General features: G+C 39.6%; 6 protein-coding genes across 7 annotated transcripts; 2 read left to right on the plus strand and 4 right to left on the minus strand.

The window, feature by feature from the left end:
- Positions 1–21524: 21524 nt before the first annotated feature.
- LOC149112751 (G2/M phase-specific E3 ubiquitin-protein ligase-like) lies at positions 21525–23929 on the minus strand. Its single transcript, XM_089289366.1, has 4 exons — positions 23235–23929; positions 22997–23009; positions 22791–22877; positions 21525–22700 (listed from the first exon to the last, which is right to left on the minus strand). The coding sequence occupies exons 1-4, from the start codon at positions 23849–23851 to the stop codon at positions 22125–22127; spliced, it is 1293 nt and encodes a 430-aa protein (XP_089145492.1). The 5' UTR covers positions 23852–23929; the 3' UTR covers positions 21525–22124.
- Positions 23930–26872: 2943 nt separating this feature from the next.
- Positions 26873–28678, plus strand: LOC149112752 (uncharacterized). Its single transcript, XM_089289367.1, has 3 exons — positions 26873–26930; positions 27393–27642; positions 28327–28678. The coding sequence occupies exons 1-3, from the start codon at positions 26873–26875 to the stop codon at positions 28676–28678; spliced, it is 660 nt and encodes a 219-aa protein (XP_089145493.1).
- Positions 28679–29257: 579 nt separating this feature from the next.
- Positions 29258–32004, minus strand: LOC149112753 (uncharacterized). The gene has a single exon (XM_089290724.1). The coding sequence runs from the start codon at positions 30934–30936 to the stop codon at positions 30583–30585; it is 354 nt and encodes a 117-aa protein (XP_089146850.1). The 5' UTR covers positions 30937–32004; the 3' UTR covers positions 29258–30582.
- An 83-nt stretch (positions 32005–32087) lies between these two features.
- On the minus strand, positions 32088–42501 carry LOC149112754 (uncharacterized). Its single transcript, XM_089290708.1, has 8 exons — positions 42366–42501; positions 41979–42085; positions 40417–40489; positions 39217–39375; positions 37185–37440; positions 36129–36588; positions 34446–34713; positions 32088–32717 (listed from the first exon to the last, which is right to left on the minus strand). Exons 3-8 carry the CDS (start codon positions 40478–40480, stop codon positions 32455–32457), a joined length of 1470 nt encoding a protein of 489 aa, XP_089146834.1. The 5' UTR covers positions 40481–40489; positions 41979–42085; positions 42366–42501; the 3' UTR covers positions 32088–32454.
- A 1994-nt stretch (positions 42502–44495) lies between these two features.
- On the minus strand, positions 44496–45981 carry LOC110063858 (uncharacterized). Its single transcript, XM_020770854.2, has 3 exons — positions 45863–45981; positions 45299–45472; positions 44496–44741 (listed from the first exon to the last, which is right to left on the minus strand). The coding sequence occupies exons 1-3, from the start codon at positions 45933–45935 to the stop codon at positions 44584–44586; spliced, it is 405 nt and encodes a 134-aa protein (XP_020626513.2). The 5' UTR covers positions 45936–45981; the 3' UTR covers positions 44496–44583.
- A 3810-nt stretch (positions 45982–49791) lies between these two features.
- LOC110064000 (QRFP-like peptide receptor) lies at positions 49792–59145 on the plus strand. Of its 2 annotated transcripts, none has more exons than XM_089290712.1 (2): positions 49792–49931; positions 57372–59145. In XM_089290712.1, the coding sequence occupies exon 2, from the start codon at positions 57418–57420 to the stop codon at positions 58447–58449; it is 1032 nt and encodes a 343-aa protein (XP_089146838.1). In that variant the 5' UTR covers positions 49792–49931; positions 57372–57417; the 3' UTR covers positions 58450–59145. The 2 variants fall into 2 exon arrangements, with proteins under 2 accessions (XP_089146838.1, XP_020626662.2); XM_020771003.2 differs by lacking the exon at positions 49792–49931 and adding an exon at positions 52117–52902.
- The last annotated feature ends 6051 nt before the right edge of the window (positions 59146–65196 follow it).

Here is a 65196-nt window from a genome sequence, read left to right on the forward strand (position 1 = left end):
ACGGCGTTGTTTTCAAAGTGGTTCCGACATTTACCTGTAAACAATAATTTGAGCGCGAAAGCTATGTTTGTTTGAGTTGAGCATTTGTGAGTTTTTTGTTGAAAATAAAAATATTTACAGCTCCAAATATTTACAGTTGGTAGACTTGATTTTAAGAGTGGTTTTATATTTGTATATTCTTTTCGTTTTTATTCGGGAGTAGAACGTTTTCAGTGTCTTCCGCCAGCAATATATAGCCGTTGATCTCCATGCATTTAGATTTTGAAAAACATATTATGTCGAAAGAGCTGGAGATGAACTACTCGTTTGGACAGCTGACAGTAATCTTCCATACTCTCTTTATTTTTTGTAAGAATATCAAGGCTGAAGTTTGCAAAATCTTAAGATTTTAAGAATTAACCCTTCAACAAACGTGTTCAACATTTTGGCTGTGGGGAGGGGCTGGGCAAGTGAAATTGCATTCGCGCGCGACTGTCTGTTTAAGATGTGAAAAAGTTTCACAAGTGCAAATTTGTCCCAAGATTTTTGTCCATGATTGTAGAATGGATCATATGATTTTCCGGGTTCTCGGAAAATTTGTCTTTGTCTGTTTTGTCTTTGTATGTCAAATTTGTCTTTGTCTATTTTGCGATCAGGAAACCAATTGTGCTTCACCGCGAGTTTTCAATCGAGTTTCTTTGATCTTCCTTTTTCCCTTACTTATAGTATTAATAAAAGGGGCGACAGGAGGGCGGGAGCCCAGGAGAATAGGGGGCGGGAGGCGGGAGAGGATAGGGCGGGAAGCGGGAGTTCTAAGAAGGAATCATTTATCAAGCGTTAAAATACTTTCAAAAACAAGAACCCAAGATGTTTTTTTACTTACATTTAGCTTATTTTGAGACTTCTGGACCGACGGAAAAATGAAAATTCGCTCTTGGGCTGTAAAACTGAGGTTTACCTCCGGTAAAATTGGAAACTCGGTGGTTACGTCATAGGTCATGAAATGTCGTCACTTAAGCTGTCAAAAGACGTGAGCAAGAGGAGCAAGGCTAAAGAGAAAGGGAAAAACGAAAAGAAACGCCCAAGGATTGCGCAGCTAAATGACGAGGATGTGTTTTGCGTCTCCTTATTTACAGGAGACAGTAGCAAGACGGACAAAAGCGGGAGTTGGGAGATAAAGGTAAGGGAAGCGAGAGAGCAGGGTACGGAAAGCGGGGGGGGGGGGGTTGTTCCCCCCCTCACAACAAAGAATAGAGACAGGAGAAACGTTATTGAATGATTCAGCCTTTATTTGTACTCTTGCTACATTTTTTGAAGTTCTCAAATTACCCATATTTACCAGAATCCCAACCCCGCATCCCGCATTTACTCAATACCCACATTTACTAACTTATTCCTCGGTTTTTATTTTCCCAGTTATCATTTTAATACTAAGTTAAGGCCGTCATTCCATTGTCGAGACGTCATTGCTGCAATCAATACCTGGGAAAAGAAAAGATGTTTATAATTACTCGGGGTTAAACATTATTCATAACCTAACATTGCTAGCGAGGAGCTTTGAAAAGTAGCAGAACGTTGGAACCCGTTAAATTATTTAATACTGATTATAAATGGAGTTAATTTTTTAACAAAACAGGCCAGTCTTCAGATCAGTCTATTCCATCTCGTAAAATAGATGTGAGTTATATTTAAAGTCCCGACGCACTACGCCGGAGAAATTTGAAAACGCCGTTTTCACTCTCAAAATGCATCAAATGTTTTTAGTCCAAACTACGCCGGAAACATTTTGAAAAAGCAACAATCATCGGTCATTTTGGATTTGTGTTTGAGGAAAACTGTACGAGTCCGCAAATGATCCCAGGACCGCAAATGATTCCGGACCGCAAATGATCTCCAAATTGAACCGCAAAGGATCCCGGACCGCAAATGATCCCGATCAAAAAATAAGGAATGGTATGGATTTATATCAGAGCAAGGTGAGGACAGGTACAAAAATTATGAACTAAAAAACATGTTTTATCATTTTACGACAAAAATATCCCACAGTTGCTGTTTTGTTCTTCGAAGGGTACAGATCGTTTTCACTGTCACGCAATAAAAAAAAATAATAAATCGAAAACCAACCAATGGGAAAAGCTAAGAGATTGTGATTTACGCTATAGAAGATAACTGAATAAGACACTTTTCCAAGTTTTAGGACTGTGCGTTTCCCCAAACTTCAGATATTCGTCGTAAATGTTTCCCAGAAATTTACAGAGCCCAGTAAGAAAACGCCATGTTGGTGTACATCCGTGGTACACCAATATGGCCGCCGGAATATAGTGCAAACATCTGGAACTTACTTTGGCTTTCTAGGCGACTGATTATCAGTACTAAACAAACAAACATTTACATAAGCACTTTTCCTAATGCTCTATCTTCTAAAAAGGCTCAAAATCATGGGATAAGTATACATTTTTCAACAAACTCGATCGTAGCCTTGTGTCACGCAACCTCCATAACCCTGAAATTCAAAATGCTCTGGTTTCCAAAGGAAGGACGCTAATTGTAAACAAATAATATATAGATTTAGCCAATAGATTTGTTACTAACGAAAATAATCCAACATGTACATGTATGTGAGGTAAACTGCCAGCGATTTTATAGTTTCGGCCCGAACTAGGATTACATCGGCAGATTGAGGTGTGAGATGGTGTGATGATTAAAATAGAGCCATGATTTCAAGGATTTCTGGGGAGCCACCAAAAATGTTGATCACATAACAGAACTGTCTTCTGTGCTTTTTGATGGCATTTCTTGTTCTTTCTTATTGAGAAAGACAAGACATTGTTATTAATCATTATATTCTTTCTTAGTTAACATGGGGACTCCCGCACAAAAGAAGTTTACACATTTTTTTGTTGTGGGGTATGACTGAAATGCAGTGGTTACAAAATACGCAGTCCCCAAATCTCTACCAAATGAAATCTCACAAAAATACCAAAATGGTATACACATGTAAAAAGTTAACAAGTTTCGTTTTCTAACTTGTTCCCCAAAGATAGTTAGCCATCTTCATTTTTGTATGGAGTCTCCTCCTGCTGAAAGGGTTTGCACCATATCTCAAAGTATAACTATAAGCAAAATCACTCTGGCATGAACGATAAATATGATATTTTGTTGCTGATCATGAATACTTGCACAGGCTTCTGATAATAATGTTATTATTCAATTCCAAAGTGGTTTGTTCTTTTTCTCGAATGAGATTGTGGACTACAGGAGCTGTTATTGGGTACCATTATTTAATTTTGCTATGAATAAATTATACCAAGAATTATAAGTAAGCTATGAGTAAGTTATGTTATGTATGTGTATTTTGTCTGCCCTACACAACCAAACGCACTCAAAGATTATGAGGCTTAGGTACATTTGTCAGAAAAAGCCAGCATATCCAAGATATGTTTTGATTGACACATCAGTTACAGATAATTTACAGCAAAATGGATAAACAATACATCATTATCCTACATGCACCAAAGCTGGACATGGGGTTATAAGGCAATCATTTAAACAACAGATTGCAATAATTTATAAATTAGAGAACACTATTTGTACAACACTAGGGAACAAATTAACCTTATTGGACGTTGCGAATGGCAAGGCCGTCGGTAGAATGTCACAAATTTCTCAACTCTTTCTTTCTACAAAAATACTAATCCTGCAACTTTGCTTAAGACCCACTTCTCCATTTCGTGTTGGCAAAATATTAATTTATGCCATGCCCAATGCAGGTTATCACAAAATTGATTTAAGAGTAACATAACCCAAGCACAATAAATATCATTTTTAAGCCAAAAAAGCAATTATTTCACCAAACCATGACCTGATGAGTAAATTATCTCTAAGAAAAACTGATTAACTTAACAGACACTTTAAATAATTAGTTAATACATGTATCATAGGTGTTTCTTAATAATGTAATACAGTGTATCTGTCACAATGTTGTAGCCATGATATTACTACACACAGTATGGGTTGCGGAACTCAACTTCCAAGTCAAGAAATTATTATGGCATCAAGTTGTCTGTAAATATAGAGAAACCAAACAAAGCATTACAATCTTAAGTAATAAATTATTGAACTCCTTTACAGGTATGTACAATGTATGTTCCATTAATATTGGGGATCTCTCAGAAGGTGCATCTATGATGATTTAATTTCTTCCCAGTGCATTTTTTTATGGAACTTTTCACACATTAATATCTCTGTCATAATAGTGGTCTCTGTGTTCTACAACAATTAGTACACAAGAAAAATACATTCAGTAAGGTATTGTTTACAATAAAAATCAATCCCTATATGCAATCTTAAGGACCTTGAATTAATATTTCTCTAGAAATATCTCACCTGGCTATGGTTGCTTTGAAAATCTGTGATGTTTTAATCCAGGCTGGCCATGTGTACACTGTTCGTCTATTGACTGGCAGGAACAGGGATGTAATCATACTGTATATAGCTGCTACTTGAACACCACTGAACATACAAAGACACATCGATTATAATTTATAACCAACAGATGACATTCCTTTCATTGATATACAGTGTACTTTATTTTTAGTTGTTTACTGAGTGTCTACAGTAGTGAATCAAATGCTAGGGGGATGGTACCAAAACTTTCACATTAGCAGGCTCTGCCCTGAGATGCGAAGCAAACATATATAACGGTTATGAACTTGGCGACTTGCTTTCAAGAGCACATGCAATTTGCTTTAAACAAGAAACTGGAATATTGCAGTACAACAATGTGCACAGTCCCAATTAAAGGGCCCTCCAGGCTGAAAATCAGACTTTGTCAGGATAAATACTGATGTTCTTGTTGACTTAATCTGAATGTGCAGTTCCAGAAGATACTCACACCCAACACACATTCATGGCCAGTCATTAGAAATTCCAAAGTAACAGGAGGAGGGAGCCCTTAAAGAAAAAAACCTCTACGTGGGGTATGAATCTTTTCTTGAGGAGAACAATGTCTGAAAAATCATTAATTACAAAATAATGTTTAAGAAATATCTTACCTGGTAATTCCAACTTTCAGAAAATTTTGTAATGTAGACTGTCTAACCAGTTCATATATTTGACAAGTTGACACTTGGCATGTTTGTAAATTTGTGCGCTTCAACATCACATTACTATGTAGCAGCATTGGTCAACTAAAAACAGGATAATTTGGTTAATTAATATACACTGTACGTTATTAGGTTGAAATATTGGTGTAGATCGTTGCACACCAACAGATACAGAAACTATTGGCAGCTGAATCATAACAAGTGAAAAACCGTGCATGAGACATTTACATGTACATGTAAATGTAACAGCCCTCCACCTCAGAACCATCACAGATATGATATGATATTTTTAAACTCTCTGAAATTTCAGATTATTCAAGATTAACATGCACGTACATCATTAAGGGCAACCCTAAAACACTGAAACCGGAAACCGTAATCCGGAACCGGAAACCAGAATCCGTAATCCAGATATTATGAATGATGATAGAAATAATTCACTTCAGCAATGTCTAATAAATAAATATGGGGAAAAATTATTTTGCTGTTATTTATTTTCTTGGCTTTACATCAGCCACAAGCTGTAATTACTGAAACATTATTGACTAGTTCTGAACAACCCTTAGCTATACATCTGGCCCAATTGTTCAAAAGCTGGATAAAGCCATCCATTGGGTAAATCACTATCTAGTCAGGGTTAGTGATTTTTCGGGTGGATAGAGTTACTCATAGTCTGCGAGCAGGCTCTGGCATCTGTCTCTAGTGTCTGAGCAGGCTAAATAAGAGTCTAGTGTTTTTCTGCATTAGCATGTGAGCGAGTGCCTTCATGCGGCTTTGCCGCTCATGCCCCTGGCCCAAACACGAGAGCCTGCTCATAGGCTAAGTTACCCATCTTTTGTTCAGCCTGGCCCTGGTGAGAGCACGGTTCTTGTCTAGATCAAATTGCTCTGAGAAGACTGGTGAGTAGCACAATAACAACAAGCTATTGTGGTGAGTTTCTGGCAGTCTTTTAGCATCTTTTAACAACAAGTGGTCCAATGTGCTAGCAATCGAGAAGCAGACGGAAGTAAGTGTGCAACATTTCTATAAATTGTTTTAATATGATGGCCGCCAAGAATATGAAATGCTGACTTGTCACAGTATCAGTGTGGAAATAGTGTTAATCTGGAATTAGTCTCGTATCTGTTGGGAAAATCAAATTTTATATTTAGATGAGCCAGGTTAGCCATTGGACTTCGAAAGAGGGGGCGTGACCGTCAATGTACAGGGGCTGCCACTGACGGACATCCTGTTCTCTATGGCATGTTCTATCTTGTTCAGTATCTACTAGACATAAAGGGTAAATTTATACGTCCAGTAAATTGCAGATCACTTATTAAACAAAATGGCAACAAGAGAATCTTTTAGATCTTATGACCGTGTTTTTTAAAAATTTAATTGTTTTGTTAATACTACAGCCACAACGCAGTGCACATTCCAAAGCAGTCCTTGATGATTCATTGATTACTGTAAACACATCACTTGATCAACACAAACTGTTTTATAACTTATTGCACCATCACTCTTAGCCTTTGTGAAATCTATGATGACAGAATGGTCTTAATCTGGAAGTTCGCTCTGGATATGCCCATGAATGATACAAAAGGAAACGAGTGTCACGCTATTAATAAACGGCTATCCATGGCTAATTTTAGAACAGTTGTGTTTTTTCTCCTAGCACTAACTTAAACGTTGCAAGTTCTGGCAAGCTCTTGTTTACCTCGCAAATATTTAATTTTTCTTCAAATCTCTTAACTCACTGCCATGAAAAAGCCAAAGAATTCGCTTCAATTGCCGAAACCCACACGAATACTCCCAAAATTGCAAATAAATTCATGACCATCGCTTCTGGGGAAATAAACTTGCAAAGTAAACATGATCTTGTTTGTCACGTAGCGAAAATGAAAGCTGCAACGTCAGCACTTTTCATGGCTGACGTAATGCCCTTTTTTTTTAGTGTTTTTAGCATATTTATTATTTCCCTTCGAATCCAACGCTTCGATAAAACCAAGAGAAAATATATTTTACACATAAATAAAGAAAACAATATCCGTAACATTGTCCTTGTATTAATGTTTCAACAGCTTTTGGCGAATATACATCACAGATTGCATGATTCAAAATTTGGCCGAGGGGAAGTTTGGGTCTGGTCACCGACAAAAAAAAAAAACAGCACGCAATGCATGCAGAAGTGATGACGTTTAAAAATTGTTCCTAGAAGATTGGAACATGAGCAGACAAACTGATTCTTAAACTTTTGGGTTAGAAATTTTGGGGGTTTACATTTAGGGTAGTCCATTGGTGGTTCACTCAAGTAGTTCATGTACCAGGTCCATCTTGTTAGTCCATGTGCTAGGGGTCAGCGAAATGTACCAACCCAAATAAAAAGCACTCCGCTGAAAAGTTCCTCTCTCTGAAATCAGCACCTTATTATCTTTAAAGATACTTGGCAAAGCTAATTACCTCACCGGAAATTAATTTGTTGTTTTAACCATATACTTGTCCAACAGAAAATCATTTTCTCTTGACTTGTCATATCGCGTGTGCGACCCGCTTGTCTATCTAAAATTGTGTGTGTCGAAGATATGTTATTATGAGTTTGCCCGTGAACGAAAATTTATCCGATACTGTTTAAACCAAAATCCACCCCTAAATCCTCTTTTAAAAGGTCCAATTAAAAGCACTCCGCTTAACCTACAAACAGCAAAGGAAAGCAGCAAAGGAACCCCCAGAGTGCATTTCGCTTCCACAAGGGGATAAAAACTATGCGCGACATAAGCGCACGGACATAAGCGCGACAAACTATGCGAAATCACTATCCAAAGGAATGCATGCATGCCAGCATAAAATGATGACATCACACAATACGTCATCGCTTAATAAACCAGGGGTAGAACATGAACTGCGCTCGGCCCATGGCTACGCGGTTAATTACCAGCAAGCTTATTTTAGACGCTCTCAGGGTGCTTGGAATAAAATTATGACGCACTTTACTAAGATTCTCATAATCATAGCCCTCACTAGAAATAACGGTTGCACGAATTTCAACAGATGGGGAATTTTTGTTTCAAAAAAGGTTAAGTTTGAGGTCCTTTTTACTTGGCCGCTTATTTTTTACAAGCATAAACCTAAGCAAAACAATTTTCGAGTGTTTGAAGAACTTGTTTTCTTTGATTTGTGGATTCCGGTTTTTGGTTCTGGATTCCGGATTCCGGTTTCCTGGTTTTAGGGTTGCCCCATCTTTAACAGTGTGTTTGCTTTACATTCAGTTTACACATGGCTGTTATCCAGCATAAGCAGACTTATAAGTTTGCCTTCAAATATAAATTGCAACAACTGTTGCATCTTTCATCACCTATTCTTGTGATGAAATGACACAAAATCCAAGTACAGTACAAGAAGTCAAAAGCATAAAACAAACTTACCCGGTAATGCTTACAGTTCCTCTTACTGTCTGCATATGCCGTCCATAAACTGGTACTGACTGGACAATGTACTCATTATTTTTCTGATCACACTTTTTAAAATGTCACTGTTATATAATTTGTCCTGAAAAAGCAATACATGAAATGTTATGCCATTGGCACTCACCAAATACCTTTACACGATGTACAATGTACACCAACATTTACCATTCTTTTTACTTTCATTGTAACTTTTTTGTGTCATTTTTCCTCACTTGAAGACAGGACTTCCACATTAGGTGATAATTTGCCTCTGGAATCTCTATGAATACACCGGGAGTGATAACAATTAAATCGTGACTAATTTGAGCAAAGGAGGCGTTCAAATGTCAGATTTTAATGTTAAGTTTATAACTTACAGTGCAGCTCAGATATATCCGAACTAAAATATACGCGTAATTCGCGTCAGCCCAATACGCGTATACGCGTATGCATATACGCACATACGCGTATACATTTTTTCGGCGAGGTCTTCGGAACGCTTCAAACAATAACCATTTCGCAAGCGACTTGCCGACGCATACCTAAACACAGAACTTTTCCTTGGAGAAAAAAATAACTAAACGTGAGCAGCGCGCCATAGAAACTTTGATAAACGATTATTTGGCTAAAGAAAGAGCATTTTACCGTTTGAATGAACGATTTGTGTCAAATAAAACCGGAGATGTCATTTTTTCAACGAAGAAATTCAGAACGGTTCAGACAATAAGCAACGAATTGCCGACGCGTGCCGAAACACAGAACTTTTCCTTGAAGAAAAAATAACTAAACATGAGCGGGGATGTTACTAAAACTGGTAACAGGGAACGGGGAACGGGGAACGGGGAACGGGGAACGGGGAACGGGGAACGGGGAACGGGGAACGGGGAACGGGGAACGGGGAACGGGGAACCGGGAACGGAAGTCTGGGAATCCGTGTACAGCGGTAACACGCCAAAGAACTCAACATGGCGGACAAAGGAAAGGAAAAGGGAACAGAAACGTCAGGTACATTTTGCAGGTTGCAGGTTGCATGTTGAAATTTAATTATAACTGGAAAACCGCTGGCACTTAAAAGAAACGCACAGGTGGTAGACTTACCGTGACTGTTACATGATGCTGTTTACAGTCGCTCAGAAAGGTGGCTTCCACCTAAGTGCCAAACCGGCCGAAGCGATGGGAGGAGAGTATATTCCTTATGATTTTAAGCCTGCAATGAATTATTGGTTTTGAAGAAACGTCTGAAATATCATCTGAAATATCTGCTGAATTTGGTTTCTTTCCTGTGAGTACCAAAATGAAAGCACACTGAGCTTGTGCTAGTATATTCCGTCGGTTAAAATCTTATATTATTTCATTTCTTTATTTATTTGCTTCATTTGTGATGGCAATCTTCTGTTGTTGAGGGAAGACCCGAGCCAAATCTGGAATCGATGGAAACATCTGTGGAGCGGCCATCCAGATGGCTTTGAAGAGATTTCACTGGTCTCAGCGTGTCGATCGATAAGTACTTGTAGCCGATCGATCGTGTTTTCACTATGTGAAAGAGGCGAACTACTTTATGTAAGAACCCCTGAAGAGTGTATAGGGTATTAATTATTTTTAATGCCAGCGGTTTTCCAGTTATAATTAAATTTCAACCTGCAACCTGCAAAATATACCTGCCTTAACAGAAATGTGAGGAAGTTGTTACGGTTGTAAACGTGGGTTTCTACCGGCTGTGCCCCAGAGTCCAATATGGTAATGGGGTATGGTAAAGTCTGCATACGAGCCAAGTGGCCCACCAGGCTGGAGCTTATCTGTAGTATTTCTACTCCCCCCTGAATGGGATGCTAGTCCATCGCAGGGTTACCCCCAGCATTAAGTTCGCCGGTACTCATTTATACCCCTGAGTGGAGAGAGGCACTGTGAGAGTAAAGATTCTTGCCCAAGAACACAACACAATGTCCCCGGCCAGGGCTCGAACCCGGACCGCTCAATCCGGAGTCGAGGGCACTAACCATGAGGCCATGGTACTGGGTTAAACAAAGCATAAAATAGAGCCTGGGCAGAAAATCGAATCGGTATTATAACATGCTTACCCAATAGGTCAGTACAAATGCAGACTGCAAGACTGCAGACCGGGTACAAAATGCAGACTAGGTACAAAATGCAGACTGCAGATTAGGCACAATCAGTCTTTATTTGTACTCACTCTTGCTAAAGAAAAAAAAAATACAATTTCAATGAAAATATTAAAAGTAAAAATTTGATTACTAGCTGCCTGGAATAACCATAGGGGCTAGCGGAGCCAGGCAGCCAGCACAAAACGCAGACAGAGAATAAAGACTGTTTTTCGTCTGATAAGTGACATGTCATCTGAAAACATACCGAGTGTCACGCAGTCGCTTTTCCGCGGTCACCTTTCACCAACATTAGCATTATTGTGGAATATTCCTTGCTTGTTTCTTCATATATTTTGACTTTGACAAAGCGGCAAGGCCACAGGTTATTTATCTGCTGCTCACCTGATTTGCCAGCTGACTTGCCGATTTCCGAAAGGCCGCCACGCTGCCGAATGCGAAGACAGCGGACGACCCGCGTTCAAAGACAGTCATGTGTTATGTCACTTGTCCTCGAAATCGTATTGATATGACAGCTCGCGCACAAACTGAGAAGATATGAGTAGACTATGAACGCTTGAAATTCTATTTAAGAATGACTGTGGCCTGACCGATTGGGGACGTAGTTTGTGATAATACCGATTCGATTTTTCCTCCAGGCCCCATTTCATGCTTTGTTTATCACAGTGCCAATCGGACTGTGCTATAACAAGAACGTACTGGGCACATGATCAGGGGGCACAGCCGGTAGAAACTCACGTTTACAACTGTAACACTTCCTCACATTTGCCCAAATTGTTCCTTTTTCTTTTCCTTTGTCCGCCATGTTGAATTCTCAGGCGGATTACCGCTGTACACTCGTTCCCAGACTCCCGTTCCTGGTTCCCCGTTCCCCGTTCCCGGTTACCAGTCTTAGTAACATCCCGTGAGCGGCGCACCATAGAAACTTTAACATTTTTTTGCCGAGGATCTTCAGAACGCTTAATTCAGACACACTTTTCGCAAACGACTTGCCGACACGTGCCGAAACACGGATCTTTACTTGTAAAAACATTAAGTTCACGTGTTAAAATAGGGAGTTCAAGCGACTGTTTCAATTTTCTTCCCATTTTTGGTAGCTTAAGATCAAGCAAGTGTTAATAAACAGTAGTTTGTCGGTGAATTTGCGAAGTGATCGAAAACTCGAAATATGATAGCTTTCATTGATCGGCAGGACGTTTTAACGACATGCAAATTTCGCTTTGAAGCCTTTTTCATTTCCAGAAATATAATGTCCTTTGTTTGACAAACACTGCTTCACATAAAGAAACTTATGGGAATGCATAACAAAGAGACATACGCGCGTATATACGCGCATATGTGTGCGTATATACGTGTATATGTGCGCGTATTAACGTACGCGTATACGCAAAATACGCTCGTATAATACGCGTATGCGTAGTTCGCATATATCTGAGCTGCACTGTAACATTACTCTTCATATATATATAACCTCTCAATTATTGCACCTGTAGACAGAAGGTGTGCTGGGGGAAGAGATGTTCTAAACTTTCTGAACTTTCCCCCTTACCTGCAATAGGATGACTATTACGAACTACGATTCGCAACCAACACCAACATCAGGTTATGTATACACATGTATATTTTGATGTCTTCTGTAATCATAAAAAAGATAAAAATTTAAAACCCCCCATAAAGTTCATACTCAATAACACTGCTACATGTAGCGCTGTTACTGGAAATTAATTTAAGTGAAACTGTTGAAACAACTTTGTCAAAATTGCCTCTAGCAGTTAAGGCAGGATAACAGAATATACACGTAGTACACAGCAAAGGCCAGAGATACACACATGTTGGTTATTAGTTAGGATTTGGTGGGCTTCTGTGCTGGGTATGGTGGAAAATAATGGACTATCAAAAATGAAGGTTCCTGAGACATTTTGACAGCGCTGAGAGGAATGAATATATAAATTTAAAAAAGAAGGAGAAGTTCTTGCCCTGTCCAGTTCTCTGTCATAAAAATATCATTTACATACATTTATTACATATGGTTTGTGTTTAAAGCCGATATAATGCACACTCTGATTGGCTTATTCTAGTGTATTATTCACATTTACATGGTATACACTGTACGTCGGTAAAATCATAGAGCATCACGTGCGACTAATATAAAAAATAAAAAAATAAAAATAAATGCCTAATTCATAATAATCTAAAAATACTTAACACTAAAACGGATCTAATTCTTTACTTGAAAATTACTCTCCCGTTAATGCCCATGGGCTAATTACGGGCATGCTAAAAGGTCCTAACACAAAGTAAAAGGAAATTAAGAAAACTATTGCTTTTTTCCTGAAAACTGTAGCGACTGAAAACAATGATTGAACACTCTGAGAGCGCATTCTATCACCCTGACAAGATAAACTTTAAGGAAAATAGAGAATTCACAAAGTTATATCACAAACGAATTGGTACCGGACAAGACAAAGGAAAAAGCCACGAAGAAACTGAAACTTTCTTCGACGAGCAAAAAGTATACATGCACAACAAAGAAAACAGTCTGTGACATTCGGTTAATAAGTTAGTCAATAAAAAAATTAGTGTGAAGAAGAGAGCAGAGAGAGAGACAGAGAGACAGAGAGACAGAGACAGAGAGACAGAGAGAGAGAGAGAGAGAGAGAGAGAGAGAGAGAGAGAGAGAGACAGAGAGAGAGAGAGACAGAGAGAGAGACAGAGACAGAGACAGAGACAGAGACAGAGACAGAGACAGAGACAGAGAGACAGAGAGACAGAGAGACAGAGAGACAGAGAGACAGAGAGACAGAGAGACAGAGAGACAGAGAGACAGAGAGACAGAGAGACAGAGAGACAGAGAGACAGAGAGACAGAGAGACAGAGAGACAGAGAGACAGAGAGACAGAGAGACAGAGAGACAGAAAGACAGAGAGACAGAGAGACAGAGAGACAGAGAGACAGAGAGACAGAGAGACAGAGAGACAGAGAGACAGAGAGACAGAGAGACAGAGACAGAGGCAGAGAGACAGAGAGAGAGAGAGAGAGAGAGAGAGAGAGAGAGAGAGAGAGAGAGAGAGAGAGAGAGAGAGAGAGAGAGAGAGAGAGAGAGAGAGAGGAGAGCGCTCTCACCAACTAAGTTGTGTATATTTTATGTAAAAGTTTTTTTTATTACCGAGAAATGGTCAGGGCAAGAACTTCTACGCCCTAATTTTTTTTAAGTATGTAAATGTCATTTACAATGTTCAATTTACCGAGTAAAGCTCTTCGCATTTTTTTTTTTTTGTTCATTAGTCACTCCCGGAATTGGTCATACCCGAATGTTAGGTGCATTACATAGCAGGGGAATACGAGTGCAACGATGGAAAGTCCGAGAAATGATGCGCGAGCTGGATTCAGCTGGAACAGCACTTCGGTGGAGAGGAACCATATGTAGACGATAGTACAATGTACGATGTCCAAATGCGCTCTGGCACATCGACGGAAATCACAAGATGATACGCTGGCGATTTGTGGTACACACGGCTATTGATGGATATTCCAGGTTGATACCATACGTGTACTGTGCAGACAATAACAAATCAGATACAGTACTTGAACTGTTTCAGAATGCCTGCCAATCTTATGGCATACCTTCAAGAGTTAGAAGTGACCATGGTCTTGGAAACATGGGCGTGGCCCGAATGATGTTGGAGTGCCGGGGAGTCAACAGAGGAAGCATGATAACCGGAAGTTCTGTGCACAATCAAAGAGTTGAACGGCTTCACAGGGATGTAACCAGTGGTGTCCTCAAAAGTTATATCGACGAGTTAACATGATGGAAACTTCTGGCCTATTAGACCCTGTTAATGAAGTTCATTTGTTATCACTTCATCTTGTGTATTTGCAGGAAATTAACAAATCTCTGGAAGAATTTACCAGACAATGGAATTACCATGGTCTTAGCACAGAAGGTGGTTCATCTCCTCTCCAGCTTTGGACCGAGGGCATTCTGAGAACTGCAACAGACAGGAACTCGCCTTTAGATGTTATTTTAACAGAGGAAGAATTATTTTGGTACGGAGTAGGTGAAGATGACAGTTCCGTTACAGAAGAGGACCAAGAGGTAGTTGTTCCAAGTAGTAACATACCTCTGAGTGGAAGTCAACTAGACCACCTTCATTCCCTAATACCCACAAACCTAATAAAGGGCGAAAGAATCCCCAAATATGTTGACCTTGTTGGGGTTGTTCATGCTATGCATCAGGAATAAATAGAACATAACTATTGTATGGGGAGTAACTTGAGGAAAAGTAACAGGTCCTTTTAGAGGACTGGAAAAAGTAATGTCAGTACCAAAAAATGCTTGCTTAATAGTGGAAGAAAACGACATATGGAGGTTCAGTCTAGGTTTGCTAAGTTAATTTCAAGTTTAGAAATTTATTTGTATACAACCTTGCCATAACTGGGAACAACTGGATCAGTGTCTTCCACTCATTTCACAAGACCCAGGAATTCTTTTCTCTTTTCTCTCACGGCAGCAGATGTGGCATGTGAGTTCAGTAAGGAAACAATTTGCAGATGCCACACAGTATTGACAACTAATGTTTTCTTTCAAAACCTGTGTGCTTGCAATTCTAATGGGTACAATTGCCCCTGTTTTTTACCACCAGATTTATAGATGAATAGTTCGTTTTCTATCACCTAATATGGCACATACCTCTGAATAAAACACATACTGTGACATCATGTTGCTTCGAATGTTCCAACAGTCGTCCGTCACTTGCAAAACGTATAAAGCAGCAAGACAGAAAACCACAAATGTTTCTTCGCCATTCGCACTACGCTTTCCAGATTTCTTCCTTACAAAGTTTCCAGACTTCGCTCCCTTTGAAAACTCCACGACTTCGCCATTCTGTTAGCCAGTCCAAATAACTGTCATGGTGTTAGTTGAGTAAGTAGTTGACTTTTTTTCGGTGGTCCCAGTGCAGGCAAATCGGCAAATGTGGATTGCGTGATAAACACGTGACAAACGGCCACTTGCGAAGTGAGTGAAGACGGCGGCGAGTGAATCCAAACTGTTTGCTCGTGCAAGTAAGGTAGTTGGCATTGTCAGCCTAATTTAAAATTTTTAGACGAAATTAGAAGATGTAGCGGGGAAGAGGGTGTTGTTTAATTCTGCAAAAGGACAGAACTCGACGAATCACAGAGCCGCGGGTCCTGCTATCGCGGTATGTCTACGTAGATTAATGGAAAGTATTACCGCGTTCACAAAAGTTGTACAACACACCTTTCCTCGTTACCTTTAAAATACATGTTTGTCGTTTGTGGTTTTTGAATAGAAATGCACCGTTGATAGTGCTGGGATACAAAAAGAGCAAAAGAAGCCTAGAGGGCATCGGATTTTAGATACGCGGTGCGCGTTTACATACATATTCACCCCTGTTGCTTTCTGCTAAACTATATAAACTATGATATGGGCGCTTTCCATTCGACAAAAAATTCTGAAATTTTCGAAACAGGCATGAATGGTACGGAAATTTCCAGGGAAAGGTTCCAGAAAATCCGGACATTTTTGGCCGAATGGAAAGCGCCCATATATATACCTCCTTAGCCGGGAATTCGGTAGCAGAAAAATCGGACAGTCAGAAGAGCTAAAATTTTCCTTTATTTTACCTTGAGAATTTACAATTATGGACAAAGCGAACTTCTACATCCGTAATTAGGCGGTATAAAATAGTTAGCATTATGTATTGTAGTCTTATTTTGCACATTTTAGAGGCAAACGTAAGAGCGAATGTATGGACTGTCCACCGGGACAAAAAATGGGTCTGTTGTAGAGAGGAGTCCGCTGTGGAGAGGTGATCGTTAGTGGAGGTTCGACTGTATAGTCTATATAGTTTTAAAAAAGAAGGTAAAAAGAATAAATTCTCAACAGGTACCCATTTAAGACTAGTGCCTCCTGGGCCTCCTTTTCCCATCCCAGTCATGTCCCCGGTGCATTTCTATACCAAAAGCAAAAACAATATACCTGTGTTTTAAAGTTGAATAGGAAGGGTGTGGTTTTTTAATAACGGTAATAAAGTCGAAACTGGAGGGCGCTAAAGACTTTAAGCGGTGTTAAGAAAGACCCGATCTCTATCAGACAATTAATTACGGAGCATCGCGCCGTAACAGATAAACAAGAAATCGCTGAAAATATGAATGACGCTTTTATCAACATTGCTTCACAGATTACCCCTGATAGTCAGCGCGTTGCAGATTTAGATTTTGATGATGTGGCTCTCTATGAATTTGTAAAGCCAAAGTCAGGAAACCAATCCTTTGAAATACCACCTATTACTGAGGCGCAGATGCTTGATCTCATTACCAAGATCCCTTCAAGTAAGGCGATTGGATGTGACGGCCTTAGTGCGAAGGTTCTTAAGTTAGCGGCTTCTGTTCTGGTCCACCCCCTTTGTCGCCTTATGAATCTTTCCATCTCTACTGGATGTTTTCCATCGACATGGAAAACCGCTCAAGTCACTCCCTTGTTTAAAAATGGCTCTCGTGAAGACACAAGCAACTATCGACCAATTTCTGTATTACCTGTTCTTTCGAAGATACTTGAACGACACGTTGCAACATCTCTCTTCAAACACCTACACAGCTGTGATTTGTTATACAACCCCCAGTCAGCTTTTCGACCAAATCATTCCACGGAAACGGCGCTGATTAAATTAACTGACGAACTGCTCTTTAATATGGATAATGATATGGTTACTGGCTTAGCTTTTGTCGATTTTAGAAAGGCTTTCGATGTAATAAATCACGAGCTTTTACTTAAGAAGCTATCTATTTATGGGGCCAACGATTTATCATTAAAGTGGTTTGGGTCATATCTCACTGGAAGAAAACAATATGTGCGTATAAATGGCTGCTGTTCCACCAGTAAGCAGTTGTTACAAGGAGTGCCTCAAGGATCAATCTTAGGACCCATACTCTTCTTATTGTTTGTAAATGACATGCCTTTAAGTATACGTGATTCAACACTGGATGTTTATGCTGATGATACAACTCTATCAAAATGCTCTAGCTGGGAAAATGTTCCTCATCTGACACAGGCTCTCAATCAAGATCTCAAACGTTTAGATGAGTGGTCGGCACGAAACAAAATGTTTATTAACTCTCAGAAAACGAAGTCCATGCTGGTAACAGGCAAACGTTTGCGGAACCTTGTCGCCTCTACCTCAGTAGATATTCACTTGAATGGAAGTAATATTGAACATGTTATTGATTTTAAACTTCTTGGGGGTAACGTTAGATCAGGATCTTTCATTTAGTCGCCAGATTGAGGAGTTATGCAAAAAGTTGGCGAAACGTATTGGACTCCTTCGTCACATAAGTCCTTATTTGAAACGCAATCAACGAGACATATACTACTCTACGATCATTAAACCTGAAATGCTTTACGGTAGCACGATTTGGACTTCTTGCAGTAAAGAAAATCTTTTGAAAGTCCTGCGTCTTCAAAAACGTGCGGCTAGAATTATCCTCGATGCCGAAAGAACAGCACCTTCTGTCGGCTTATTTAACACTTTAAAGTGGGTTCCCTTTTATGCTGAATCATATATAAATCGATGCGCTCTAACCTACAAAAGGCTGAATGGCAATACCCCGGAATATATAAATGATTTACTTATCAGAAACTCTGACACTCATAATAGATCAACCCGTTTTTGTAATATAAACTTAATGTGCCCGCGATTCAAGAGAATTACTGAAGGGGGTCGAGCGTTTGCTGTGCGAGCCACAAAAGAATGGAACAAATTAAGCGTAGACATCAAACAGAGTACCAGTGTAAAAAATTGTAAGCGCTCCCTTTTTAAAATAATTTTAGATAATCAAATTCTTAGCAAACTATTCCTGTAAATTTTTTTTTAAAATTTGTAAACAATCACATTTTATAAATATTTTACGATGTATGTAGGCTTAATTATTTTATTTCAATTATTTTTAATATTGTTACGATTGTACTATTTCTTTCTTTTTCTAAAATTTTAATTTTTGAGGGCCATTAGGTTATCAGTTTTAATACTGGCAAATGTTACCCTCGTAAAATAAAGTCTTACCTTACCTTACCTTACCTTACCTACAACGGTCACGTTGGGAACAGAGGAAAGTGGCTTTTATGGAACGGTATCAGATATTTTCTTGGGATTCAAGATTTTTATCTTCAAAAAAAATGCTCAGTGTAACATGTAACTACGTAACACAATCAAAATATATCGATAAGTCAGAAACCAAACAGAAATAGAGACCAACGACGCGCGGTATAGATCAAGTATCGTGACCATGTCCAATAAAAAATGGGGTTTTGTAGACAGGGTTCGTCAGTTGTTGATTAACTGGCCGTTTCGGAGAAGTTATTTTGGCAGTTGGCACGCGTTTTAGTGGCTGGTGCCGTTGTGTAAAGGTGGCCATTCTAGAGAGGTTAAAATAAGAGTGACCGTCCACCAGTACAAAAAAAGTGGCTGTTGCAGAGAGGTGACCATTTCTGTAGAGGTAGCTGATAGTGGAGGTTCGACTGTAGTTTTCATTTTTTCAGGCAGACGTAGAGAGAAAACACCCTGCCTACACGAGGCGAGTAAGGAACAGTTTTGATTCCCTGTCCACGCCCACGTCGAGGCGGGCACACTCCCATATAAAAATGACGTGGGTGCTTTTCCTACCTTTTAGGGGTTAAAAATGAAGTTTAAGTAGCCTTTAGGGTGTTTAGCCTCAAAAGGTCCACAGCGAGAGCTTTTGGGATGCCTTTTAGGCTACTGATCCGAAAAGAAATATGACAGGAGATGTGTTACGTAAGAATTGGTATCTCTTAGGAGAGAAAAAATTTCAAGCCACGCCCACAAAACAGGATCTTGGTACCTCATAATGGTTCTTTTCAAAATTTCCACGAGCAACCCCGTCCTTTTTATATGGGTGTCCCCCTCCCCTCGGGGTCTACGTCGCCATCTTCACTCACTTTGCAAAACATCATATGTTCACGATTGTCACGCAATCCACATTTGCCGAATTGTCTGAACTACGACCACTCAACAAAGTCAAGTACTCAACTAACACCATGACAGTTATTCAGACTGGTCAACAGAACGGCGAAGTCTTGGAACTTTACAAGAGAGCGAAGTCTGGAATTTTTGTAAGAAAGAAATGTGGACAGCGTAGTGCAATTGACTAAGAAACATTCGTGGTTTTCTGTCTTGCTGCTCACGTTTTGCAAGTGGCGGACGACTGTTAGAACACTCCAAGCAAAATGATGTCACAGTATGTGTTTTATTCAGTGGTATGTACCATATTAGGTGATAGGAAACGAACTATTCATCTATAAATCTGGTGGTAAAGACAGGGGCAATTGTACCATTATATTAGAATTGCAAGCACACGGGTAAGAAATACAACGGTCGAATTATCCTGCCGTATTATGCCACAACTTTGCGACAGTTAATCATGAGGTTTCGCCAACTGCTCGCGCTTTGTTATCATTATTACCTGGTCTCAGATCAGGATTTCAAGAAATACAACAATGAGACGGTTACTTTTAAAGTAGAGTGTGCCTGTTTACATCAAAATGGTTGTGCTCGAATATTTACGCCAAACATGATGGATGCAACTGTATTCGATTGATTACTCAAGTTTCACGTTTCAAAATGCCTTTTTTTTTTTTCTTGAAGTCAGGTTCGGCTATGGTTCTTCCACAGAAATTAAAAGTGCCGATATTGAACGAATAATGTGTGCTACAGTTGTAACCTTCCAAAAGAAACATACAGTAGGCGGAAGTAAAATCAGTTTCGGGCGATATGCACGTGCCGGTGATCGAAATAAATTTGCATAACATTACAATGTACCGAAAGCAGCGTCTTTTTTCATTTAACCGCAAATGTTTGCCAAAGTTAATCATGTGCTCAATCTAAAAGGGGGAAAAAAAAAAAAAACAGATTGCAAGCATGTTTATTGACGAAAAAGGCTTCCATTCGCTTATTTTGTTCTTGATGAAGGTAGCTTTCCAAGTTCCATGTCGGTTTCACGAATGACGAATTTCTCAAAATGTACCACACGTTTATTGCTCTCGACAGGATACTTTTTTGGGGCCGCGGAGGAGACTTTCACACAACATAATATGGAGTATGGGCTTTCAGAAAATTTGAGTTTCGACTTCAAATTCAATGTACCAGTGGGCTTTTGATGGTATTGAAATTAGCTAAAATTAGCGCTTTCGCTCACGAGCTTCGATGAAGGTATTTGTATCGGCCTAAAATATTATAACACTTGGAGCTTTTGCTAATCAAATTAATGCTTTAGACACAGCAAGACATGCACTATGAACTACCCAAAGTATATTGATAGATATCATCGCGTTGATCTGTACGAGCGAAAAGAAAATGCACAATTTTCGGCCATTTTCGGCGGCGGCAGGCAACTAAAATGGCGATTTTCGGACTTTCCTCGATTTCGATAAAACTAAAGCGCTTCAGGACCTTTGAATGGTATTTTCGAAAACAACTCACCTTAGAGGTTATTTGGATAAAATATGAAGAAATCCGAAATTTCGCGACTATTCTCGGTATTTACAGGAATCGGCTCTTAATTAATGTTGTTGTTTTTGGCATCAGCAGTACCAAAACAGGTCACTAGGTAATCATTAGACAGCTAAGATCCTATAAAGACAAACAAGCAGGACAGTTAGGTCCATGTATTGCTGTATTGAGGGACTCCAACTGAGTTATTCATGTTTAAATTCACCCAATAGCATCTTTTACAAATTACATTATTACCCTTTGATAATGAATTGCCACAAGCATTTCTTATATGATATGGCAAACAACTACAGGTACCTTGGTTATGTGGAGACTTAAGTGACTCTAGTTACAAATTTAGGAAGCATAAAATGGCAAATAAAACACAACATTTATTGTCACTTTGTCATTTTTTTCCACTGTTACACAAAAATAGATGTTTGTCATGCAACAGTACAAGTAAGTAAATTACATGGGGATGTAGGTATTCCCTGTTCATGAACAAACATTGTGAACAGCTACAACATCATTTCCTGATCAATCCGAATTTGAGGATAGCTAGTTTCAAAAGAACTCAGAACTACTGGTGAAAATGACTTAACACTGTGGTTTCGTGAGTGCATGTTCCCTGAATATTCTCTTTTAATAGTCAATGCCAGTGAAAGTACAGTATGAAAGTTAAAAAATGGTCATACCTGCACATGAACTTCTGCAATTCACACATCAAGTTAAATCTTAATTGTTAATTAAACCTTGAAGGACTAGGGTTCTACATGTAGAAATTTCAATGGGCACAACAATAAATGTCACCAATAACATGTGGCTGAAATACTTCTTAAAAAAATCAATGTAATAACAACAAATGCCATTGACGTTTCAGTGGGAAAATATTCCTCTGAAAAGTGAGGAATTGAACTCTAACATTTACATGCTAACTACAATGTCATGACTGAATAAACCGGTGGATATGAATTACACGCAGTTAAAGGATTTCTTTGTAGAACTAATGACAGCATTCAGCAATAAACTGAAACTTTCTTCACTTTCAAAGTGATTTGAAAGAGTTAATGAAAGCAAACATGTTGATGCAAAAATAGAAGGAACATTGTCAAATTTTACATTGATTCTACTTAGTCCAAAGTTGGGCAAACCAGAGGAACCAGTGACAAAAATGACAAAATTTTCCAACATTTGAATATCAGCCCTATGTAAGTACTGTTTAAGGTAATTTGCAACAGTTCTGTCATCTTCACTCATCTCGGATGGAAACTGTAGTACATCAACCAATTGTGCTGCACTCAACCTACTATCACTGCTGGGCACAAACAGCTTCTCAAACATGTCAGGGTACTCTGCCATTTTAGCACGAAAGCCAAGTACAGCCAGTCCTTCTCCGAGCTGATCTAGAACAATCTTGGGTCGGCCTATGACATCATGAATTATTATCCCATGGATGATCCTCATTTTGTTGCCATTCTGAAAAAAAAAATCAGTTATTTTAGTGTTGGGTATAAAGACCTGCTGTGGTAGCTGGGGACACTCAATAAACTATTATTGTAAAATGAAAAAAGGTACTTCCCTTAAATCAAAAATTTGAAAGAAATCACTTTCTATTATTATTATCTTTTGAAGACTTACAGATAAAACTACCGACATGCCACACTCTGACAAAAATCTAGCCACTTCTTCTTGGTCCAGTGTGGCGACATCTTCAACCTGAGCAATCTGTTAATAAGAAAAATCCTGGTCAATCCTTCCTTTGTTAAGGATATAAATCTGTTCAAGTTTACGTTCATTCAATACACAGTGCACAGTGATGCCATTATCTTTCTTTGTGTGTCTACAGTTTCCTCATACCTGGTTGGGCCAGAAATTATATTATGAATGTTTTCCACCCTCTGTCCACCTTAACTCTGAATAAAACAAGGAGGCTGACTTCTCTTTTGTTAGTCATCAGCACTTGTTGAAAGATATTAGCACTTACTGAAAGAGCAAACTACTTAAAAAGGGAAGGGACAAAACATTACTATTAGTATGCAAGCACAAATACATGTACAACACCTTGTCAATAAAATTTTTCACAGGCTCCGAGAGTCTCCATAGTTCAGTGTATCCATTACTGTATCAACATCCCCCGTTGCTAGGTAGCGATAAACTGAAGGACTAAACACAGGGAAATCAGGACCTCCTAGCAAAATGCTGTGCACAATGATTGTTCCAATGTATTTCATCATACCAGAAGCTACAATGTCAGCATTATAAATGGGACTTTTGTAATTGGTGCCCGGAAAGAACATCTGAGATATGACTTGAAGAAGCTGGCTAAAGAAGTGTCTGGTTACTCCACCTGTGTCCAAAGCTGGCTGTCCTGTGTAAAGGACTCTTAGGCGCTTTGTAGGATCAAAGCTGGGATCTTTATAGTATGCCATAGCATCATTGAATACATCATCTTCGTCAACTTTGAGCTTTTCTTTCTGGGTACTCAAACCTTTCTGAAATTCCTTTAACACTGTATCCAGGGAATATGCTTTTTCATTTGCTGGGGAAAAAACAGGCTCCAAAAGGCTATCATCATCGTCCTCACCAATGTCACTCTCAAAAGGGAGATTTTGGGAGGAGAGGAAAAGAGCAGCCCGGCTGACACTCCCATGGCAGGTTAGGGCATTCTGCAGTATGCTGGTGCTTTTTCCAGGGAACATATCTTCTAACTGATCCAGCCCCCCTCGATTTGTTGCACTGCTGGATAAGGCGACAGTTGAAAGGTATAAAACATTTGTCAAGCCACTACATTCACCATCATCAGCAATTTCCACCTATTCAGGAAGGGGTGAACTTGGGCTTGGATTTCCACCTCTTGGATCATGATCAGGACTCTGGGAAGGGCTATCAGTGTCACTGTTGAGACTAGCAGAAATATCACATTCTGGTCGAATGTATATGCTCTCTTGTCCAGCAAGGCCATGAACACGTGAAGCTGAAAAATTTCCACCAGTGGCTAATTTTGGTGTAATTATTTGACCGTAACAGGACTTTACAAATTCAAAGTCTGTTTCTGCAAGGGGTGGGAACAACTCTATAATTTGAGCTCGAAGGTCTTCTTCCTGCAGGGACTTGTCCACTGAAAATGCATGTACAACAAATCCGTTGTTTTCTAACCGACATCGCGTCTGGTGGGTAGGCACTGACTTCGTGTCAGGAGAAGGAAGAAGAACGACATCTTTATGTACTACATCTTTCTTTGCTTTTTTGGCTGGAGGCTTCTTACCTTTAACACGTTTGCTATTGGACGACTTGCCACCAAATGATCTTTTACCAACAGTCGGAAATAAGTTCCGTAACTGTGCGGCCACCGCTGTGCTTTCCACATTTCTGATACTTGTGTTGTTCACATTCACAGTCTGACTTGATGATGGCGTTCTCGTCGACAGTATTCCCGATTCACGAGGCCTTTGACCCAACATTGGTTGTTCAATAGGTTGCACATTACTATCATTGAAATTTTGCAGTAATGATCTTGCCTGACGAGCGATATTTGATAACGCTTCTGGGAAATCACGTGGTAAAAGCATCTAACATGGCGGTCTTGTAGTGGCCGAGGGAGATCTGGTGACGTATTTGCCATAACAAGCCCGCGGTGCATCATACCATGCTGCATACGCTGGAAGTTTAGAATGTTTGATATAAGTGTATTTGGGCATGGTTATAAGACAAAGACCAGAAAGAATGTAATGTAAGTTGAGCATCTTTATTTAGATTTTGGCATGGTTATATGACAATGACCATACAGAATATAAAATAAGTTGAGCATCTTTATTTAGATTTTGGCATGGTTATATGACAATGACCATACAGAATATAAAGTATGTCACGCTAAGTAGGAGTTGAGCATGTTTAAGAAATGTTCGTAATACTGTCCAGTACGGCGCCCCATAGATGTTTGCATCAATTTATGAACCTTTTTTGGACCATCCGTACTGTTATAACCCATCAGTTTTTCCTAGAATACAATTAATAATACTGCAAAAGATTTGAATTTAACTTATGTTTGTCATGTTACACAAACAAGAAACCGATTTCTCAAAAATAGCGTACCTATTGTCAAGAGAACACTCTTCTAAACTTAGTTGTAAAGCCTTTTGAAGATCTTGATCATCTTTCCAAGGTCCATTGATCCTCATTTATAAATTTAAAAGTATATTTTTTTGGATCAATTTTCTCCCTTTTTGTTGACTTAGAGTCATTACAGATATGTCAATAACCCTTACCCTAACCCTAACTATTAAATCTTATGAGTAATGAATTTTGTGTTTCATGAAGCACTGTGAGGTTCGTAAGTATTCATAATTCATCGCTCATAATTATTTTACTTCAGATTAAGAATAGCTCTGTTTAATCGGTTTTCAAACTGAATCGTAACAAACCATCTCATCACACTAGATGAAATGACATTCCCTCAAAAAAGAACGGATAACATTAAATGACATTAATATTAAAATTAACATATCATTTTGACTCAAGATATTTTGGTCAACCGTTGAATAAATGACGCAAGCAAATTTTTAAAACGGAAAAGTGTCGACAACTTGTTTGGCACGGTAGGACTAAAATTTGCTTATCTGCTCTCGCATTAGCCTGATTTGTTCATCAACTGAAAACTTCGAGCCAGTACCACATACATAGCTTAGATAAATTCTGACCTTTGGCACTATGTGTTATAGCTCTCCTTTATCAAATGTCCGTGTTGTAGTTTAAGACCTGACCGCGATGCAACAGACATTTTGTTTGTTGTACTCGTGAGGCATATCACAATCACGTACCACCTTTCCGTTTTTTCCAGTGTTGTTTAGCGTCACTAGCAATGAAATGTGAAAGCTATGAAGAGTAATTTTTGTGCCTTTCTTCAGATTCTTAGTATGTACTTTTCTTCAATTCCCACTCACTTTCCAGGTCGAGATCATTACGAGAAGTATCTGCACCTTCACATTCTAGGAATGAAAATGGAAGAAATATACATTTTTTGGACAACGGTTTTCCTGAAGTAAACATTACCATCGAAATTAGGAAGGATACGGCACGGATGTTCAAGGATTGACAAGAAAACACAATTACTTACCAGGAAGGTCCCCCATGGCTGCCCACGACGATTAAGACCTCCTGCGTTGAAACTATTCTCAGTACCCAGAGCTCTCATGGTAAAATGGGCAAGGCCGCACCATGGACGCTGGAAATCATCAGCTACTGGTCAGCTGACAAACTCTCCAGCATATATTACCTTTCACTTGACCGTCGAGAATCGTATTTTACAAATTCAGCGCAAAAATCAGGTTTTTGCTTGTTTATCACGTCCTCCAGTCCCTACGTCCCACGTCCTCGAGTCCCCGCGCGACACCGAGTCCCGACGTCCCCGCGTCCCCACATCCCCGCGTCCCCGCGTCTCCGCGTCCCCACGTCCCCACGTCCTTACGTCCTCGCGTCCCCACGTCCCCACGTCCCCACGTCCCCGCGTCCCCGCGTCCCCGCGTCCCCGCGTCCCCGCGTCCCCGCGTCCCCGCGTCCCCGCGTCCCCACGTCCCCGAGTCCCCACGTCCCCGAGTCCCCAGGTCCCCACGTCCCCGAGTCCCAAGTCCCACGTCCCAGTCCCCAAGTCCGCGTCCCACTTTTAGTCACACCCGTAGTTGTGGGTATAAAGATTTAAAGCTATTGCATCAGCGAAGTAAAATATGGCTTTCGGGGAAATGTTTTTGCAGGACACAGCTGGTAGGCTTCTAAGAGGTTCAGGTAAGAGTATCTATGGTCCCACGTGGGGGCAATACTTCTTATAGGAAAAACTGTCATCTAGGTATTTAAAAGGCTTTTTAAAATATCTCGTACAGGTATATTAATAACTAGAAGATGTGAACGCTCATTGTTGGTTTAACTAAAAATCGATTTGAGGATTTTTTAGTGCAGAAATGCTCTGGTGCGTCTTCTTGGGGGGGGGGGGTAAAAAGATTTCTACAGTACTGTTAAGGATAAAAGCTTACTGTAGGTATGTGAAACTATTTTATGTCTGCATGAAGGAGTTACCTTTTTTGCCACAAAGGGTAAGAGTTTGTACCTCGGGGCGAGCTTCCCACTAAAAAGCTTCGTTGAGTAACCTCCCCTTCGGGATAGGATCAAACAAGAGTGGATTAAATCTATTCGATTTTCAAGTGATCTTGTTATTTTGTTGTCTTTACGGTTCGTTAATGTCCATCACAGATCAGATGCCCGAGGTGAATCGTTCTAGCCACTGCTGGGATGAAGTATCGCCCGAGTATCCAAGCCTTTACAAATGTCCGACGATCGAAGAAGTCATTTTGGCTTGCCAGAAATTAAAGCAGGAAAGAAAGTTCTCATCTCGCTTGGAGGATAATGAACTTAATAACAAACAAGCAGAAGTCCTTGCTCAACATCTGTGGGATTTGTTTCTAGAGGGAAAAGGTACGCCTGATATACGGCCATTTGGAAGGTTAGGAAAAATTAAAGTTTCTACTTGAAACAAACCTTCTTGTTCTCGGTGTTCAAACAGGAAATGGATACATAGATAAGAACTGGATAAGAGGCGACAAATTTGAAAGAAATGTGTTTGTCATCTCTCAGGTGCATGAGGCGTCAATTTTTAAATGACGAAACATCATTTTATCTAAGAACACACAATGCTTTAGTAAATATATAGAAATTGTTTTTCGCTCGAGCTGAATATGTGAAGACAGAAACATGGCAAAATTCAGTCGCCGTTTTTAACTTTCTTCGTAAAAATTTTGCACAGAATTTGTTCATATCGCGTTGTTATTTCGCAAAGGACAGCTAAGAATGTTACTAAGCTCACCTGAAGGGGGACCCTCGTTAAACTTCACATCAAAGTTCTCGTTTGGCGATGTTCTCATTAGTTGCTGTTGCTTTTGCGACTTAATAAAACTAACAAAATAAAAGAATAGACAATTGCTGGGACGTCTGACACGTTGGAAGGATCAGAGAGCCAGTGACACAAGCGTTCTTTCTTTTGTCCTTTATTGACGCATTTGCGGAGGAAATAAGAACATTTTATTACTTCGTTTCCCTTTACTGAAAAAATATCTTATAGCTCTTACTTTTGAGAATAGAGTCATTCAAGGTTTGAATTAACATTCATCTTTACTCATTTTCTCGAAAGTGCAATCACTGACGGCAGCGACTTGGACATTGAAGACAAGAAATTAGGGTCAACTTGTCAAAAGTTTTCGACAGTTGGAAAACGTAGATGCAACCAAATCCACTTCATCACAGGGGCTCCTCAGTGTGTATTTCCTGTTGAATCTTTGGGTCTTGAAGAGGGCAAAACGTTGCTTGAACAGGGCAGCGAGTTTTTTCACGTCTTTGTCCAGTTCTACAACAATCCTTGCCACACAGAGGATGACTGCTGGTCAAGGAAAGGACTTTGCAATCTCTATGCTACTAAAGAACAGGAAGAGTTTCCCTCAGTCTTTGGACGCAATAAGGCGTGCCAGGAGTTCTGTAGAATTTGAACTTATTATATGGCTAGCTCCGTGAGTGGGCAAATGAAGCGAATCCTGTGCTGTGATTGGCTGCCAGAGCGGGCAAGATAGCTCTATCCTGCCCAGTCGGGATTACTCGCTGTGTCCCGCTAGAAAATGGACTGACCACTCTGCATATAATTGACCAAAGCTTTGTTCGGTCAAGATAGTTGAATATTGGCCCTTTCTTACTGGATGTTGGTCTTTTTGGCGTGTTTATGGACCTCAACGCCGTCTCGATCCATAAACACACACAAAAATTGACTAATATCCAGCCATCTTGACCTCACTATTGGTCAATAATCTATATTTATTATATCTCTCAGTTAGTATGCGCGCTGTGATTGGTCAATTTAGCGGGTCGTAATCTACTGTACGGCCCGCTAAAACTTAAAGCAGTTTTTGTTACCAAAATGTTTCGTGATTTATCGCTAAGTGTTTTTAACTTTGATGTGAAGTTTACATGAAATAATTCATATATGAACTGCGGTTGTAGATGAAAGTGAACAATGATCATCGCAGTTAATTTTCCAATTTAAGCAATTGGAAAGAAGAAGCCTGATAAAATCAGGGCTTCAACGGGATTCGAACCCGTGACCTCCGCGATACCGGTGCGATGCTCTACCAACTGAGCTATGAAGCCACACATTGGGCCATGGGAGCGAGGTCAATTAGTTGAGTTCATATCTTCCCGTGAGGAGTGAAATGATGTGAAGTTTATATGAAATAATTCATATATGAACTGCGATTGTAGATGAAAGTGAAGAATGATCATCGCAGTTAATTTTCCAATTTAAGCAATTGGAAAGAAGAAGCCTGAAAAAATCAGGGCTTCAACGGGATTCGAACCCGTGACCTCCGCGATCGCGGTCCCAATGTGTGGCTTCATAGCTCAGTTGGTAGAGCATCGCACCGGTATCGCGGAGGTCACGGGTTCGAATCCCGTTGAAGCCCTGCTTTTTTTCAGGCTTCTTCTTTCCAATTGCTTAAATTGGAAAATTAACCGCGATGATCATTCTTCACTTTCACTTTTGTTTTTAACTTTTTTAGCAAATAAAAGTTTAAAATTTTCTTTTACTCGCTGTGTCCCGCAAGAAAAGCTCGTTGACCAAGCTTGTTCGGTCAAGATGGCTGGATATTGGCCTCGTTCTTTTTTTTTCTTTTGCGTGCTTGTGGACCTCGACTCCGTCCATAAACACGCACAAAATGAACTTGGCCAATATTCAGCCATCCTGACCGAACAAGCTTGGTCAATATCCCCATAAATATTGCAGAAAGATTCGGACCATCGACTACAATGAGTATTGATCATTAATGCTTTAATTAACCATACATTCATGATACAAATTGACATTATCAAAAAAGCAACGTTATCTTCCATACAAATAGATACATGTTATTAATTTCGGCTAGATCAGGGGCTCTTAATAAACCAACAAATACAAATTTATTGCTTTCCGTGTCTAATTGCACACTGACCACTATAAACATTCAGCAATAACAACAATCATCTCCAGTTGCTTCGCGTTTGTGCCAGCCAATAACTGAATATATTTAGTGACTACAGTTTGAAAAGTTACGTTGTATTTACTTTGCGAGCCCTTTAGTACGTACTTAACTCTAAAATAAATTTTTGCCCACGATAAAAGAAAGAAATCCATATCTTACAACAAAACATGTTTCGGATGAAACATCATCCATCGTCAGTTGTACAAGAATACTAATTGAAAATGAGCAATAAATAAATATAACAAGGCGGGATGACAATATGAATAATCAAGGATTAAGGCGTATTTATTTAACGGTTCAGTTCGCTGACAAATAATCAGTCAAAATACTGAGCGACCTTAGAGAGAGGTCAAATGCTCTAATCGGACCCCTAATATGAGCAGTGATCAATTATATGAACTGATTCCTCGGTCGGCCACGGCATTATCTTCAGCTTTCAATTTGTCGAACAAGATTTCGTAGAAATCCAAAGGCTTGAAGATGTCCATTTCCAGGGCGAGCAATTGTTCTGGGCTTAAATCTTTGGCATTTTCAGTCAACACTCGGCCTTTCATGGTAGCGGCGTCGTCTTCGAAGTAACTGCTACAGGATATAGTCTGAGTTCGGTTTCTGACTGTTGCTCTGTCAGAGGAATGCTTCCGCTGTTCTTTACGCTCTTGCTCTCTCTTTGCAGTGACGTCGGACTCGCTGCAGGATCTACACCGTTCGTCAACCAGTGTTGGACATGCCAGCGTCTTCATTTCGCTTTCCTTGCCTTTAGCTGTGGCCTACTTCTGCGATGAGGTCCCGCGTTTCTCCTGGGCCAGATACTGTTTAAATTTTCTTACCAACTCCATGTCCTTGTTTTTGGTGAATTCAGGATCAGGATGATTTCCAGAATAATGAAAGTCACTATAACTCCTCTTTTATAGACCGCGAGCTCATTGGCGGAATCTTTGTAATTAGGCCACTCACACAAACACAACACCTTTAATTTCTACGTCATAAGAGTGTTATGCCAGGTTACACCCTTTGATTTTCAAGGGCAAACCTCCTTTTGTAATGACATCAATAAACGTCATTAGGTTGTATTGCGAAATACATAGTATAGCAAGCAATTAATGGATAATTAAGAGTGCTAACAAATTAACTAGTTTATTATAACTACGTCAGGACACTAAATTACTGGTCAGTGGGCTCATTTAAGATAATTAGAAGGTTACTTCTACAATAGAAGCAATTAGCAGAGAGTTTACTCTGCTACGGGGAAGTGAATTTCGACATAAATTTTCATGATATTCTCACTAAATTGGCTTAAAACAGGCCAAGTTTCTAATTTGCACTGCAGTGCAAATTAGCGTGCGCGCGTTTGTAATTTTCTAATTCATTTACCAAATGAGTTATCTTACAAAAGTTCGAGTAACTAAAGGGTTTGCATTGTGTGGGCACTTTATGAGTAATGCTAAGATTGCTCAACTCAAGCCACTGACAAGCCGAATATCGATCTCGACGCTGAAAACATTTAAATTATCAGATTTGCGGTAGTCTCGATATATTTGCTTTACGGAAATTCCCATTCGTTCGAATCTCTTGAACTGTTCAAAGGCAAGTAAAATTGGAGATGAAATAGTCATCGCCCGTCATTTCCTCCCCTGGTGAATTCACAACTCTGACTCCACTCTTTTGCAGCCCTTCGATCAACGCTTTGGAAATCGTTAGGCCAACTCCTAAACATGCGTAGTTCTTCGGATATAAATCTTGTGAATTTTCCCTCTAGAAACAAAATTAACAATTCCGCCCTTTTTTTCAATGAACCTTCTACCCAACAGTAAGTTCGGTTCCTATCGCTATCACTGAGTTCCACTGATCTCGCTTGTGTAGTCTAAGAAAGAACGCCTCCTCAAATTAAAGCTATTTTTCAAAGCAATTATTTTCGCATGCTGTTTGCAATACAAATTTGATTAGCTCTAGTGAAAAATGTTTTACCTCTTGTGTAATTCACATGCTTTGTTCAACAACACAAAATGTGAAATTTACCTTGGGCTATTCATTCTTCTCATGTTTGTTTTTTACTCTAACAAACATGGATAAACAGGGTCGGAAAATTAAGTTGGCTTTGTGTGCCTCTTAGTTAAGTTAGCTTCGTTCGTTTGTTAATTCGTTCGTTCGTTCGTTCGTTCGTTCATTCATTCATGTTTTTATTCGTTAGTTCGTTCGTTCGTTCATTCGACTGACGATGGCTCATTTACTGGTTTACTCGAGTGTGTTCCTCTCTTCCTTCATTTATGTGTTCGTTGGTTCGCTTCCAGGCTTGCTCGTCTCAATACCTCGATTCTAGTTCCTTTCTGCGCCCGCGAGCCCTCTGTGTCCTGTGGCTTGTAGTCTTTCACGTTATACGGCCAGTCGCAGATCTTTTTTTCTGCATTCCACACAAGTCCACCTGCGCAAGATCTTTTGTAAGCTTTCCCTCCAGAACAGGTGATGTATCCTGAGGGGTTATCCGGATCTGCGTAATCTCCATCCTCTTTTCCTTTACAGAAATCTTTAGAGATCAACAAATATATATTGACATAAATGTTGATTTCAAGTATAGATCTCATGCAATGAAGGTATCAGTAATATTTAAAGTTATCTGATCTACAATATTTGTCCCAAAAAACTACGGAAAATTACTTTCCTTAGGCTTAAAAACACCAAAAAAGTAAACAGGCCAAAAAGTAAGCAACAGTGCAGGTTTCCAACGCTTGTCTCGGACATTAAATGTTCAAAATGCAAGGTGGCTCTGAACCCCATCTACAGAATTCTTTTAAACTTCGACACAAATTGCATCAAAATAAGATGATAGAAAATTAAAACGGTTTCACCGTGCCGTTTTTGAAATATAAGTACTTAAAGCTTAAATTAAGGGTGTTTTTAGCAGGTCACATTTTTACTATCGGGAGGCGCGGTGGCCTCATGGTTAGTGCGCTCGTCTCCGGATCGAGCGGTCCGGGTTCGAGCCCTGGCCGGGGACATTGCGTTGTGTTCTTGGGCAAGACACTTTACTCTCACAGTGCCTCTCTCCACTCAGGTGTATAAATGGGTACCGGCGAACTTAATGCTGAGGGTAACCTTGCGATGGACTAGCATCCCATCCAGGGGGGAGTAGAAATACTCCTAGTCGCTTCATGCTACAGAAACCGGGATAAGCTCCGGCCTGATGGGCCATTTGGCTCGTATGCAGACTTTACCTTACACTTTTACTATGGCAACCTATTGTGCCGCGAAAATGACACTAGGGTGCTCACCAATGATTAGGTGGTTTTTTGATGCCACGATTGTAGCATCAACAGATAAAGAGTGGTTATAATAACACATTAAAAAATACGTCTTGAAACGTGCTGGGAACTGTTTTGAGCCACCTTAAGTCAGCACTTTTCTAGAAAACGAGATCATGGTCTCTTGGTACCAAAAAGCTTATCTAAACGTTACAGAATCGGCTGCGCTGATTTCTATTTTCAGCTTATGATATCTATATAAACAAGCAAAATGACCTCCATTTTAGTTCACGCTTAACGCTCTGCACCGAACTTGTGGTTAATTAGATAACAAAACTAAAAAGGAGACCGTGGATATTGTTGCTGGTAAAGTTTAAGTGATGGAGTTCAGTTCAAATGCCAGAATTAAATTGCACTAATGATTTACCCAGGTAAGGACGCCCTGTGTCTCATATACTGCAGAGCCAAAGGTATCGTTGCGTTGGTTGGGAATTATAATAATATTTACAGGGCTTTTCCCATCGTTTCATTTAATTGAAACGTTCAGTGACTGGTTTGGGGTTCGTTACTTACAAGAAGCCAAATGTTATATCGTACATGGTCCCCGCCACTCGTGGCAAATATTTACATGTACATACAATAAATATTTCAGTGAAAAATTCTCTCGGGATTGGCAGAAAGCCAGCTATTTTCGAAATTTAACAACCGTTAAGTTAAATTCTATAATTATATACAGTTCTTAATTCAATAGTTATTTAAGAAAAGTACGTACTTTCGCAAGGTCGTTACCTTTGGAATTTCGCTGTATCTGAGGAAACTAAGATTACCCCCCCCCCCCCCCCCGTGCAGGTTGCTTACGAGTTGCTTGGTGACAGTAACTGCACATTTGAAGATTCAACTGAGCGCAGCTGCTTGACTGCATTTCCCGAGAACAGAAGATATTACCTGACATATGAATACATTGCTAATAGCTTAATTTCAAAGTAATTATAAGTAAGATAAAATGAGCATACCAGCATCTCCACCTCCTCCAGGACTGGGTGGAGTAGGCGTTGAGCCCCCTGGTGTCGATCCACTTGGAGTCGACCCACTTGGTGTTGAACCACCCGGTGTGGAGGCAGCTCCGGTGCCTGGAGCTGTGGTTGGCCCTGAGGGCCCCCCACTCCTGCTCATAATGTCTGCGATGTGGTCACTGTATACCTTGCCTTCGATGACATTTTGTTGATCCCAGGCGGCATCCCATAGCATGAATCCACCAAAATTTGGCTTGGTTTTCATATCCTGTCATAAAACGTTTTCATAAACCCTCCTATGTTCTATGTGTTATTCTGTTCGATTATTTACTCACAAAAATGGAGATCAGTTTGAGGCCCCGTCCACACGTATGCGGATATTTTTGAATCCGCAACTTTTTCTTTCCGGATACGGCTTCCGTCCACACGCACCCGGCGACTTTGGCAGCGAATCCGAATATTTTTAAATCCGCTCTCCAGAGTGGAAAAAAAAAAAAAAAAAATCTGCAACGAATCTGATAACGTGTGGACGCCGATGACGTGGCAAAATCGTGTCCAGTCTCTTACCGAACAATAAACCAATCTGGCCACACAACGTGTAGGACTAGTTTCTCTAGAGTGAATCCGTATACCATAGGATGCGCGTGGACAGGCGAATTCGATTTGAAAACGCTACGTGGGGACGGAGAAATTTTTGAATCCGGAAAGAAAAAGTTGCGGATTCAAAAATATCCGGACACGTGTGGACGAGACCTAAAACAAAAGTAATAATTTGGAACTAGACAACTGGCACGTGTGATTTTCTCAAATATATGCTTATGATATTTCAAAAGAACACATTTCTCAACAGCTTCATAAGGTATACTCCAAAAGTGGTGCTCTCAGGCAAATTAGGCGTTTTGTGCCTAGCTAGCAATGTAATGTTAAGGGTTTATAAATCTTTTATCTTGTCACATTGAGAATACTGTAGTCCCCTCCTTCTGGGAGCACAGGAGAAAACAGCAATCTCTTATCCTGTTTCATAAATGTCTTAATAACAACGGTCTTAAGTACATCAAGGACTTTTTTAGCGTCAGAGAAACGCTATATAATCTTAGAGGTAATGGCGTTAATTTATGTGCGCCTAACAGTTTAACCTCAACTTTATGAAGAAGTCATTTACTTACATGTACATCAGTACGAAGCTCTGGAACAGTCTGCCTTCAAATGTGAAACAGGCCATCAATGTTGCCCATTTTAAGAGTAAACTAAGAATATTAGACCTTTATTTACTCCACCGTTATTTTGTTAGGATTTTAAATTTCTCTGTATATATCTAATTCTTAGTGTTTTCGATTAGTTAATACATGCAATTAATTAGGTGTGTATCAGATGATCGTAAATTTTTAATGTTTTAGATTTTATAACTTGTAAATTACGTAAATCTTTGTATTTTAAGAATACACGTAGGTATTTTGAACGAGCTTGTACAGCTCTTAGGCGTGACGTGTCTAAATAAAGTATTGCATTGTAAATATTCACTCGCTCTTCCTAGCCGTTTAGAAGATAAATTAAATTTTCCTGGTATGGGTACGCTTTAGTCTTCTCTTCGCAGGTCCCCAGAGAATTTCATATTCTAAGGATAGAATTGGACAGCACATATGCCTTATAAATCATTTTATTCTTCTAACTTGGCATACATACCTCATAAATCTTCGCCGCTTCCTCGGGTTTCCTGTAGAACTTGGGATCCCCGGCGCCACCGGTAGCTGACGGCATACCAACGAATATCTTGGGTCCTGCTCCCATAGATCTTTTTCTGTTCTTGAGGACAATGGCAAAGCCGTCCTTTGCTTGAGCTGCATTCGCTGCAAATTCAAGCCACTTATCCATATTTGGATAGAACTGCGCTTCATCGCCAGTGTGACAGAAGTTGTTGTAGAATTGGACATAGACATGATCAAACTCGGCGCCCTGGTCACCCAAGGCAGTGCCCGGTTTGGGGCCCAGAGAGGCATCAGGGAATGGACACTGAGGAGCCCCTGTAATGAGGTACTTTTTGGCTCCTGCTGTTTTCTCCAGTTCTCGAAGACTTTTGACAAGCTGAGCGTAGCCGCCTGATTTGTGGTCTTCGATGTCCAAGTCGACGCCGTCAAGGATTGCACTTTTGGGAAGAAATGAATGTTAGAGCGGTTTTCATTTGAGTGTCGAAAGTAATTAGCGTTGGCTTTTGTTTGCAAACACTACGTTTAGCGATTGGCTTAAAACCAATCGCTTTCTTTTTTTCATCCAGTCAGAAATAAAACCAATTAGAAGTTAAACATATCACACGTTACTGCGTTTTGCCCAGTCTACATGTCCATGTGATTGGTTCACTGTTGTTAGGACCCATCATACCCGTCCAGGGAGTGAAAACATCAACGCGATTTAGCCTTTCCCTACCCTAGTGAAAACAATTTGTGAGTAACGTGATACGCTATTTGTTACACCAGAGCTGCAGAGAACATGTAAGCTGTGCCTGTAAAAGCTTTGATTTGTATTAAAGTAGTCTCATCGAAAGAAAAACCTGTGGCATCTTTTCGTCTTTCCGAACAACTGATTGGTTTTGTCGCTTATCACCGGCCAGAGTAAATTACTTTGGATTTGGTTTTGGGACACTCAATAGAAAAGTAATCTTTAATTAGTTTTTTTTCCAGGTCATTAATTGAACACTGATCTGAGAGCAAGAAGGTTTATTTTAAATTTAAAATTTTCCCCTACCTTCCAAATGGTCGAATATCAGGTCTTTCCTTTCCCCCAAGAAACAAATCCCACAGATTTTTAGCAAGATCTTTGGTTTGGTCGTCCTTAAGGTCGTTGTTTCCAGTGGCTCCTCCAAGCGAGATAAGAACTTTCTTTCCTGCTTTCTGGCAAGCCAAAATGCCTTCTTCGATTTTTGGACACTTGTAAAGGTTTGGGTGCGCGGGTGAGGCAGGATCCCAGCAATGGAGAGAAAAATTCACCTCGGGCATCTGATCTGTGATGGAAATTGACAAACTCGGTAAACACCAAAAGAAAATTCAGTAAAACACTCAATGCAAGATTTGACGGGAGCTGGCAACCCTTGTTTGACTGCAAACATTAATACCTGAACATGTAAAATTCTCAAGAGAGTAAAAACGTTTTTGCTTGTTTCGCTGGCAAATGGTGTCAGTCCTTGCGTGCGTCTATACAATCAGTCGTTTATAAGTTAATAAAGATGGTGAATTTTAAGCTCGGTAATGAAATGTGAAGGTGAATTAATCAACATGACACGAGCGTGGGACAAAGAAAAATTCTGAGTCCGCGACAGGAATCGAACCCATGACCTCCCGAACACCGGGCGGGCGCTTTATCCACTGAGCTACGAGAACTCATGGAGAGCGAGGTCATGTTGATTAATTCACCTTCACATTTCATTACCGAGCTTAAATTTCACCATCTTTATTAACTTATCACTACTCACGATGACTTCGATAGCGTTGATCCTAGCAGTATGCAGGACACCTATCATATATGAACTCAGTTAAATGACCTCGCTCTCCATGAGTTCTCGTAGCTCAGTGGATAAAGCGCCCGCCCGGTGTTCGGGAGGTCATGGGTTCGATTCCTGTCGGGGACTCAGAATTTTTCTTTGTCCCACGCTCGTGTCATGCTGATTGATTCACCTTCACAATCAGTCGTTTAATTTCTTACTTGCTATACTTGCCGCATTGGGGAAAGGATAATTTAATAACATATCAGAGCATTCTGTCATCTTAAACAGAATCCCTAAAGTTGCCTTTGAGGTCATTACTTTCAAAAGGCCGTTACTTAACAGACGGAGAGGGGGGGCGGGGGTCGTTACTTTCTGAACTTCATCATCATCATCATCATCTTTATTTAAAAACACGGTAAATACATCAGGCGTTAACAATTTAATGTAAAACCTACAACTTATTATGGTAGTCGATAAGAAACTAAATAATTTTCTCATCCAACTCTGATACGTTCACTCTTATAAAGAAGAAGATCAAGAAAGAGATCCACTGGTATTTCAGTCATGCACGTTTATGTTTGCTATGAGAAATAAATAAATTTAGCCCAGACTAAGGCCTTGAAAATTCACGGTACATTTGCGTAATTGAAGTACATGCGTACGTACGGACAGTCAAGGGACAACGAATTGTTTTTAGCTTGATTGGCTACCAGATTTCCTTACCTGTGGTACTCAGCTCGCACCCTTTGCGCGCACGGGAGCTCCAATTAAAATACAGCATGTAATGATCAAGACGTTGCAGGCTTAGTGTCAATAAAACAGATTACTGACAGGACAAAGTAAATGTCGAGAAAAAAATATTGGTTAAAAAAAAACCCTGTCATGGATATAAATAAACATTTAGCAATAGAGGAGCAGGGGCGGCCCAGTGGTAAGAGCGCTAGCCTCCCACCAATGTGGCCCGTGTTTAAATCCTGGACCCGGTGTCATAAGTGGGTTGAGTTTGTTGTTGGTTCTCGCCTTGCTCTGAGGGTTTTTCTCCGGGTTTTTCGGTTTTCCTCCCTCCACAAAAATCAACATTTCTAAATCCCAATTCGATGGGGAATTCGAGGGCTACGGGTTTGTCAGTCGTAAGACTGTTGTGTGTTACCTTCGTTAAACAAAGTTAATTTATTTATTTATTTAATTTAGAGAGTGACTTTCACGCCTTCTTTTAAACTTTGGTAGTTATGCTGCTTATGGTTCCCTAGCTTTAGCTTGATTAAAGATTTAACAATATTTATTAGGGATACTTACCTTTATTGTTCTTTCCAAAAAATGTCACCACAAATCCAATCACTATAATGTCGTATTTTCTCTCTGCACAGACATCCTTGAGATCTTTCTCAGGATTCTGGGGAAACTTCCCTCCTGAACTGTTCTGGCCCCAGTAAGCAACAAGAAGATGCTTGCCAACTGAGAGAGAAAAATATTGTGTTTTGAATACGCTTGGATTTGTCTTCAGTCTTCTTGTTAAATAGTTTCCATACCCCCCATTCCTCTCTCGGATTTGCTGTTGTCGTTGTAGGCTCCGTCGCTGAAGCGAACACTCACGCGCGCAATCTCGCTAGCACAGCAGACCACGGCTTTTAAAAATATGATTACGCTTTTGCATACAGTTATTTCAACTAGGACATCTTTATGGAAAGAACCGTTTCCTGACGGAAGGGAAAATAAGGAATGTAAAAGAAAACAAGTGTCTCGATAATCTCTTGGTCTTAGAAAAAAAAATTGAGTTTTCTTGTGCATTTCAGTGTCAAAATCTATGCTAAAGTACTAATAGCAGCTATATATGTGGTCGCGTTAGGTAAATCCTACTATCGTACTCCTAACTTTGTTCAAGTAAACAACAGTGAGAATCTCAAACTTGTATAAAGGCGTCGCAACTGCTAAGTTTGCAAAAGCGATGCAAGTTAGAATCCACCGTAGGAAAAAAGATGGCGGCTGTACATTTTACCACAATGCCTTGCGAACCTAACACAGCCTAAAAGACACAAAGGAAGCCAAATTTTTACAATGTTTGTCCCTGTGCTAAGGACATTAAGTAGCCTAGGTTTGAAGATTTTGTAACGTTTCTGTACGTTTTTATGAACGTTTTTAAGGTTTTCGTGCGCTAAGAACTATGGGTAAATGTATCAGTTGCCATCTTTTTTCCTACGGAGGATTCATAACTATGCAATTTTTTTGTATTCTCGGTATTGGACTGGAACTAGCTTGGAACTGAGGCTAATGCAGGGATTTTTTTCAAATGCAAATAACATTAACCTCGTTTTAATGATATTCTCGCATAAGCCTCCATTGCAAACTAGTACCCTTCCAATCATTTGGCCTATTGACGCGGTTAGTCACAAACCCTACTGACCAGCTACTGACTAATAACAATTGAGTTCTATCATTTGTAAAAAATGTATTTCTTTACAAAAAGTACACTTTCACTGGTCTTATGAGTATACTTACCACTCTTTTGAATAAACCAAGTCACCAGCACGTGAAAGATAACGTGCACATCTTTGATCTGCATCACAATAACCTAAAATAACGAAAAAGAATCATCATACTAAAATGAAAGTCACCAAGTCGAACATTAGACTGCATGCACACGTCCTATATTTGCTTTCACGCCAAAAACGTTACTTCTTCCGTTTTAGAGCAAAACAGTGCACGGCCGGCAAGCAGGCTAGTGGAACATCAACATTTCATTTAATGAAGTCACCTCCAAAAACCATGTTATCACGTTTGTATCGTAAACGTAATATTCACGGTACCAAAAAGACAAATGATTCTTTCCTTAAATTGCCCATGTGAATTTCAAGGATTATCCTGTCGTTTGAGCAAACAAGTCGTCAATGATTAAATAAATGCTTTCTGCTACAAGGCTCAGCTTTTCAAATTCGTTATGGCGATTAATCTATCTCTGTCACTGGAATTGGTAGGCGAATAACTGGTACATTATAAGTGCCCGGTACGCCTGATCTCTTCAGATTGAGACTACTAAATCTTTGCATGCTCGGTCGCTGGAGGCCTGAAATTTGGCCCGGCCCGAGGTCATACATTAACTATTTTATGCGATGTCAAAAGGGTTGGTGTTAGCCTTCGAACAATTTCATTTTCTGTAAAGCTCCTAAATTTCCCAGTATCCGTGCAGTAAGTCCACTATCCAACAAATTTAGTATCAACGTAGCTTTCGGCAGCCAACTCATGTATTCCCAGGGAGCATTCCCCTATAAAAAGCCGACGGGGGTGCTCGTCGCACCTTTTGATTTAGGGGTCAAAACTGCAGATTTGGTACCCCTTTGGTTGTTCAGCCTCAAACGGTCCCCAACGGGAGCTCTGGAGGTAACTTTTAGAGTGCCGAGTCGAAAAAATGTGACAGGAGATAATGTGACAAAAAAAATAATTGAAGCCACGCCCATAAAACTGGAACTTGGTACCTCTTATTAGGGGTTTTTTCTTTCAAAATTCCCTAGGAGCATCTCCATCCTTTTTATATGGGAGTCCCCCCCGGGGATGTATTTAGCTTCTTTTCACTTACAAAGTGGTTTGGCCTTCAATTCCGAAAGCAAGATCAGCTAGCTACATATTTCAGTTAAGCGAGCGAGCGAGCGAGCGAGCACCGTGATACAACGCAGAAAAGATTTTTCCTTACGCTCCCTATTATACAAAATGCGTTCACGCGATACAAACACACAAAAGATAATTCGCCTCGAAAATGAAATCAATAAACTTTCCATAGTGTTGCGTAGCTAGCATCGCCGATGCATATCCTAACTATATTTAACTGTATTTAACGCAGTTTAACTGATTCAGCAACGGTTTTTCACGTTCGGGAAAATCTGGTCAGAAACTGGGCGCAACGAATCAAAACTTAGTGAAAGTTTCTGACCTCTGATGTTCTGACTACTTGAATTCCTCGAATATTTTTACGTCAAAAATTGAAAAAAAAATGGAGTTTATGACACCCTTAGTTTAGCATCGCTAGCATTACTAGCGCAAATATCATCCATGGCAATTTTACCCACCTTGACAGAAGCTTGTGCAAGTGTTCCTCAAGCTGATAGCACGGGGAGACTACTATAGTCGAAAAGTGAAATCTTCGACTTCCTGTTGAACTGTTTCCTTTTAATTTCTAGAGATTAACAAACACGCGCAAAAATTGAAATTATTTTTAAACGGATCGAATACTATCACCGGTCAGAAACTGGAAAAAATATTGTACCGAAATTATGCGCCTATTTTAGTTTTCATAGCTATGTGAAGCAAGGTAAGAGGGCTATTGATTATTTTAAAATCGAGAGGCATCAACTTGTGATTTACCTACTCGAAAGTAACAGCGGTAATTAATTACTTTTTTTCAAGTCGCCTGATTTTCACTACATATCGATTTACTTGTAATTGGTTTCTCTCACCTTCCCTCCCGAGCTCAGAGCCACAAAGGCTGTATTGTTTCTGCTTGCTGTAGGTAAACAGCAGCAGGACTGATGAGCAATATCTGTGTATGGATCACAAGTTATTTTCTTAAGCCTTTGTGAAATTACTCGGTTTCTTAATGAAACTAAGTAATGATCGATAGGCGTACTAAAAATTAGGTAATCGTATAAAAAATTAATAAATAAGAACTAGAGTTCTGTTCTGGAAGAAAGAAAAAAACAAAAATCCCATTTGTTAATGGAATTAGCCTTTAGAGAGAAAATGATTTATAAAACGCACACTTACTCAACGTACAAATGAAGGAATATTGTTTGTTTATTTTGGAATCAAACCTGTTCAGCAGCGGGTGCTATATTTAAGAGGGCGTGTTCTCTTGAGATCTGTCAAACGTAGTTTTATTTCACACTCTTTTGACTTTTTAATTCTGTCTTACCCGAGGTTTTCTTTTGGCGGGTAGAAAAACGAGAGAAGAAATCAGGGAAAGAACGCGTTCACCATTCCATCGTTTCCAGCACCACTAACTCACTGATCGTAATATTTTTGCTATGAGCTTCAAACTGAACCAGGCTAGGAAAAGAAATAGACTGCTCGCAGTCTAAGACACACGTGATTCGTTTCTATCAATATTTTGTGCTTGTTCTTGCGTCCCAAATTTTGAAGTGCTGCTCGCATTCTCGAAATTAATGGAAAAGACTCGGCTATGAAAGCAATGAAGGTCGGCTACATACAACATTGTTATGTTCAAAGTCAAAAAAGAGTGTGAAATAAGACTACGTTTGACAGATCTCAAGAGAACACGCCCTGTTAAATATAGCACCCGCTACCAACTCGGTTTGATATCAAAATAAACATTTGTACGTTAAGAATGTGTGCGTTTTCTAAATTATTTTCTCTCTAAAGGCTAATTCCAATAACAAATGCGTTTTTGTTTTTTTCTTTCCTCCGGAACTAGACTGCGAGCAGTCTCTTTTTTTTCCTAGCCTGCGAGGAGTTAGGTTTCTAGAACATGCTATTGAGCGGCGAGCGGCGAACGGCGAGGTTGCATACGGAGAATTTCGGGAACAAAAACCGACTACTCGTAATCTACGTGTGTCTTGTACTTTCGCTGAAAAGGAAACGGCTTCTTTCAAAGCTTTACTCAGCAGTATATATACAGTGACTTCCATTTGGCGCCAAAATATCTCGGATATTTGTTGGTGGACATTATCTTTTCCGATCAATTTTCCGAGAGCGAAGCTTGAGGAAAACTGTGAGCTTTGAGGAACAGATAATGTGCAGTTAAAATGAGCGTGATAAGATGCAACTTTTTATAAAGTTTAAAAAAATTATGTGAAAAGAGTTTAGCGTCACCTTGATTCACAATTCGTTTTTGAGTTATAAGCACTAAAGCAGGTTGTATTGTTGCTATGGTAACCTGTTTTATAAAAAGAATGACCGCCAGCCTCCTTAAACAGGTCATTTCAGCACTAAAGACATGGGGTAAACTGTTCTTATGTATACCACGAACGTGGGACGTACAAAAAAAAATGCTTCAGAACCGAACAAGTTATTAAACTATTGCAGCTCGCGCTGTAACGACCAAGAACAAGCCACTTTAGTTCAGGGAATCCTCGTAATCTAATTGGCTATCGATGCAGCCGTGTTTTAGAATACGTGTGTTTTCTGCTTTATGCATCGCAAATAAAGACAAAATTACGATCCTTTAAGTGATAAAATACTAGAGTGGTAGTCTATGGAAGTCCGCGAAGCTTACGGTATAACAGTGAACTTGGTAGAAATAGCGTTAGGTATAGGGGCCCCACCGTATGGGGACGCTTCATCCCTGCGGCCTTTTATTTTTCGTCCTTGCAACTTAAAAATGCCTCTCGACCATATCCAATTTGAAGAATAGGCTTGTTCAATTAGTTTTAAAAATCCCGATTTTTTTATATTTTTAAGACTTTCTTTCTTTGCATAAATATTACATTAGGTTAGTTACATTTTATGTCAGGTCCACACCAGTCCTTAGGTTACCATATTCAGACCTGCCTTATCAAGATGTATATGTATGTAGGTACGGAGTTTCCCGTACGATCTTAGTGCTTAGGACAAGACAAAAACCATTGCAATTTCATTAAAACTCTCCACCCATTTATGGTGATTAACTTTATTCACAAATTAACCCAGCTGAGGATACTGTGACAGTCACGAGATTGATCACTTAAGTTGCCTGACACAGCTTTTGGAGATATTGTCCCATTTCAATCCTGGTTCACAGTTCTTGCGGTATGTCTGACCTCCCAGGCAAGTTATATATCCGTAGGGGTTATGCACGTCAATATAGTCACCGTCTGCCGCTCCTTTGCACACATTTGCTGAAAATAGAAAGATAACAAACCAAAATTACTCATGCATGCTGTTATCAGGTACAAAAGGATATTTATGATGTGTAATGATAATGAGAGTAGTGAAGTTGTCTATAAATGAGGTCAGGATATGTCTTATTATTAAAAAAAACTGGACCACTGGATAATGCAATTCAAGAGTTTTCATTGGCTTAGCCATCATGGTATATACCATGCTTTACAAATATGCTAAGCATAGGCGTATTTTTTTATGGGTGGCGGGGGGGGGGGGGGGGGCGTTGTTACCTTTATTTTATTTTAGTTTTCTATATTTTGGGGGCGTTTTTAATCTGATCAGACAATTATTCTACTCGCGCTTGTTGGATATGCGATGGTTATAGTCAACTCGGCGCTACGCGCCTCGTTGGCTATGTACCAATTCATATCCAACCCGTGCCCGTGAGATAATTGTTAATAAGAATACCTCTTTTAGTTAACAACAATATTTGGGCTAATGGTCTTGGGAAGCTCCAATGCAACAATTTCTGTAAATGAAATAAGTTTTACATATGATATCAAATACTAACCTGTCCTTTCTCCCTCGTGTTTAGGTAATATTTCTTCTTGGGCTGAGTTGAGCTTGTCATGTGTCGATGGCAATGTGGCAGCTTTAGCGTGCATCTTGATGTGGTCTCTCAGGGGTGAAGCTTGCTCCGGGACCACTTTTTTGATCATTGTCTTGGTTCTAACATGTTTGGACTCTAAGACAAAATAAAACGTACAGCTGTTTAGGACTTCCTTTAGCACTTAACGTCAAAACTAGAGCTCCACAAATGGCAACAGGGTGCAAATGATTTCGCATATTAATCTATACCTCCCCATGTCGACAGAATCCTTGCAACCTTCCTTCGATCTACTCCACACACGCAGAAATAAGAAAACCCCATTATAACCATGTATAGTACCGTGGAAATTGGATTAAAGAACGTAGCTAGGGAGATTTAGAGCGTTAATTAAGCGAAAGAATTTGGTCCCAAATTTTTATATCTGGAAAGATTCCAAACGAATTTCCCTCCCTCTGTGTCCCAAATTAAAGCGCAGTTTTTGAGTATTTTACAAGCAGCGAACCAAAAGCTTAATTAGAATCTTACCACCAATTAAAATGAACCACGTAAAGAGCACAAACTGGAAGAAAGCGAATGTTGACATCCTTAAACAGACCATATGATAGACTGTGTTGCTTCTCTCTTGGCAAATGAACTATGAAATAATAAACATCTTTGGTCAAATACATAAAATATGAAGATTGGTCATTGATTAACTAAACAGGTCAATGCTTTTCTCGGATATTCCCGGCTGTTAATGAAATTTGTTGTTGTATTTTGTTTTTCTTCATGCCACTGCTATCAGTTGTAGCCCAGTGGCTCCAGTCAATATTTGCATGTTAAAAACGCCTCTATAATTTGCCTGCTGCTTAAAACAAAATTTCACTCATGACACAGGTCTTGTGAAGCTTCTTGAGAACAGCGGGTGCTAAAATCACTGACTCAACATGGAGAAAGGCCTAAACTCGTTCCCAATCTCTTATAGGCGAAGCCGAAGCTGTTGCATTTCCGAGTTACCTTGTGCCTCTGTTTCAAAATGAGTCCTCGTGTATAACCTTAATTTCATATAAGAATGAGTTTGATATTGCATGAAAATCAACCACTAGGAAGAACATATTTTCATATGAATGGTTCGCACGAAGACTCGTTTTGACACAGAGGGAAAAGGTAGATCGGAAAGAAATGGCCTATTCACGCCGGTCAGGCTTTCTGGCATACTTACATATCTGCCTGAATGGCAGAATTATTTAGGGAGCTTGTTGGGAAAGGCCCCACGTCCAGACATATTTCTCCTGAGAAAAACGAACTAATATAAACCAATGGCGGATCTAGACCTTAAGCTAAAGGGGGAGGGGGAGGGGGGGGGGGGGGTTTGCTTGCCCTGCCGGCTCTTCTTCCTTCTGCTATTTCTTCGTTTTTTAATCAAAATAAGGAGGGGGGGGGGCCCTCTCCTAGATCCGCCGCTGTAAACTTGCCATCAACAAATCAGTAGAACACTGGTCTTGAAATGCTTGTTTGTCGGTTACGTCGAGGCCATCGTTGTTCCCGATGAATTGTGACAATTTGGATCGTTGTGTACCCTGTCCTTAAGGATACGTGACATTCTTTTTGGCGCCAGGTTTTGGACACCAAAGCCGTCTTACTCTTTTGCTTTTCTACCATCTTTTACATTGATACTAAGTTTAGTTTTTACATATATGTTTGAGAAAACCACAGCGGCAATGGCGACGAAACTTAACGTTGCTTAACAAAATGTTTAATAAGTAGAACCGAATAATTTTGCTGTTGCAAAATACGTCTTGGTAAGTTTCCCATTCTTAAAAAAGTATACTATGTGAAATAATTAAATTTCGTTTAAAGTGAGAACGTGACCCATATACTTGAAACAAAACTTCTTCACGTTTCTCACCAAACAAACGAACGAGGAAATAAACGAACAAGGATTTAATGAATGCGTTGTTTAAAAGCCTGAATTTTGGAACAATATCGATGCCATTTCAATTTTTCCGCGTTGTCACGTTGAGTTTTATGGCCGCTCTTCATTTCTTTATTGTTTCTCATTTCTCTGTAGTACTTTCGACATCACCAATGCGATTTTACATCTACAGTACCACGCTAAGTGCAATAAAGCCAAACAAAAAGCACGCTGATTAGCTTTCGTGCATAGCCAGAATTGAACACTTACGAAAACTTCACGTCAGCAATATGTGTTAAATGCTATAACATTCGATTAAAAGCTTTGAACCATACCAAGTTAATTGAAATTGCAGGTGTGCAAGGAAATCATTAAGCGAAGTGTCTAGCGCTGTTAATGGCATACTAATTTGCGGACGGTATTAACAACGTGATAACAAGGAAGTCCTTTTTAATAAATTCTTCTGATGGAACATCAGTGGTCTCACACCATGAAAGGTTTAAAGTCAGAATAAATTACTGAAATTAATAAATTTTGGGCTTTGTTGATGCTTTCCCGTCGGTTTCCTCATTTTACAAGAACAGCACAAGCGGACAACAAGAAATGTAGCTGTTTTCACGACGGCGTTTTGTCTCCCTTCAAAAGGTTAGCCAGAGGTTTTGTTTTCTACTTTCAGAAATTTGATAAACAAGAAGTAACTTTACGGCAAATTATTTGATTCACTATCATATACCAAAAATGCTGCGTTCTGAAATCAAACATTCAAATTAGAAAAAAAAAAACGCTTCTCGAGCTTCAGGGATTCTAATGTCTCAGTCATTATAACTCGACGGAAGCTGCAGTTTTTATAACTGAAGTTAATTTGAATACGGCAATGATTTTCACTCCGAGCCAGAACGACAATATCAAAAGTTGTGTAATAAGCACGGTTTGTACCATAACGCATAGGAGTGCCCGTGCACTAAAATTTGAGAACTAAAGAAAACTTGCTATTCTCGAACAAAAAGGAGATCTTCTCAATTTGAAAAATTAAACAATTTTGTTCCCTTTCCCTACTGATCGACTCTGTGTTTGCTTTCATCACGAATACGAAAGCGTTCGTGACGCTTGAACAGTTGTGAGATTGTGTACAATAATGATAAAAAAAACAACATTTTTTGTTATTAAAAAATGTTCATAAATCCTTTTTGGAATTTCTGACAGGAATTTCTGATAAAATGAACGGAAATCACTGCATCTTCGTTTGTTTTATCTTCTTTTCTCGTATTGCTCTGAAGTTAAACTGTTTGAGGGCAGAGAACTGATTTGAGAAGGGAGTCTGCAGTTGTAAGTTTTCGGTTGTCCATTTTATAGCAGATTAATGGCTAAAGCTAATAACGAAAGTAGGTAAACCATAAAACCTCAGCACAGTCTGTAGTCTGAGAAAGCTTGGGGAGCACACAGCAACCTTTACGACTATCCCTTAACTAATCAATATTCTATCCACGTTTTTTAAACGCCAAGCTTATAAAAAAGAATATCAGCCCGTTGCTATTGTGCTTTGCTAGCTGGGAAAGCAGGGAAAGCACACATAACTCTCGAAAAGGCTAAAAACAGTTTTTAACTCACTTTTTTTTTATCCAAATTTTTCAAAAACACTCACTTATATGACATTAACCATTATGGTGATGCGTTTTTTTGTTAGCCATTTTTTCTAAATTTTTGAGACCGTCAAAAAGGCATTAAGTAGAAAAAATATGAAAGCTAAACCAACACCTTTCTCGGCCTCAACCGTGAAAAAAAAAACCCACACACGTTTGGCTGACGTTGCATAACCAGAAAAATACATTTCACGGTCAAACCGGTCACAAATGCGAGTAATTTTTCTCGTAGGAGGAGCGTCTCAAGTCTTAATTAATGAAATATGCTAAACGTGAGTCCATTGGTTATAACATGAAGAAAATCAGTCTGTTATGGTGTCTAATCTACAAGAAAGGTCTTTTGAAGACGCTCAGAGGACTAACAATCTAGTATAAACAAACGAGTCGTCAAGTGTACATATATATATATATATATATATATATATATATATATATATATATATATATATTTAAGGACGATCTTTGTGGTTCAACTGCTATAGAATGATATTTTTATGATAAACTGTCAGCTTCTAGAAGGGTTCTGCGCACCAAAAGAACAACAAAAAACCATTTGAAAGTAATCTTTTCCATTTCATTAAACCAAAACAAATAGACAAGCACTTCATTGTGTGTAATTTTTATTTTCGTGTGTAGCATGAGCTCGATCACTGAAAGGCTTCCAAGCTTACTTATTAGTAATATTGGCTAGGTTTGCTGACGCAGTTTTTGAACTAAAAGAAAAGTACGCCACTTAAAGCGGTACAGATGTGAAAGGAACTAATTCTAAGGGGTAAACTAATTGTATAGTCATTACATTGAAGTGATCGATCGTCCTCTTCTAACTCCTTCTGTTGTCCAATCAATGGTTCACACCGCGGGTTTGAAACCGGAATAAAAAAATGTGATTAATAAATTTTATGGTCCATGGAACAACCATCGGACACAGTTCTCCATAACTTCAGCGATGCCACACAAAACGTAAGTGCTTATCGGAATAACGCATTGGATGTCTGATTACTGCGAGGATTTCGCCACTCTCAACTACTTTGCAGTTTATCTTCAAGTTCTCACCGCAAAGGTAGGTGAGAGGTTTTCTTTGTCGAAAGAATAAGATCAATGACGAGTAAAAGGGTTAATTCAATTTGCGTTTGATTTACTATCTTGTACAGAAGTTGCTTCGTCATGACTGACTTTGTAGTTTCTGCTTCGTTTCATGTAAATCTTGGTTAGTCAATCCTACAACAAACAATTTTTTGTAGAGTCGCTGAGTTTTATTACACTCGAAAAACAAACGTAGTTTTAATTCGGTTTGGAATTAAGGGTGCGATTCAATTTGTATCTAAATCAATCGATTCTCGTAACTTGATAACTCGAAACACTATATTGAAACTTCTTCGTTGTGGGTTCTAACCTTGCTTGAGCTTAAACTTTGCTGCCGTTAATTTTTTCAACGAAATTTCTTTCTTTCTTTGTAAACACGGAAGGGATAAGTGCGTATGAACTTACAGCACTCACGTATGCGCCTTGCCGTATTTATAAGTCCATAAACCATTGGCGTGTAAAATTTGCATAGTTCGGGTTTGAAAATCAATTTTGTCCCTTAGTAAGAAGAAACGGATGAATCGGCCTTATATCGGTGGAAAAATCACATAGCGTTGACCGTGTTCTCTCAAAAGTATGCTTTTCTAAAAGCAAATTAACATGTGCTTGGCGATCAAACGTATTTGAGAGGTTTTAATTAACAAAATCAATCGTGCAAATCACAGAGGAAAAATATCCTGTTATTTACCTCTTCAATTTCTGATCAGAAATAAGTTTCATGGAATTAAACCTAAACATGTGCAATGAGGGAAATTCATATCTGCCAGGGCGGTACAGAATAGTTTGTCAGGTTAGAATATGCTTTTAAATGACTGTTTTTAAATTATTTATGTTTACTGTAGCGCAACGAAAGTCAACATGGCTTCATTATCATTCAAAGGCTTCCCACTTGACTAGGAATAATTGATTAAGATTTGTTTCCAATGCCACTAGCTACTCGTGTAAAGAAAAGCAATGAATGAGGTGAAATGACGTAGTAAGTTAACTCATCCTTCTCGCCACAGGACGATGTCCTTTGGGTAGCTTTACGAAATAAGTTAACCTGGTTTCGAAAACATTTCAAGTCATCGTGTTAGGTCTTGCAACTTTCACTTTCGAGTTGGATTGATGGAATTAATGCCGTGTGAGGAAATATTTATGGCAGTAATGTAAGAGGAATTATTTTTTTATGATGTTAGTGCTGAAAAGGGTTCTAAAAGGCTTTCGGATAAATACTGTAAAAAGGCTAATCCCGAAAGGCGATAACGCATAATTTGACACTAAGGCAATAAGACAAATAAACAGCTTTTTGCAGAGTGAGAAACAAGTATGAAGTGAAAATACGAGCGGCGATACACCGTACAATGGTGTAATAAAGACCGATATAAAAGAAGAACACAACTCAAGGCTGACTGCATAGCAGGAAATGTATGGGAGAAGATTACGTAATCGAGTTTAAAATATTTCAGCATTCAGAGTGTTTTCGCGCTTAGTCAGTGGTAGGGGCGAATTTTGCGGCTGCTGACGTCAGAATCAACCCAAAATATTCCAAGGTGATTACGTAACTCTAAAGAGGGCCTCTCACGAAAGATGAATTGAGTGCGAAGCTGAAAAGTCGTCTGTTTACATTTAAAGATGATTTCCAGTCCGTACTGCGCAGTCTCTGCACCCTAATGTTTAGAAACGCGAATCGATGTTATTCGTTACGAACCACATACCGTATCTTTGAGGCCTTTCAATTTTTTTTCCAATAGCTTCACTGATTTATACAACTGCGAAGTTGTTTCATCAAGTGATATTAGAAAAAACGAAGCAAAACTTTAACGCTTCGCATCGATAATGGCGCTTGACATGAAACTTTGAATTTACTTCATATAAGTAGCTGCGAAATGTTTAAATTTTGTGATGTCTTACTTGAAACAAAACAAAAAAAGTAAACAAACTCTCGAGAGTGGGCAGTACGGACTGGAAATCACCTTTAAGAGAAAGAAAACATGTTCCCTGTTTCTATAGATGTCGTAGAAAAACATTAGTGGAAGTTTGGTAGAACGAGAAATCCGAACAGGCAGTGAGTGTTTCCAAAGCTTACATCGAAAATGGAAAACAATATAGGGAAAAGAAAGAAATTTAAACGAAACCATGCCTTTATGATCAAAGTGTAAATTCTTTTTGCTTGTTCCATCAACAGCTCGTGCAGTAGTAGTTTTATATTTTTATAAAGTTATAGCAGAGTTAGAGAAGAAAAGGTTTTTAATGTGTATTTCCTTTCAGGCTGAACTCATAATAAGCACATTGCTGTTTACTATATCGCCATCGCAGAGGGCAGGTGCTTTTGAGTTAGCAACTCGATGGGAACTGACGACAGAAGTAAAGCCAAACAGTGTGTAAATTGCACGTGTGGCTGCATGTACAGAAATCCGCTAAATTAACCTCTAGCCGATCTAAAGCAAGTGTGCGCAAAATGTCTCTGTTTCAATAACAACAGGAACAACAACAACAAGAACAAAAGACAAAGCAAAAAGGCGTTTTCTTCTGCAGGAGGAAATCATTAAAAATGCAAAAATGACAAACCACAGAGTTTACTGTTTTAAGCCAATATTGTAAATGTTCCAATTTAAAACAAATATCACAACAGACATCAAACTTTCCATGCGCAATACGTCGGTGAACGCGGCTGAACTAATATCATCACACATTTGCAAACGCGAGAAGAAGTGTAGAAATCGATCGCTCGAAGTTAGGGCTCAGATAGCCGGCCAAAACTCGTCTTAGCTGAGCATCGAACAACAGTAACTTGCAAAGTTATCAATCAAACTTTATCTGGTGCGCGACTTGTGTAGGTGCAGGAAGTAGCCGTATAAGAGAAATCATCGGATTAGGGTGAAACGTGGTCAGGAACCGAGGGGTTTAAGTTTAGACCAGGACAATCTAATGAAGGCGAGTTATTGTTCAACTTTACATGAAACTTGGTAAGTTATCAGTTAAATCTGGTTAATTTGTCAGTTCAGAACTACAGTTGTGTTAAACTGTACTCTTTAACAATTTCCCTGTTTTGCGCTCGTAATACTTGCCACCTCTGCTTGAAAACGACTTATATTCTACTCGAATTCGATTCTGCTCAGTAAAATCGGTTTACTGCCGAGTTCACGGGGATGGCCATTCTTATTTACTGTTTATGACACCGGCCTTATATAAGAATTTTTTAACTTTCTGATAAATGCCGCAACAGTTGTAATATATTAATTTTTAATCTGTGGCCTCTTTGTCTTTGGTTTATTTTACAACCGTAGTTTTCTTTTATTTCATTTCCTTCACGTCTGTCACTACATTTATTATTTTCTTTTAAGTTAATTGTTATTTTTCTTTTTATTATTACTTTCGTGTACATGTTAGGTTATTTGTTTTGGTATAAATCCACTCAAAATCAACTCGAACTTTCCCTCCTTTTTTTTTTGTGTTTAAGGCTCAATTCTGTAATCGGCCTAGAACTGATGATTTTTTTATTCTCAAGAAGCTTATTTAACCGTGCGATGAAAACGTGTTTCAGGTCTTTACATAACTCACTTAGGCCCGGTCCAAACGCCACTCCACTCATGTGCCGAAGCAAACTTGATTAAGTTCGACTTTAGAGCGACTTTGGAGCGACGGCTGGTTCAGACGGCGTACTTGCGTCGAACTTAATTCGGGAAGCCGGTGGTAACAATTTTTGACGAGAAAATACGCATTCTGAATTCAAGAACTCTGTCCAAATGGAAAAGCTGTGACTAACATTTCGCTGTTATAGCAATATTTAGGGAAGCAAATTCAAACTCAAGGTTCAGTGTTTGTATTTAGACGGGTTTTCTCCCAGTTAATTCCACTTGTTAAAGGGAAATCTCATAAACTAGGCTCTTATCACGAAGAAAAAGTAAAAAATGAATTTGCGCTAAAGAAACTCGCTTATACAGTCCCGTTTCTCACAAATCGAAAGCATTTTTTTGTCTTTATTTTTAGCGACGACTTCGAGCTTCTTGCATGACTGGTCACGCCACTCAATTTTAAGCCAATCACGAGTCCCTTTATATGAAAAATACATTACACTAATTTATGCATTAGGTTCGACACATGAGGAGAACGCCGTATGAATCAGCTGCCGCTCCAACGTCGCATAGTGCGGCAGACCCTGCCGAATTTAATGTTGTTTGCCGCACCAAAACTAACCTGCCGAGCCAAACTGATTCAAACGCCGCTCTCCTGCCGTCCTTAACTCATCAGTTAGGTTCGGCGCATGAATGGAGCGCCGAGGTTTGGAACGGGCCTTACGTGTCCATTCGTGTTTATTCTAGCACACTGTCGCTATATATAGTTTCAACAGATGATTGGACAAACTTGGCAAGTGTTTAAACTTTAAGAGTTCAGTACTGAAACTTAGAACATATTAGGCTGTCATATTGTTTACGTACATTACATGGTCTTATCCAATTTTTAATATGCTTTAACAAGTTTTGGAATGAAAGGTCTAATATCTTAAGCTTCATGGTTCCTCTAAGGTTCTCTCTCCGCTTCCTGTCTCTGATTCTGTCTTCTTTCTTCGATGCAATTGTTCCCTATGTGTGGCAAAAAAAAAAACAAAAAAAAAACATATCAAATGAATAATAATTCAAGAAATACGTTTCTCTTCACCTTCGTTGGAAATAGCCTGGAAAATATCATTGCACAGGTCAATCTTCCCTCACCACTGTAGCTACAACAAAGCTAGGCTGCAATATCGCGATATCGTTCTATAATGACAAACATGCACGTCCTTCGACAGAGAGTGATTTTGTGGCCATGACGTAACATGCTGGACGCCCGGCAATTGTCACTAATATTAAGTAGAACAAGTTAATATTTGAAGAAGCAATTTGCTAAAGGACAAATTAGAAAAAGTTCAATTAATTAAGCTTTTAAGAATCAACTTAATTATATCGTTTTCTTACTAAAATTTACGAATTTGCTTGTTTGCTTCTCATTTTTTGAAGCATTTTTATCGCGAAACAATAATTTTTAGAGTGTTTTATGAACTTACTTTTTAAAAACAATTTTTCTTTAAACTTTACCTAACCTCCAGCCAGAAAAGACTGCTGTTGCAAAATGTTAAAAAATATTAACAAGCTGATGACATATCTCAGTAGTAGGTCTATCAGTTCCCTTAATTTTAGTTTGACTAATCAGACGATCATGTTCCAACCGTTTATATTACTAAATACAACATAGATCTGTTTTGTTAATAAAACGGTAATTTCGTGAGCTTGCTTGCCGTTTTTCTCTTGATCTGTGAATGACGAAAGGCAGGTGAAATAATGTTATGTTTTTCAAAGGAAATCCAAGAAAATCATTTTTGCCTAAAATTTCCCACGGCATTTGACAGCACAGGGCGCTGTAAACGAAAGCATGAGAAAGTGACCACAGGACCGCTTACACGCCTCCTATCATGTCTGCCTTTCGACAAACTGCCGTCTGTACACAAATAAAGTTTCCCTTTAGGTATGTTTTGATTAAAGTCTACGAAGAAATCAGTTTGATGGAATTGCCGTGGCCATTGGCGTCGAACTCGTACGTCGACTTGCCTTTTGGTCCATAAAAAACACCTTAATTTGTGCTATGTCGGTACAGTTTAATGCTCAAAAGGGCGATCCAACCCCCTCCCCCACCCCCCGCCTTATTGTGGTTGAAAGCACACATTTCTACCTATTTCTCTACCAGTCGGTTAATACAATCACTGAAAAGACGACTTAGTGACCAATTAGCCCAACAACAGAATCTATGGCATGTAGATATAGGTGCTTGTTGAAATCTTTGACGTGCCCTTCAACGATATCAGCTCAATATTAATTACATCCGGTTGTCTTTGATATTTTACAACTTTTGTCCGACCCCAAGGAGATGGAAAGATGCCGTCACGTTCATTTATAGCAATGTTTGTCCATTCGCCCCGCGTATTTGGACTGCTATTTATTGGTTTAGGTTCAGTTCAAAGAATTTTGGTAGCAGATCAAGACACTTTTTCTTAGCTATAACTTTAATTTATTCTTTATCAGCCGCGGTGTATCTTACGATGCATCAATAATGGTGGGAGAGAAATAATCAATAAAATAGAGAGAAATAATCAATGGAAAAAAAAATCAAAATGAGTTTATTTATTTATGTTTTTTCCATATTTTGCTGGTTGCCACACAAAAGAATTTGACAAAAATGCAAGAAAAAAACTTTAACTGAAGTGACAAGGAGAATTAAAAGAAACGAGAAAGCTTATAGGTGTTTGGACCTCCTCACATTTGACATATCATTTGTGTGCCTTTTTTGTGAGGATACAGTGAAAGGAAGAAGCTTTTAACATTATGGAACTCAGCAAGTATTATGATAATAGATCAATAATGATAATGATATAATTAACGCCACGCACAAGTAGCGCTGATGCTATCACTTAACTTAAATCACCTTTTTTGAATTACAAGTGATTATGGTAAGCTTCTTCAAACACTGGAAGAGATATGTCGCAAATGTATCGAAGATCCAGGATTACAAGAATTACCTGAGGCGCCTTACCTCTCCGATGATTAAAACTGTTCCTTTTAAAGTAAACTTTACTCGCACTTTATTGGTTGAATTTTAGAAGCAGATATTAGCTAAGCTGATAGGTTTTTATTTTTTCTTCAATGCATCAACAAGTTAAGGGTTGCATGTCCTCTAACAACAGTCGTTGAACTGAACATAAATTGATTGAAGTCGTTAGAAAAGCCGATTCAGTGACTTCCACTTTAAAAGAAATTTTAATCTTTTTGGAGCAGACCTGAGTTTCTAAACAGGTAAACTGTACTTTAAAAACTTAGAATGAATTGTGCTCTTCTCTGCTAGAATTATTTTACTGACGTCCAAATTCCTAAAATGCAAATATATTGTGTTTTCTATACCAGTATGGTTCAAATACTGAAGTTGAAAATTCTGATTTTAAAGTAAAACGTCTTCGTTGAAAAAATAGACCACTTGTTCAATGTTGCAGTTGTAGTATTGTCTTAAAAAAGGTTTTAGATTCAATTATTTGTAAATATCTCTTGAATTTCTCTAATTCTTGGGCCAGAAAATCATGCGTATGAAGAAAATTATTTTATTGTGCTTGAGTTCCAGGGTCTTGAATTTTTTTGTCTGACAAGTTATTATAAAGTTCGCCTTTTGCGATGGTGGGAGCGTACCATCTGGTCAAGTGTCTGTCTGTCAATACATCTTTAATCTTTAATAAGTATACTCCTTAAACAGTGGAACTATACTAGGAGTGGAAACTGAAGTGATATTTGCGCACAACTCCTAAATGCGAGGCTTAAAGCCAGTGTATTCAAGAAAGCGTGATGTAATTAGAAGAGGCGTTATTCTATCACAATAGCTTATGAATCATTGTTTAATCTGTTCCTGTTGTTTTCAGATCTGTTTTCCTTGTCGTTCGTCCCCGTTTGATCCTACAACACGTGATGTCACTATTCACATACTCTGAACCGGCGCAGATCGGTCTTCGGGTGGCCTTTTCGCTAATTGTTACAGTAAATCTCGTTGGCAACTCGATAGTCTGCTTAATTGTTCTACGTAACAGGTCTATGAGGAACGCCATGAACTATTTGCTTGTTAGCCTTGCCTGCGCTGACATGATGGTCGCCATCTTCATAGCTCCTCAATACATATTCCTACACACGTATAAGCATCCACGAGGCCTCACTGGTGACTACCTGTGTAAGTTCCTAACTGGAGGGAACCTAGTGTGGACAGGAGGCGTGGTGTCTGTCGTGTCACTCATCGCTATTGCATTTGAAAGATATTTTGCTGTACTTTATCCGTACGATGAAAAGCGACGCATTTCCAAAGCGAAACTCAAATGGATCATTCCAGCTTGTTGGCTGTTTGCGGTTATCTGGAATCTTCCCTTGTTTGTGCTGGTGAAGTATGATCAGGCTATAGATTTTTGCTACGAGGATTGGCCAGCGGGCTGGTATATGAATGCTTACAGCTTGGGATGGCTTATTGTGTTTGGTATCATCACGCTAAGTATCATGGTCTTTCTGTACACACGAGTGGTCATTAAACTGTGGGTGAAGACATCACAGCCCGTGGAACTCACGCAACACGCCGTGATCAAGTCACGCAAGCGGGTCACGAAAATGGCACTCATAGTGACAATTGTGTGCGGGATTTGTTGGCTTCCAAACCTAATTGTCTATGTGTTGGACTTCTACGGATTGAACTCCCACGGTGGAGTAGTACATACAACAACGGTAGTCCTGGTGACTTTAAATTCGTCCGTGAATCCGATTATTTACTGTTTCCAGAGCAAGCGTTTCAGAAGTTGTGTCAAGTCGCTGCTCTTTTCTCCTTGTTCACTGCGACGAACGGCAACGGTAGATCCCAGAAATACCCTGACAAACAATGCCGGGAATAGAGAGTGTCCTGGTAACAGGTTGCAACTCACACCTGATGCTACGTTGAAGTCTGATCAATACCAATCAGTCTAGAACGAGAAGAAACACATGCCACTTTCTCAAAGTGTTTCTGATTGTCAGTATAGCCGGATCATCGTGTGATCATTGGGCGGATGGGAACTTTTTTGTTTGTGAAACACCTTCCTTCAGGACAGGATGAATGTCGAAGACTTGTCGTAATTGGCTTTTATCATTTAATTCAATTTTACCAATCAACCATAGACGGGACTTCACTACGTCGCCTCATTGTAACAATGACTTCATATTGAAGCTACCATATTCTGTTAAGACATGCAAAAAAAAAAAAAAAAAAAAAAAGAATAATTAATAAGAAATAAGAAATAATTGGAAAAATATAGATAATATAAAATATCTTAATACAAGCCTTACAACACAACAGTATATAACCATAATAAATTCATCATGATTAATTGCATTGTGGCTGCTTGATAATATGTTGTAAGTCTTTGATAGTATTAGTGAGACGTTCCACAAACTGACATCGTTCTTCATTGACATCGACGGGCTGCCTGCCATTTGAAAACAAGTAACGGCTAATATAAAATATCAGCAAATTTAATGTTAATAAGGGTAATTAAAAAGCACATTTAAGGCCTTGTTTGCGGAACACGACGTTTTTTGCCATTTGTGTAAAATCTGGAGCTGGTCAGCGCATTTCATGCCCTTGGTACTTCACAATAAAGCTATTCTTCTTGTGCTATGATGCAATCTTGTCTTTGTTTCTTCGTTCTCGTCACACGATTTACGTTTAACCGGCATTGCATGCAATAGATATGGAAGCATTATACTGGTGTCAGTATTTGATGACATAGACTTATAGACTTAAAAAATTTCGAATTCTTATTAGTCTGACGCAATTGAACTGCACTATCACGGAGATTTGGCCAAAAAACTGCTAAAAAAGTATGACGAACCTTCACTCATGCTTGATACGCACTAGAACTAGAAAAATCAATATAGTAATGCGCATACGCAACCCACGATGACAGCGATTCAGGTTATATTCGATGCGCTCGTGTAGTAAATGTAAGTGTTGACAAGTCAAGACCATTATATACATGTTCCCTCTGATTTTAAAAATGTTTATTTTGCATTTTAACTGTTTGGAAGTCATGCTATAATCATGATAAAGTTGGGGAAAATAGAACCCGGCTACGCATATATATCCCAGGAGCACGCGAGCAACCCGCACATGTGTAGATAACCGAGGTCGTTGTGTTGCGTTCTTTTGCGGGATATTTTACCGTATAAGATTGCAGTTCCATACTAAAATAACACTCGGTTCCACCCAAGAGCATAATGAAATCGGGAACACTGGGGAACGACGATCGAACTGTTGGGGAAGCAGCCATACTTAGGCTTGAGTACGGGTTCCCCTTCGCCTTAATTCACCTTCCCCCAAAAGTCTTCTACAGCACCTCTACCGCACCGTTTCAAATTTGGTTGATAGTCGTATCAACTCTTGTTCTTAGGCCATCGTAGCTTGATTTAGAATATAACCCAAACAGCGGTGATAAACATTTTATTCCAACGTATTTTAATACAGAACTTGGCGTTTCGTATGCTGGTTGATAATGCTAAAAAAAGTATCCCGACGTGTCAGTTTATAAATTTTGGTTGTTGTAAACTTTCGTAGGACCGCTTATTCGTCCCTGGTTCGACCCCTCATGACGGGACGCACGGGACTTCTGCTGTAAGTACCGCAGAGAAATGGTAGGAAATTTTCTTAGCATTCCTTACATACTCTCACTAGGGATCTTCGTCTTGTGGCCAGGAAAGGCGTCTAATATGTTTCAGTGACATGCCGATGATATTAAATAAAAAATAAACCAGAAAGGGCCGATGGAATATGAGACAAGCTTTAAAATGAAGTCACGATATTAACAGTGCTTTAAAAGTAAATAGTGCGTTCGAGTCATTCCCGATGCTCTCAAGTGATGGCGGACTCCACCGACGCCAATAACCTGGAACAAAACAAGGTCATTATATATCTGATCACGTCTAAACACACGCGAAGAGAGACTTAGGCAGGAAAAAAACGTGAGCGGACAAAACCGGGAAATGCCGATAAATCAAGTGATCCCGCAATGATGCAGTATTTTTCATGCTCGGCAATTGAAGTTATTGTGTACAAAATATCGCACAATTACACAGCCGAGGGCAACAAAAAAGAAAAAAAAAAAAAAAAGCTCGAGGAGAAACTTAGTACATGGAGCTAAGGTAGATTGTCGGTGCTTTAGGTGATCATGCACGGCTACCAATGGCTTGGCCAATGGCTTGGTCAATGGCTCGTACACGCAACGAATCGTAAAAGTCCGTACGTAACGACCTCGAAAGAAGTGAACCCACCCCCAATCCCTTAAAATAGAGGAACTAAGGTTCAAAAGTATAATTGTTTTTCCAATCAATAACCTGAATAACGTACGATAAACTGATGACGATTCAACTAGGGAAGGTATAGCTTATTCCAGGAGGCGTCATGAAGCGCCCTGGTAAAACAAACCCCGCAAAATTTTCATCAAGTAACAACAAGGTACTAACAGGACCTTTTCTTCAAACTGAAATTACTAAAATTGACAACTTTGCATCATTTTTAACCCTTTGAATACCAGTTACGCATATATGCGTAATTAATGGTCGTGCTCTTTGTACCACTTGTGACGTCATCAATTTAAAAGTGACAGATTCTCGCCCCTATCAACTTTCTTTTCTCTCGTAAGTTCTCGCGCGTTTAGAGATGCGCCACACTCGCGTTTTAGGAGCGGAGATCCCAACCAATGCTTAACTTCTTATATTTATTTAAAGATGCTACTTTTAGCCCTCCCCCAAATCTACACACATGTTTCACTTGTGGAAATCTATTGATTTGGACAGTACTTGGGCAAGAGATTCTCGCCTATATCAACTTTCTTTTTGCTAGTAAGTTCTCGCGCGTTTAGAGATGGACCACACTGGCGGTTTTGGTGTCGGGATTTTAAACTAATTCTACTGGACTTTTTAAAGATGCTAGATTTGGCCCTTTCTGAAATCTACACACGTGTATTTCACTTGTTTTCGCGCGTCTAACGATGCGCCAAACTGACGTTTTTGGTGTGGGGATCCCCACCTATGCTTACGGGGCTCTTTAAAAATGCTAGTTTTCGCCCTCCACCAAATCTACACAAATTTATTTCACTTGTGGAAGTCTATCGATTTGGACAATGCTTAGGTTGGAGATTCTGGCCCAAATCAACTTTCTTTTCTCTTGTAAGTTCTCGCGCGTTTAGAGATGCTCCACACTCGCGTTTTAGGTGCGGGGATCCCCACCAATGTTCACGTAACTTTTTAAAGATGCTACGTTTAGCCCTCCCCCAACTAGATCTATCGATTTGGACAGTGCTCAAAGTCGCCGAGACCTGGCTACGCGCAGCGTGATTTTGAACAGCTTTGGGCCGATTTCGAGGAACTTGGATGATATTTCCGAGTCCCAGGGACTCTAAACTAATTCGAGAAGACTTTGCTTTTCAATGAATTGGAAAAAGGAAAAAATTTTGAACGCTTGGTTATGAGCAGTCTGGCTGAAATATAGCTACGTGGTGTCTAGAAAGTCGCCGAGACCGGGCTACGTGCGTCGTGATTTTAACAAACTTTCGGTCAATTTTCAGGATTTTGGGCGACATTTCCGAGTCTCAGGGACTCTAAACTAATTCGAGAAGACTTTGCTTGTCAGTGAATTGGACAGAGGGAAAATTTTTGAACGCTTGGTTATGAGCAGTCTGGCCGAAATATAGCTACTTAGTGACTAGCAAGTTGCCGTCACCGGGCTACGCGTATCGCTATTTTAACCAACTTTAGGTCGGATTTCCAGGAACTTGGACGATATTTCCGAGTCCCAGAGACTCTAAACTAATTCAAGAAGACTTTGGTTTTCAGTGAAAGAAACAGAGAAAAAAATTTGAACGCTTAGTTATGAGCAGTCTGGCCGAAATATAGCCATTTAGTGACTAGAAAGTCGCCGAGACCGGGCTACGCGCAGCGTTATTTTGACCAACTTTGGATCGATTTCCAAAAACCTGGGCGATATTTCCGAGTCCCAGAGACTCTAAACTGATTCGTGAAAGCACGCGAGTGAAAAAAAGATATAAATGGGCGAGAATCTTTAACCCAGGCATTGTCTAAAGCGACATACTTCCACAAGTGAAATACACGTGTGTAGATTTGAGAAAGAGCCAAATCTAACATCTTTAAAAAGTCCAGTAAACATAGTCTAAGATCCCGACACCAAAACCGCGAGAGTGGTGCATCTCTAAGCGCGCGAGAACTTGCGAGAGAAAAGAAAGTTGATATTGGCGAGAATCTCTTACCCAAGCACTGTCCAAAGCAATAGACTTCCACAAGTGAAATACACGAGTGTAGATTTAGGGGAGGAATTAAAGTAATCTTTAAAAAGTTAGGTAAGCATTGGTTCGGATCCCCGCACCTAAAACGCGAATGTGGCGCATCCCTAAACGCGCGAAAACTTACGACGGAAAGGAAAGTTGATATGGGCGAGAATCTCCAATCCAAACACTGTCCAAATCGATAGACTTCCATAAGTGAAATACACGTGTGCAGATTTGAGAAAGGGCCAAATCTAGCATATTTAAAAAGTCCAGTAAGCACAGTTTGAAATCCCGACCCAAAACCGCGAGTGTGGCGCACGTACTGTCCAAATCCATAGACTTCCACAAGTGAAATACACTTGTGTAGGATCTTTAAAAGGTGAGGTAAGCGCTGGTTGGGATTCCCACACCTAAAACGCGCGTGTGGCGCATCTCTAAACGCGCGAGAACTTACGAGAGAAAAGAAAGTTGATAGGGGCGAGAATTCCAGTAAACAGTCCAGTCCAGTCCAGTAAACAGTCCAGTAAACATAGTTTGGGAACGATACACCAAACCCGTGAGTGGGGCGCATCTCTAAACGCGCGAGAACTTACTAGAGAAAAGAAAGTTGATATGGAGGAGAATCTCAAACCAAAACACTGTCCAAATCGATAGACTTCCACAAGTTACATACACGTATGTAGATTTGAGAAAGGGCCAAATCTAGCATCTTCAAAAAGTCGAGTGAGATTTGAGAAAGGGCCAAATGTAGCATCTTTAAAATGTCCAGTAAGCATAGTTTGAGATCACGACACCAAAATCGCGAATGTGGCGCATCTCTAAACGCGCGAAAACACGCAAGAGAAAAAAATATAAATGAGGGAGAATCTCCATCCCAAGCATTGTCCAGAGCGACAGACTTCCACAAGTGAAATACACGTGTGTAGATTTGGGGGAGGGCCAAATCTAGCATTTTTAAAGAGCCTCGTAAGCATACTTTGGGATCCCCACACCAAAAACGCCAGTGTGGCGCATCTCTAAACGCGCGAGAACTTTGGAGAGGAAAGAAATTCGATATGGGGAGACTCTCTTACCCAAGCACTGTCAGAATCGAAAGACTCCCATAAGTAAAAGATACCCCTGTGCAAATTTAAGACAGGGCCAAAACTAGCATTTTTAAAAAGCCCAATGAGCATAGCTTAAGATCCCTACACCAAAACTTCTAGTGTGACGCATAGCTAAACGCGCGAGAAAAGACAAGAGAAAAGTAAATTGACATGGTTAAAAATATCCACCCAAGCACTGTTCAAATCAATAGACTTCCACAAGTGAAATAGACGTTGGAGATTTGAAAAAGAGCTAAAGCTAGTACCTTTAAAAAGCGAGGTAAGCAAAGTTTGGGGTCCCCACATCTAAACGCGAGTGTGCCGCCTCGCTTAACGTGCGAGAACACGCGGGAGAGAAGAAAATGTACATGGGATAGAATACCTAACCCAAGCTCTTTCCGAATTGATAGACATCCACAACTGAAATACACTTGTGTAGATTTAGGGGAGGGCCAAAACTAGCATTTTTAAAGAGCCCCGTAGGCATAGTTTGTGATCCCCACACAAAAAACGCGAGTGTGCCGCGTCGCTAAACGTTCGAAAACACGCAAGTGAAAAAAAAGATATAAATCGGCGAGAATCTTTTACCAAAGCATTCTCCAAAGCGGCAGACTTCCACAAGTGAAACACATGTGTGTAGATTTTAGGGAGGGCTAAAAGTAGCATCTTCAAAAAGTTAGGCAAGCAGTGGTTGGGATCCCTGCACCTAAAACGCGAGTGTGGCGCAACCTTAAACGCACGAGAACTTCCGAGAGGAAAAAAAGTTGATATGGGCGAGAATCTCCGACCCAAACACTGTGCAAATCGATAAATTTCCACAAGTAAAATACTCGTGTGTAGATTTAGGGGAGGCTATAAGTAAAATCTTTAAAAAGTTAGGTAAGCATTAGTTGGAATCCCCGCACCTAAAACGCGACTGTGGCGCATCTCTAAACGCGCGAGAACTTACGAGAGAAAAGAAAGTTGATTTGGGCGAGAATCTCCAACTTAAGCACTGTCTAAATCGATAGACTTCCACAAGTGAAATACGTTTGTGTAGATTTGGTGGAGGGCCAAAACTAGCATTTTTAAAGAGCCCTGTAAGCATAGTTTGGGATCCCCACACCCAAAACGCGAGTGTGCCGCATCGCCAAGCGCGCGAAAACACGTGAGTAAAAAGAAGATATAAATGGGCGAGAATCTTTGACCCAGGCAATGACCAAAGCGACAGACTTCCACATGTGAAATACACGTGTGTAGATTTGAGAAAGGGCCAAATGTAGCATCTTTAAAAAGTCCAGTAAGCATAGTTTGAAATCACGACACCAAAATCG

The sequence above is a fragment of the Orbicella faveolata genome, unplaced genomic scaffold (genome assembly GCF_042242905.1).
Source record: "Orbicella faveolata isolate gen_17 unplaced genomic scaffold, um_ofav_v1 contig_2, whole genome shotgun sequence".
Lineage (NCBI taxonomy): Eukaryota > Metazoa > Cnidaria > Anthozoa > Scleractinia > Merulinidae > Orbicella > Orbicella faveolata.

Coding starts and splice junctions, on each gene's coding strand:
- LOC149112751 (XM_089289366.1), bottom strand. CDS start 23,851: ATGTTCCCTGGAAAAAGCACCAGCATACTGCAGAATGCCCTAACCTGC. Junction 22,701..22,790: donor GCATGTCGGTAGTTTTATCT/GTAAGTCTTCAA, acceptor TTACAATAATAG/TTTATTGAGTGTCCCCAGCT.
- LOC149112752 (XM_089289367.1), top strand. CDS start 26,873: ATGGCTTTCGGGGAAATGTTTTTGCAGGACACAGCTGGTAGGCTTCTA. Junction 26,931..27,392: donor TAGGCTTCTAAGAGGTTCAG/GTAAGAGTATCT, acceptor TGTCCATCACAG/ATCAGATGCCCGAGGTGAAT. Junction 27,643..28,326: donor GATATACGGCCATTTGGAAG/GTTAGGAAAAAT, acceptor TTTTCTCGAAAG/TGCAATCACTGACGGCAGCG.
- LOC149112753 (XM_089290724.1), bottom strand. CDS start 30,936: ATGAAGACGCTGGCATGTCCAACACTGGTTGACGAACGGTGTAGATCC.
- LOC149112754 (XM_089290708.1), bottom strand. CDS start 40,480: ATGCAGATCAAAGATGTGCACGTTATCTTTCACGTGCTGGTGACTTGG. Junction 37,441..39,216: donor TTTTGGAAAGAACAATAAAG/GTAAGTATCCCT, acceptor TTTCCATCACAG/ATCAGATGCCCGAGGTGAAT. Junction 32,718..34,445: donor TGGAGGAGGTGGAGATGCTG/GTATGCTCATTT, acceptor TGATCTCTAAAG/ATTTCTGTAAAGGAAAAGAG.
- LOC110063858 (XM_020770854.2), bottom strand. CDS start 45,935: ATGGTCTGTTTAAGGATGTCAACATTCGCTTTCTTCCAGTTTGTGCTC. Junction 45,473..45,862: donor GTGGTTCATTTTAATTGGTG/GTAAGATTCTAA, acceptor ATTTTGTCTTAG/AGTCCAAACATGTTAGAACC. Junction 44,742..45,298: donor ACACGAGGGAGAAAGGACAG/GTTAGTATTTGA, acceptor TTCTATTTTCAG/CAAATGTGTGCAAAGGAGCG.
- LOC110064000 (XM_089290712.1), top strand. CDS start 57,418: ATGTCACTATTCACATACTCTGAACCGGCGCAGATCGGTCTTCGGGTG.